The following is a 69758-nucleotide window of genomic DNA, read 5'->3' as shown; positions in this document are numbered from 1 at the left end:
GTCCTACAACGGGGCGAAAGCGCACGACGAAGCTGCGCTCTCTTTTCTCTCCCGCTGTTCAAAGACGACCGCCCAGAGGACATCCGCGATTCATTATTTTTTTTTACCGCTTCCAGGAACACGCTCCGAAGAAGGCGAGAAGGAAATCGCGCCAAAGTCCTCGAGGGCGTATGAAGGGGCCCTGTACCGTCCGCGCGCCTGTTCCATTGTCCCATTGCTGGCAGAGACAGCGTGCGCCGTTCGCGAGACCGTCGGCCAGTCGCCCCTTCCCCCTCCCAGATGGGCCGAGGGTTCGGATGCCCTTGAGGAGAGTAGGCATCGCGGTCGTAAACGGTCGGCGCCCCGGCCATCCCTGCTCGACGAGCGACGTGTGGCGGCCGACCGCGGCCGGCCCAGATGGGAAGCACGTGCCGCCCGGTCGGGTCCGCGCTCGCGCGAGCCTGTACGGAGCCGCACAGCGAATGCACGCGTGCGCCTCGGGGCCGAAACGGCGCACGACGAGAAGGGGCGGCCGTGATCCTCAAAGAGCCCGCTTTGTGCGTCTCGCTGTCCTCCGGCCCGACGTTTTAGCCCGAACCAAGTTTGACTGCTAGCGACTCGGGCCCCACGGTGCGGTCTCCTAGCTCTCTCTTTTACTGTCATTTTCTTTTGCTTCTACCGAGGTTATGGCAGCGTCCGGGCCGTTCGAAAGGATTGCTCAACCATTCGCAATGCTTAATTTGAGAAGACAAACTGTATACTTTAGATAAAGAGAACTCGGGCCTGCGATGGTCTTTTCGCTCTTTTTCCTTTCTTTTTCTTTCTTCTTTTTTTCTTTAAGCCGGTAACTTTACTCAGGCGGCACGGAAAGTGGGCGAAAAAAGAGGAGGATGGGAGACGACGAACCACAGAAAGAGGCGAATCACGTGACCAGATGTGTCCACTCACTCTAAGGCTGTCGTCCAAACACGAACTGTACTTTGTACTCGCGAAGATGTTATGGTCATCCGCAAGTGTATTGTGACCCGCTGCGGTTAGCTCAGCGCACGGCTATATCGCTGCGCTGCTGAGCACGAAGCTGTGGCTTTGGTCCCGGGCGCGGCGTCCGCATTCCGGTGGAAACGAAATTCAGAAGCGCCCGCGTGTACCGTGCATTTTTTTTCTTTTTTTTGCGCGTCAAAAATCGCCAAATGTTGAAAATTTATGCGAAGTCACGTGCTACGGCCGGCCTCATAATGATATCGTGGTTCTGACACGTATTATGAAACGTGTTAAATTCTTGGAGATGTGTATATAGTGCCGAAGTTCTGGACGTAGTCGCCGTTTATCCTTTCGCGGCTTTTTCTTTTTAAAACTGGAAAGTATGTAGAAGTACGGGCGATGGGAACGGGAGAGTTGGATACTGTGCTTGTATATTTCTGTACCTGCAGTGCTTTCGCTTATCAGCTCTCTGGCACTGAAGGGCCACGCAGTCGTCGTTTCTCGTGACGTTATCTTGCTGAAGGCCATGGTGCTCGGATAGCTCTCATGTTACTTTTTTGCGCTTTAATTCGCGTTGAACTAGTCCCCACTCTTGGACCTTATATTATTTGCATCAAGAAAGTGGAATTGATGAAGTTGAAAGTAGCGACGCCGTTCGTATCGTTTCTCACAATACAGTCTATAACGAATAAAGCACGCGTGGACTTCAAGAACGGTTCGCAATGTATACGACCAGTGTGCGTCCTCCATGTCAACACACACATTTTTTTGTTTCGGTTTTGCGAGCGTGACAAATGGAAGCCACAACGTCTTAGCTCGTTTGTCATCATCAGCTGAGAATATTACATGTTCTCTGCACGAGAAAGCGTCTCGCGCCCAGCGATCTCCAGTTACCCACGTCTTGCATCAGCTCATTCCATCCATGCATTCAAAATCTACAACTCCATACCACCGCCTTAATCCATGTTCTCGACTGCGCTTCTCTGCTTCACTTTCACCTCTATCGCGAATCATAATTAAGAGCAATGTATAACCTTTGCAATCAGTGACACAATGGGCACATGACCCCCCCCCCCCCCCGAAATTTTTGGCGTTAGTATTAGGCGTGCGAAGCTCCTCCTCCTCCGTTCTCACGCTCCCCCTCCCGAGTCAAGTGCGTGTCCCACTCCAACCGAAAAGATATTTCTGGTTACGCCGCTGTTTACAATGCTTAAACGCTAAACCTTTACTGAGGCTCGACAGACGTAACGTGGTAACTTCGGCCTTGTAACCTTGAAAAAAAATTTCCACATAAACGATGATCCTACTATCTTATTTTTACATCACCGCGTCACATTCCAAACGCATTACTTGTAACGACCAGCGCGTGTACGTGGACGCGATGTTATGAACGAGGAGGGGGGAGCGTTCTTCGCTCCCGGCATGCATCGTAACGGCGTCGTACCCACCCGCGTGTGGAAATAAACCGATTCCGAGGTCGTAAGTCCCGTCGGCGAAACACACACACACACACACACGGCTCGGAAATGCAGGGTCGCGCTGCCGGGGCTGAGTGAGGGCGAGGTGCGCGTAGCGCATGGCGGAAGTGGTTTTTTTCTCTTCTCCGTTCGGGAGCCGCGAGATTCGTTTAAACACTCGGCTGCGGACAGGGCATGGCGTGCGCGTCATTTGGCAGACATCCCGTGCACGAGGTAAACACTATGGCGCGCGCGCCGCGAACTGTGCCGGCGCCGGCGCCATTCCCACACTGTACCCGAGCTTATAGGCCGCGACTCAGAACTATAGCCTCCATTGCTCGGTCAGTACATACAGCCAGGTCTCCCCGCAATGTGTGGCACAGCGCGCAGTTTGAAAGAAACGAAAGCAAATGCGGATAATCGGTTGCGCGTATACGTTTGTGCCATGCGGCCGATGTTAATCGAAGTTACCGCGACCACGTGACAGGAGGGCAGTGTCGCAGTTAGTAGAGAGTCTTGTGGCAATATGTTCGACGGGGTCGTGTCAGAGCGCAGCTCGTTTAAGACAGCAACTAAGTGTTGCTGCTGGCATAAGCGGGAGACTAATTATTTAAGTTAAGCTGCGTGTGCACTTGTGTAACAGTAAAACGACCATGCGCCCTTACCGTAATGCCCAACAAATACAAGAGATGACCTGCAGTGATGGGCTAGCGGTGACGTTCTGGCGGGAAAGTCAGGAAAGAAAAATTTGGGCCAAGCAATAATCAACCTCTTCGAGCCAAACATGCGAAATGGAGTTCTAACCGACATATTTAAACGTATAAACTGATTCAATGTTGCTGTTTAATGTCCTTGCAACGGCAATAATGCGCATGATATCGTCCTTGAACTTAGACTCATATTTCTTTACTTATTTTAACTTTTTAGTTCGCACGCCCGTTATTTCTGTAGTTTGTCTCTCAAGTTCGATTCTCAAGAACAGTGCAGGGAACACAATGAAAAGATATAGAATCATTGAATCGATCATATGCGCAAACGTTTCAATGTGGAGAGTTCACTGACAAGTTTTAAGAGAGGCCTTGGTCGTGTGAGGCCCGTGACGGCGATGGCTATTATTACTCCGAAAAAAGATAATCACTGCAGCGGCTGAGTCTAATAGCTCACTTTGCCTGACAAGGGACTCTGATTCACGTAGTTCGCAACATCATACCATACTTTAGCCCAGCAGTAAACAAAGGTATTTTCAAATAAATAAATAAACAGGAGTAAACATGACGTAACACGGGGTCCTTACTCTCAAGATATTCACCGTAGCTAGCCAAAAAACAATGTAGAGCTCTCCAAGAAGAGCAGGCGCTCGCCTGCTTTTCTTTTTTCTCCCGAAAGACAAATGAACGCGCTACGCTTACCGCATTCCTTCCCTGAACTTCTACTTGCACCTTTGGGTCAAGTTTGATGCCCTCCTTGCTCTGCTCTTTCTTTTTTCCTTTTTGTTACGAGGAAGAAACCATTCATCACTTCCTCCTATCTTGTCGCCGCTTTAATTGCGGTTAGAGAGCGTTTATTGGAACTACCTCTTCGAAAACTTGGCTTGGACTTAAAGAAGCCGTAATTCTTTTGTTTGGCGCCACCACAGTGGGATTCATCCACATGCAGGGACGTTTACTCCCATGTCCCTGTTAGAATTGTATCTCTTGCTTTATTTCTTTTGTGTGCTTTGCAGTTAGTGATTATTCCTAGTATTGTTGCTTTCATATTAATATATAACTCCACCTCCTACAGCACTCAGTCCGTAGCAATTTTGAAATTTATTTTTTTTCATTATAACTTGGTATAATCTGCCCATTTTACGGCCAAGCCCCCATGGTAGGTAGGACCCGCATGTTCGATGGACAACAACCTTTCTTTCTTTCCTTCTTTCTTTCTTTCTTTCTTTCTTTCTTTAAAATATTCTCGAAGAGTTGGGACATCTTCGAATTATCGACATTTGTCATCACGTATGTCCCGTAAGAGCGCAAAGAACGGGGACGAAAAGGAGGGACGACACAAGCACTGCCATTTGAGTGGTGCGCGTTTTACTCTGCTTCAGTCAGTGTCCACCCGTTGGAGTTGGCAAAGCGCAACGGACGGTGACGTTTCGTCACACCAGGAACAGCAGGTAGCGTTACGGCCGCATACGAAAAGGGTTGCAATCGCGCGCTCAACAAGACAGACAAAGCGATAAAGAAAGCAGGGAAGGCAAGAAGGTCGAGCAAAGTCTCGCCCGATTCGCTACGCCTATCTCGGAAAAGGGGCGAGAAAGGGCGTGGCAGAAAGTGAAGGAACAAATAAAGTGAATGCGCTGACACGCGCAGAGAAACGTTAACTAATACAGTAAAACGCGATGTACAGACCAGTTTTCTTGAAGAAGCGGACGTTTCCGTGGCTCTCTGCGTGCATAATCCTCACGGCTACGACGGGCTCGGTCGAATTCCGCGCCTGGGAATTCCTTAACGTGGTCCATGGGCGAGAACGAGTGATTTACGTATTACTACGGGGTTCCCACTTCGTATATACGGATATTGAGGGGGGGGGGGGGGGGGGGGGGGGGGCATCGGACGTTCCCGCGGCGACCGACGAAGCGGCTCTGAGCAGCTGTCGACAGAGTGTTCAATGAAAGGAGTGCGTTGTGCCTCGCTTGACGCCAGACTGTTTGTTGTCCTGCCGCCTCGCGCCAACTTTGGCATACACAGTGTTTTATGTGCACGCTGAAACCATGTATTCGAAATAAAGGGGCCGCAACGATGAAAACTTCCCGATACAATATATATTATATATATATATATATATATATATATATATATATATATATATATATATATATATATATATATATATATATCTTTCTCCTTACCCCTTCCTCTCGTGCTGGGTAGCCAACTTGGACTCGCACATCCTTAGCCCAGGAAGCTACGTGCTTTGATGACTTCCTTGAAATCAGCGCACCTGAGAATACGTTTATAGACACATTGTGTTTACTAGCACACACACACCCTTTCTCTCTCTTCCTTTTTCAATTTCCTTATATCTTCCAATCCACCATCCTATTTTCCCCCTTGCAGGATATTCATTATGTCCGTGTGGTTAACCTCTCTGCCTTTCATCCCTTGTTTTCTTTATTTCGCTCTGCCTTCAAGCGTCCCACTTCAAACACCGTTCAGGAGCTTTCGTTTGTATATGAACCTACTAATAGCTCGGTACAGCGTATGGGCCGTCTACAACGAAGTCAAAGCCGGGTGCCGTGCGCGGCTGGGGACGCGCGCGCGCGCGCGACAGAGCGCGGAGCAAGGCAGGGCACCAGCGTGGGCGCCGAACGCTCGCCCTTCGGCGCGGCGCGAGACCCTCCAGGACCCTTCCTTCTGGCGGAGTCGGGTTTCCTCCAGACGCTTCGTATCTCTCGTCGACGCGCGCCCTCCACTACTGCGCGCGGTCGCAGATGCCGCGAGGGCCCATTCAGGACTTCGTCGAAGTGGGCCCACTCGCGCCGTTCGAGCGACGGCTGTGCCGAACAAACAAAGCTCCTTCGATGCGCGGTCAATTTGTCTTGTCTCGTGCGCATGCAGAAGGGGGCGCGCCGTTTTTTTTTTTTTTTTAATTGCAACCCCTTCTGCGAGCTTATAAAGTGAACCTCATTGCTAAGGGAAACGTTGGGGCTGTATTGGTATGGTCGTCTTGATCTGATATCTATACAGCACAAAACAGACCACGAACAGTGGAAGCGAGTATGCAGCGCCGGCTTCTTATATCCATTACATTCGCCCAAAGAACACGTACTACGCTATGAAAACACAAAAAAACTAGATGAGAGTAAGTCCCCACATGTAAGTGTTATTTTGGCAAGTTGTGAAATATAGTTAGGTGCCAGCGCTGTCCGCGTTGCTTCTCGTTTTCCCTTTCGCGCCTCAGACACAGTTAGGATGCGCGCTCGTGTATGGATGGTTGCTTATACCAGTGGCTTATTATTCTTTTTTTTTGGGGGGGGGGGGGGGGGGGCGTTACGTTGCTGATAACAGATGCAAAACAGCGTCGAGATTCATCGTATGCGTTCGTGATACTATGTGTACTTGAAATAAGAAATATAGGCACGACGACAGAAAAGGAACATGGCAAAGCAAACCTAACAGGCAAGCAAAACAGTGGATGCCAGATGGGAAACGTTGAAGATGATCGCTCGATCGTGACGGAAGGTTTCACTCGACGACATGCGCGTGGGTGTGACGAATAGTAAATTACTTCCGTGCCTTGGGAACAACGTCGTCAACAGCTGTACTTTCGTTGGGATTCCTGCCAAATATAAAGGCGTATGGGGCTCCTGCCGACGGTGTATACTGCGGTCCTACACGTTACAATTTACAGCTCTACATAGTACCGAGTGGGCCAAAGGCAACTTATATACCGTGTGTCCCAGCTAACATTAGCCAAGCTGTCGAACGAAAAAAAAATTAAAGACGGCGCAAAGTACAATTATAAAAGCTAATGCGTTCGGTCGTCAAAGGTGTGTCGACTGAACAACTTGCACCATGTGTTTTTTTTTTAAATCTTTTGTTTTTCGTTGAACAGCTCGGCTGACGTTAGCTGGGACACCCTATAGAAAGAAGCCTTACTTCTCTGTGTGAACAGCCCGTGGCGCGAAGTTCTAGCAGTGCTGCTTCTACAAACAGCGACTGCGCGGTATACATTTGGCAAGCCGCGCAGATCTTTCTCGGGCAAGTTTGCCAGTACTAGTGTAATGTACCCGCAACTTCTGCATCACGACATTTGCTCAGCGCGTTTGGTTAATGCGTGGCTCGCAGATCCTTCTAAAGTTTTAATTTTTGGGATAAACCAAACATCGCCAGCTGCATGCAGAGTGCACTGCGTGAGTTGGAGACCGCCGTCCGGCCGGTTCGTGCAGATTATACGCGCAGTTCCTGTCACGTGAACGCTCACGATTCAGGCACAAGAAGCCTTATACACGTACGCAACGATTGCGCGATGTAGTATCTTGTTTAATAGAAAAGAAAGGAGAAACGACGATCCTCTCGCATCCCTAATTTGTCTTGGCTCGCGCGAGAAGCGGCCCCGCTGCCGAATGCAGTGTCGTGACCGGCTTTTCGGGACCGCTTCCAAATTTTTCGAACGGTGCCGTCTAGTTCTCCTTGCCAAATGAGTGGCTGAGCGAGTGAGTGACAACCACAGGTCTCTCTCGACTCCGCAGCGGCGCGCTCGACGACTAAGATCGCAACGTCGGCCCTACGGAGCTAGGACACAGATCCATGAGTATACGCTACTGGAGTTCACTGAATCAACGAATGCATTCAGAAGAGCGCATCACAGACGTATATATCCTCGAAGGGGGAAGTCGGTCAAGGGACGTTTCTGTGTCAGAACGCCAATCGGAATTTTCTTGATCGTTATGGAAACACTCTCCGCAGAATAAAGCAGGTTACGAGAAAGGTGGAAGTACTTGTCGAAACGGGCTCCTCGCCGGGTTGTACTGGGGCGCACTGTTGCTGTTCCCGACTACATCTCAACCTATCGCTGACATCGTAATCCAGAAGTCGTAGCGTGTTGGGGTGACACCCCTTTGCCAGGTTCAGTTGTCGTTCCGTGCTGTTCTCTTTTTCAACTTGTCGAGACCATTTCGATCTTTAATAACGGTCGCAATAGCATTCACGCACGAAATAACCGAACCGCGCGATCATCTGAACGAGTAACATACCCGAACAACAACAACAACAAAAATGTGTGAATAACGGTCGCAGCGGCATTCGGACGATGATGACAAAAGTGTACTGCATGGCTCGCAGGGCAAGCAGCCCCCGCTCAATTGCGGGAAAAGCTCATTTGCACCTTCCCGAGCCAGCTTGATAAGCTCCATCACAACACGTTTCAACGGCCATCGGCAGTGCACGCGGTTTTTTAGCTTCGCCGAACGAAGGTTGATTGATTGATTGACTGATTTGCTTGGGTGAAATTGGAAAAACGTTGGCGACTATCGTATCGCCTGCTTGTTGACAAACAGCACATTGTTCCATTATCAAAGGATGATATATATAATGAAATGATAAAACACACACACACACGCACACACTTTCCGGTAATAAAGCGCTTTTCGCAAACGCGCTTAAACACGGTCAGTAATAGCAGACAGGCCGTGCGCGTTCCGGCGGTCCTCTACTCACAAGTTGAATCCGCGGTCCCTGTGCACTGTGACGGCAAATCCGAACATGGATCCTTTGGGACCCCGGTGCACGAGGGCCGAAGGTAGGTCCACGTTGAAGGCCCACGCGAGTGGGCCCGCGTCCAGCAGCACCAAAGCGCAGAGGAACCGAAACAACATGGCCCGCACAAGTCCGTGCGGACGGGTCCGCAACGGCATCTTCACCGAACGAACCGGGGGCCGACCGAAGCGCGGGAGGAGCGATGCCGGCTACAGGCCGCTGCTCCGAAGCCGGGTTTCGCTCTCCGCGGGGGCGAGAGCCTACTTCCGCGCACTGGGAGAGGGCGTGAGGGGAGGGAGGGAGGGAGAGAGGAGGTGTGGTGGAGAGGGTGAGCGCGCTGATTTGCGAGAGCTTTTCACGTCTCGGGGCTCACCTCGTTGTTCCTCACCGACCCCCACCGCATCTTTCCTTTTATCGTTTATTTTACTCTCGATGTGTCTTCTTGCTCCTCTTTCTGCGACCGCCTCCCTCCCGTGTTTCCAGCTTGGGACATTTCTACGACCCTTCGTAATTGCCGTTTTATTTATTTATTTATTTATTTATGGAACTTCCTATGACTGTTCTATCTTTCTTTCTTTCTTGAAGTAATTTCCATAAAAAATAGAACATTTCTTATTTGTTCGTGTTTCCGATTCCGCCCTCCGTTTTGACAGCTTTCTTTTTTTTTTCTCTCGCACTGACTTATCTTGGAGGCTCGGTATTCTTGGCACGTTTCCTCAGAGATCATCTCTAGTTTTATCTCTCTCTCTCTCTGGATGCTTTAAGTTTCCCTTTTTTGCGAGCTGCGTTTTCTTTTTCTTTTTTGTTAACAGAACCAAGAGTATTCCACCTTACGGCAGCTAATGTACGCAGGATGCTGCGACCTTAGCTCTTTTCTGTGACCGGAAAAAGCTTCGCGCTGCCGTCCAGGTGAATGCAAATTTTCCCTTTTCTTGAATGTTTCAAGTAGCGAGAAATTTTCTCAGAATCAGCAAACAAATGACGCACGTTGCTGATTCATTTGAAGAAGTAATTCAGAGACATAAAGAGCATGATCGGTGCTTCTCAGCAAAGAACTGCTGTTGACCTAGAAACTTGACCCAGCTAACCATCGCTGTCACAGATAACTTTCGCATACGACTCGATCTTCTTTGACTCTGCGGGGTCTAACTCCGTCGGCGCTCTGTCTGCTAAAAACTCCATCATTTTCTTGATAAGCGAACTTAGGTATCGTTCTGTACTCCTTGTTTGTCTGCTTAATGAAATAATAATGGCACCACTACTTTGCAGAGAGCCCGACAAAGCCGTCAGCAGTGCTTTGAGATCCACAATAAATTCCGGCTTGGCCCTATAGAAACGTGGCCTCACTATAGGAAATGTTTTCCGAAGGAACGTAAAGGCTAGGCTGTGCAAATTTTTGCGCAAGTGCCCCACAAAAGAAGATGGGCAGTGGCTATACGCGAAACCACGTCGTTTTGCTATTTCTTGGGAGTTGCGGCTGCTGTCACTTTCTTATATCCGCTACTAAGTTACAGATGCAGGCGTCTGATGTGTACTATCCTATCTTATCTCTTGAGTTGGACACTTTCCTTCTTTGTCCTTTCTTTATTAGGTCCTTTGTTACTTGGGAGAGCTTGCCTACTGGTTGCCTTGGTGTGTTGCCTAACACTTCAACTGCTGCCTCTGAAGCCAGCCTAGTTAAGTTTTCATTCATTACCTCTATGTCGTCATCATCTCTCCGTTCTAAGGCTGCATATTTGTTTGCAAGCACCAGCCTGAATTTGTCTGCTTTTACCCTTACTACCTCTAAGTTGACCTGTTTCTTCTTGACCAATTTTGCTCTTTCTCTCTTCAAATTGAGGTGAATCATAGCCCCCACTAACCTGCGATCACTGCACTTTACCTTACCTATCACTTCTACATCCTGCACTATGCTGGGGTCGGCAGAAAGTACGAAATCAACTTCATTTCTTGTTTCGCCATTAAGGCTTTTCCAGGTCCACTTTCTGTTGCTACGCATCCTGAAAAAGGTGTTCATTATTCGAAGCTCATTCCTTTCTGCGAATTATACCAGCATCTCTCCTCTAGCATTCATAGAATCGACGCCGTAGTTTCCAATTGCTTGTTCCCCAGCCTGCTTTTCCCCACTTTTGCATTGAGGTCGCTCATTACTACAGTATAGTGAGTTTGCACTTTTCTCATCGCTAATTCAACATCTTCATAAAACTGATCTACTCCACCATCATCGTGACTGGATGTTGGAGCGTAGGCTTGTACTACCTTTAATCTATACCTCTTATTAAGTTTGATTACGACTACTGCTACCCTCTCATTCTATACTGACCTGTACGATATCCAGAGGAGTCAGGATACCTCCATTAGAAACAGTAATGGACAGGATACAGAAGCTCCTCCTATAGCTAGCGATGAGGTGAGAAGGGCCTTACAAGAAATGAAACGAGGAAGAGCGGTAGGAGAAGATGGAATAACAGTCAATTTAATCAAAGAGAGAGGAGACATAATGCTTGGAAAACTGGCGGCTCTTTATACGAGGTGTCTATCGACTGCAAGGTCCCAGAAAACTGGAAGAATTAGTACTGTCACAGTCGTTAAAACAGGTCGATTGACCAGAGGGACTTCAGCAATGCCTTCATCGCCTTCTGGTGTGAAGATCGCAGCTGCCGGCACTCTAACTAGAAGTTAAAAGTCGCGTCCTATAAGGATACCATAATAAGGCCACAAAGGCCGCAGCCATAAACGTGGGGGCGAAATTACAAAGCTTTCCGCCCGTAAGTACTCTTTGTCATTGGCTGGCTGTTTTCGCTAATGATGTCCAGCGTCTGGAATTTGTTCTTACGAACAATTCTAGCGTAAAAGATTTTTGTGAATACAGGCCCAGGTGAGTATACATACATGCCTGTATAGCATGCTTAGTCAGCCTCGTTTAGCACACTCCCTTGAGTAGACCAACAATATCTGGGAAAAAGATGCGCGGTGCTAAAGCGGCAACAGGTCCTAATTACGTCCTAATCGCAATCGATTAGGACGTACCTTATCCCACCTATCGCAATTATCACTGTGCTCAGCAAGGACACATCCCATCATGATACGTCTGCAGTTCAGGTGGACCGCTATTTACTACGCTTTCACTTCGCCTTCAGTAACCTTCTTTTTTTGTAATATTTTTTGTTGCTTGAGCAAGACCCATTGTCCCGAATTCCTTTATTCACTGAAAAGACCATTCTGTGTTAATCCGAGAACCGTATTGATAGAAGGACGCAGCGGCAAGGTGGTATTCACAGCGTAACGTTGGGTGTGGCACAGATGCGTACAAATGCGTAGCCACCGTTGCCACAATAGATGATAACTGTATTTTTTAGTATTATTTTTTTTTTTTGCAAGGCGCGCGGCCTCTGCGGTCACGACCAAGGGTGCTTTAAACGAACTTCAGACTCAACCTTGCTTTCAGTAATCACTGCCTCTTCAGAACGCAGGCTGCCGAGCCCGCCAGTGAATGTCCCCAACGTGCAAAGTTCCCGAAAACATGGTTATACATCGCGCGGCCTGCCTTTGCATCCCCGTCGCGGAGGGTGCACCTGAAAGGTGCTACAATGTTACGCAACCACTACCCACGAACACCACATGCGGGCTGCTTGCGGGCTGTTTGCGACGAAGGGCCTTGTGATCATTCTAAAGGTTAGATCTGTGGTACTTTGTGAGGGAAATATCGCCTGATGCAACCTCACTCGAGAGAACTGCAGAACTGAACAAAACCACACCATGCTTTATAGCATCGAGTTCTTAATAAATGTTCATTTAGTTGAACAGTTTCTTCAAGTCTTTTCAGAGTACGTTCAAGCGAAGTTATTTAACGTGTTTTTTTTATGTGTGCACATGTTTTTGGCACGTTTGTTGCCTCGAAATTCGCCGTTCATCTTGGTATATAGCCTCTTGGGCTTGTGACAGCGATTCACATTTTCAGATATGGTGGACTGTAACAAGCCTGTTCGCCTATCTCTCCCTATCTCATGTACGTGTGGTGTAGACTGGGGCACGCTATTTCATATTATTTTCCATTACCCCACCATAAAACCTTCTCCTATATCCCAAAAGAAAAAATCGCTGCACAAAACAGAGGCCGTACACTCTCTCTATACAAGCGTCATATCGAATACAGCGTCAGCGTATAGGCGTACTTAAGGCTACGTGGTGGGTGCAGCAACTACAGGCTTACTTTAATATCTATCGGTGTTCCATGAGTTCTATACAGAATACCGTGCCTCCTAACATAAAGCCTACCTTGGCGCACATCGCAGGATGCAGACTAGTTCTTCTCTGCCATAGAAATTCGCACGTTCTTTTCTTTTTTGGACGCCAAGCAACTAACACGCAGACTTTTAGTCGTTATCGACTGCGCAACCCCGTGGAATTATGTGAAACTCGTTTGGACTACAAGCACACTTTATTTTACCCCTCCACTATAACCAAGGGAAATCTCCCTATGTTCAAACATAGTAGACCTGCGCGTCCCATAAGAAGACGTAGACTATATATAAGGACATTTCCAAAAACTCAAAATCTCCCCATTCTGATGTATTGGCTGCGAACGCGTGGTGTTGCAGGATGCATCCGCAAAGTCGCCTCGCAGACAGTTAGGTGTCGAACTTGAGATCATCGCTTTTACCGACCACCTGAAGACCTCGCCGTCCATCTAAAATAAAGCGCCTTGCTTATCAGGGGATACTTTATAACCCGCGGCTGCAAAGAAAGTCTTTCTATATAATGTCGAAAGTAGTGGCAAGATTGAGTCATCCCGCTGCGCGGCGGGGGAGAGGCCGGTATCAGCCGTCAGCGAGTGACGCACTACACATAGACCGAACATCGATGCCAACAACGGCCGTTCCTCATATCCGGCTAATGTCTATAGCGGAGATGAGTGGATCCACCGAGCTGTTTCCTATAGAGCCGTCATCGTGGCGTGGTGGGTGCGTTGAACAGGCGCATGTAGATAGTTTCACAGGGAAAATGGAGACGTAAGCGGAAACGTAAGGCTGACGAGTCTGGTGGCTTCGACGCACCTAAGTAGTTTGATCTTCCTATTGTACTGACGTGTACTGATCCACAAAACGCAAATATACGGTACGTCCTGAAGAAGTCTTCGCGATTTCTACGTCATGGCGTCCAGATAGCCCCGAGGACACGTGTGGTAAGATTTACGCAAAAAAAAAAGCGCCTACAGACGTGGGTTCAGCAGATTTGTCTTTTATGTGCGCATGCATGCGTGCGTTTGTTTGTGAGAGCTTGCTGCTGCGGTTGCTCAGCAGGAGGGAGCTCGCACACAATATGCAGTACACATATAACAAGTCTGCTTACTATTATAGCCACCTGTACTAGATCCCATACCGATGTGCCATTGATCGACTTTGTTCTCCGCGAAATTACGCTATGAGACAACAAACAGCAGCTAAGCGTCCTCACTGCAACAGGCGCACACCTTCAAGTGCATAATTCTGTCATTAAAGCAAATATTTCGATGCGTTCCTTTTCGGCGCTCGACGCGGCTGCTCGGTCTGTTTCTCGCCGAGTAAAGTGGGCGCCGATCCCGAAGGCAGTGCAACAATAGACTGGACCCACCTGGAGATCGCTGCTGCAGTGCAATAGTTAACTGGTATCATCACGGAGCTTGAGTAACCGAGACTCGGCCAATCTCGGAGGCACTGCAATGCACGGTCGCGTCACGTGGTGAGGGTCTCCGCGTCTTGCATTGTAGGCGCGTGATGGCTATATCTGCAGAACGCGGCCCACAGTTACATGCGCGTTAGCACGAAGCCAAACGACACGAAGCTTCTAGGGTGGGAGAAGTACGTGAACTTGAGCGTGAACTCGCGCGTACTCATCCATAAAATGAAATTGCAAGATCGTGCGTATTTTTGCAAAGCGTTTAATTGAAACGTATCAAGAAAGCTTCGCTTAACGTTGATTCCGACAAGTACATCGGATCTGCCGTAATTTTTAAAAATATAGCATATTTCCGTCATTCTGCATTATGCTAATTGACCGAATACACCTGCTCAAACCTCAGTGTCTACGAAATCTTATAGAAGCAAGCAAAATAGATGTAACAAGAATTGAACTGTGGCACAGCATACGATGTCCTCAAACGGACGTTTGCGGGACGTTCCATAAGCCTCTCGCACCCGAAAGTATCTGACAAGCGACTTTATGCAGATGTCTTGCCGTTGTCACGGGGCTGAAACTGCCTGGCAGGTCACCTCCGCCATCTTCCGCGCATCTCGATTCGGCCACGATGTATTAACGACGAACTCAGGATGTCCGCGCGAGGAAGTGTGATAATTAGGACATGTAGCGCTGGGTGGGAAGTGTCTGCACAGGCTCTCGTGCCACAGGTTGAGAGAGGGTGGGCGATGATCGCCGATGCTCCTCGTCGCTCTTTCGACGACACTGATGACTATGATGTTATGTAAGGCTTTGATATACTGCGATCCATACGTTCATTGCATATTTATGTTGCACGTCTTACGCTCGAATACCTTACAGATGCGTCCGATTCTCTCGTAGATATTTCGTTAAAATTCTCGTACCGATTACAAACGTTTCTTGTGTATTCGTCAGGAAATGCTGTGGGGATGCGCGACTCTCACGCGTCCCCTGATATCTTGTTTTCCCGCATAGCTCCCGTCTCCTGAAATGCGGCTTCGCCGCGTGGCCTGGGGCCCTTGGCGGGCGGTGTGGTCAAAGCGCAGCGCGAGAGATGGCGCGAGATGGCGCGAGTAACCCCGCCCATGGGCGGGGTTACTTAGCCGCGAAAAGGAGAAAGCTCTTCCTCTTAGGCTGCGGATCGGCGAACGCCGCGGACGTCCCGCGCATGCACCGATCCATGCTTCTGCGAGACCGTCACGCGTGGCCTCCATCGAACGCGCCACCGTTCGCGTGACCGTACGCGCGAACGACGAGGCGCTGGGATCCAGCTTGGGGCGAACATATTCGCTCGCTATCCGGTCGCGGTGAGTCGGACTTCCTAGATTTGTCGCGCGCCCATCGGCATGTTTTGTGGATAGCAACTCGGCTAATTAATCTATGAAAGGTGCAATAAATACCCTTGCGATTGCTTGCACTACTGTGTTGTTCCTTTGTCCCAAGAGTACGGGAGGAGAACCCCACAATGCACAACATATCCTGCAGTTCGTTCAGCTCTTGAGCAAAACGAGTGCATCTGCCATGTACAAGAGAGACACGATAACCCGATTCAACTTTTGTGGAGACTGGTCCTCCACCGTCACGATCGCACAACCGTCTGTCCTCTCCGACAACCACTTGGTGCTATCTGCACAGTTGCGGAAGCAAGGCGGAAAAGAAAAGAGGGGACTATAGGTGTGGCGGTGGGGGGGGGGGGGAGGTGACGTTTAGTGCGCTAGTATTTTTTTTTTGGGGGGGGGGGGGTATCACCGTCTCCCATGAGGATACTACAGGACACTGACTGGTGGGGCACTTGTACCTGTGTGCAATATACTTCGACAGCTACCTACAGTCGAGCCCTCTACGACGAAATGACCTATATAACGAAGGAATAATTCAGTCCCAGTGCTATTGTGAGCTGTGCAGTGCGGGACCTTTACAACGAAGTGACCTGTATAGCGAATGATCTTGGAGACCCCAATAATATTGTTATTGACCCTCTTCACGGCGATCCCGTGGGAACTGCCATGTTTGATCACGTGGTGACACTTCCATTGCTTGCCTCAGCTGCCTGCATCGCCTCTGTGTTTACAATGGATGTACATGACGCCGGTGCAGCATTGCAAACCTCTGTTTCGGCGGATATCGTAGACGGTGACTGGTTGTACGACACGCGAAGCTTTGGCTGCAGCTTCAAAGGGAATGTGAGCGCCTTCGGAGCTCATTACGCTTTGTCCAAACACCGCGAACAGCATATACAGTGCATGTAACAAAAGCAGGGGTGAAAATGTATTCCAAGCTATTCTAACTTTTCGCTTATGAATTGAATCAGTATCAGTGTGTTTAGCTCTTCGCTCTTTATTTATCAAATACTTTTAGGCAGCGGCTTGTGACGTTTCCCACCCAGTAAAGTTTCCTGGGCGTTCACTATCTGATTTATTTTCTGCCGTGGGTGTGCTCAGTAGCAATATATTTGTACTTTCTGGGCACAGTGCTTGTAACGCAATTTTCTGTACGTTGTAATAGCTTGTAGCAAATATGTATTATTGCTAGTCACTCGCTTACTGTGTGGACCGTTACGAAACGTTCGGCTTCGAACATTAGTGTGCTGTCGGTGTAGTCGCCGTCACCCACGCTTCGGCACATTGATTGAAGTATGCGCTCGTTCACTTGCTTGGTGCGTTGGCGATAGAATGGGCCTAAGTTTGCGTGTGAGTTCGGGTAGATGTGTGTGGATAACGTGCGAAAAACTTGCCCTATGCCAAGAAGCGGCGCTATACTCCCATTGTCACGGTATAACGAGCGGTACTCGCTCGTGCAGACTTGCCAGGGTCGAAGTCCTTTCCTTGGATGTTAGCGCTACAACGCTGGTGGATCAGTCGAGAACTTTATTGAAGTCCTGAGGAGTTTCAATCCGTTGGAGATCCCACGCGGGGAACTCCTCCGGCAGAAACCGTAGGCGACGCCCAAGTCGGGACGGGAACGTGGTGACGCTCCGCCAGTTCTTGGGCCCTCTGGAGGGCCTTGAGTTGGAGTTTGAGGTCCGGGCTTTTGAGGGCTTCTTCCCATTCGGGCTCACTGGAGAGAGGGCCCTTTGGTAACGCGGTACATTGCCATAGCATGTGCGAGAGCGAGCAATAAAGTTCTGGGCAGTCTGGGCAATTTGCCGGGATTTCTGAGTTATAGTGACTTAGTTGGCCTCGTGACGGATACGAGTCCGTTTGTAGCATTCGAAACGCGGCCGCCTGCGCGCGTTCGAGTTTGGCGTGTGGGAGCGGGAATTTGGTTCTACCTTTCCGATAGTGGGAGGTGATTTCTTGGTAAGTGAGCAGCGGGTCATTAAGCTGAATGTCCAGCCCCTCGGAGGCCGTGGGACCGTCGCGGCGGGCAAGTTCTCGCGCACGGTCGTGGGCCGTTTCATTGAGGTTAGCTTTTTGCGGGTGAATGTCCTTCCCCATGTGAGCGGGGAACCAGGAGAGGCACCGTTTGCTCTCTTTTGAGCTCGCTAGTAGTATACGCGCTGCTTCTTTAGATACGTTGCCGCATTCGTAGGCCCGAATTGCGGCACGCGAGTCCGTGAAGACATATGTAAATGTGGGGTCTGCCATGGCGACGGCTACGGCTATTTGTTCTGCTTTAGTGCTGGTGCTCGTTTTAACCGATGCGGATGATCGTAGCGTTCCGTTGCCGTCCACGACCGCTATTGCGAAAGTGGATGTGCTGTCGTACTGGGCCGCGTCCACAAATGCGGTGGCTTCACGATCCGCGTCGATGCGGTCGAGGATCGCGCTGGCGCGGGCCCGAGTTAATTTTTTTAACCTCGAGGGAAGCCATGCATCGCGAAGATCCGTCAGGCAGTCCTTATGTAGCAGCTGTTCGTGAACTTGGACGCACAGATAATTCCATTCCTAATTAATTGCCAGTCACAATTGTTGCAGCCAACTACTGCACACGTCTTCACTCCACTGCTACATATTTTGCAGCATGAATGGAGCACTGTGCGTGAGCGAAAAACCAGTTACATTTCCGACAGCTGATCGCACAGAAGCAGGGCAGAAGAGGTAATGGCTTCGTATTCGCGCGCTCTCACTGAGGCAACGTGTGGCGCGCCGCTTAGAGCGTCATCTCGTTTTTATAGAGCGAACTGCTTCGCGAAAAGGGTCAATAAAGGCGTTCGGCTGTACCCGTACAGTGCTGTGGCCTACAATGAATGGTATATCGACGAGAAATAAACAAGGATAGCACAAGAACATGCACATAGCATATATTCACAGTTGGTGCCCCTGCGTATGTTTGGCTGTTCCTTGCATTAGTTTTGGCGCTTGCTCAAATCAAATTAACATTCGCCGTCACACCGTCACTTTCCAACTCACGAAGCCCTGGGCGCCCGCCTTGACCATGCATTGCGAGGTAACACCTGCCCTGAAGACAGATGGGCGAGAAAAGACAGAACACAAAATTTCCAGAGGAAATCGTAAATCTATTTCAAACTGACTATTCCACAGTAGATGTGGTAGATGCAGGCATGGAGCGCTTCATGGATTGAGGCAGGAGTTGGGCGCGCCTTCATTAAATAAGGGGAACGGCTGGGCGGAAGCGTCATGTGAAATTTTGACGCCACGTCCTACACACACATATACATATATATAAGAGCATCGCACTTGTAATGCGATGACGTGGGTTCGTATCCCACCTGCGGCCAGTTGTTTCTTCATTCACCTTCATTTCCCTGAATTTATAATTTCTTTAAATTCAATTAGTAAGTACAAATGATGTCCCCTATGTGATATATATATATATATATGTATTGCCATGCGAAGGTTGTGGGTTCGGTTCCCACCTGCGGCAAGTTGTTTTTTCATCTACTTTAATTTCCAATATATTTATCATTTCTTTATTTCATTTATTAAGCACAAGTAATTTCCCCTATGTTGTCCTTGGTGTCAGTGTTTGTTGGCTTTTTATGATATGACTAATATATATATATATATATATATATATATATATATATATATATATATATATATATATATATATATATATAAATATATATATATATATATATATATATATATCTGTGTGTGTGTGTGTGTGTGTGTGTGTGTGTGTGTGTGTGTGTGTGTGTGTGTGTGTTCACGTGAAATGCAAGCGTGCTCTTCGTACTCTCCCGCCTTCGTGCGAAAGTTGTTTACCCTCCTGCCATCTTTCGGTCGCTGCTCAACAGCTGACTTCGGCGTGATGAGAGACATGCGGCAGATGGCGCTAACTGTGGTTGCCGATTATCACTGCTGCGCAGCGCTTGCAACGTTGCGCTTATGGCTCAAAATATTTACTTACGTTTACGAAAGAGCTGCGGCGAACTCACCGCAGGCCAGCCGATGAAACATCGACATGGCGACGCCAACACGGCTGTAATACTGTGCTCGAGTATACGACAAAAACTCACACGTCAACGCGACATGCATGCACTAAAGATGCACCAATAAGCCGAACAAAACTGTTCTCTTTTTTTTTTTTTTTTTTGGTACAGCCGGATACTTCCCCATTCTAAAAGGAATAGAAGATGGCGGCCCACCGATCGCTCAGCCCCTGGCTACTCGGAGCTGCTGGTGAGAGTGGATTTTTTTGCGTATCATAACATCTTTTTCTTGGCAGTATTACGTTTTCGGGCCGTTTTGGAACGTATTAAAAATCGCTCGGGCAACTCTTCTTCGCTGAAGGCCCGCTTTAACGGCATTTTTAAGTTTCCAGATGCACGCCACCGCGATTTTTGACCAGCCACCGCACTCTCCTCACTCGGTCATCTACTTTCTTTGTGCTAGCTCGGCATCAATGAAACTCTCTCCACTTCCGTGCTCTCCTTACCTTTTGTCAGCCAATTAGAGATGAAAAACCTGTCAAGGTAGGCAGTGCTATTCGCTATGAAATCAAACAAAAGTGACTTCAAACGCGACCCGAAGCTGTTCAAACAGCTTTGGGACAGCGCCCGATGCTTGCGTCGGCGTTTACGTAAAGTCGACGTCAGGATACGAGAATAAACTTGAAATGGCATAGTTATACATTATCAGCCCATGTCTACACTACCTAGATAGCGCAAGGCCTGTTCACTCCGATCCACACCCGCCCTGGTTGCTTAGTAGATATGGTGTTTGGCTGCTAAGCTCGAGGTCGCAGGATCGCATCCCGGCCACGGCGGCCGCATTTCCATGGGATTGAAATGTGAAAACACCCGTGTACATAATGTAGGGACACGTTGAAGGACGCCAGGGGGTCTAAACTTCCGGAGTTCGTCATTACTGCGTGCCTCATAATCAGATCGTTGTTTTGGCACGTAAAGCCCCATGATTTATTTTTAAGTTTCACTCAGATCCATGACGTCATGCTACCTGGCCCTAAAATTTTCATTGTCAAGGCTGGCGTGACGAAAGCGGTGACGTCAAAATCACTGTTGCTAACTCGGGAGCATCCCCGTTAGATTCTATGGCAGTCGGGGCAGGTAACATGACGTCATGGATCGGAGTGAACAGGCCTTGTGCTATCTAAGTAGCGTTGCCCATGTCCGGGCATTGTGTCCGCTGGCTTTTCGAGCTGAAATATCACCGGGATCGGCCCATATATTTCGGAAGCAAAACTGGCGCGTACTTGCGCGTCGCCTTGCTCTGACCTTGACTCCTACTAGGCGAGGAAACGCTTGGTGGTATAATTTTTACATGTGTGTTGCTGACAAGTAAGTGACAATATTTATCACTTGGACATGATGCCCATAATATATAAAAGATAATTTGCAATATAATCTCTAAAATATTTCACCGTGAAAGATCGTGGACATGTACAAATATTAACTGGTGTAATCAATTTTGCATGCGCTGTCGTTTCTGGACTGCTGAGTCTGCGTCGGGCTTCAACAACAAAAAAGAAAAAAAAGAAAAGAATGAAAGCACTCCTGTATATATACGAAGGGTCCAGTGAGGTCTTGGAGGGAGGACAACGAGCAAATAGCACGATGGTCTGTTGCAACATCAAACGTTCGACTCCAGAGGTAAGGGCGGAATTTAGCAAGAGCCCTCAACGAACCAAAATTGGGGACTTGGCACTCATTCCAATTTTTACGTATCTTGCGTTTTTCTGACGTTATCGCGCTAAAACCTAAATGATGCATTTTATAAATTCTTAACAACGTTTTATTGAAGTGTTAAGATTATCAATGTCATGCGTTTATGTGTGGGAGCGACGCTCAATATGATAGCGCGATATCTCAAATATTCTGGCTCCTTCTTATGGCTGGAATCCCGCTTGGAAAATATGTCTTCGCTCGGAATCAGCGATCAGTCAACCTCTCCGCTGCGATCGCAGTATTATATTGAGGCAGCTCTAAAGAGACCTTACTAACCACAGAGGTCGACTAACCGCCGACTCCGAGGTGGGATGGACCAGCGTCATAATTAAGAGTTCCTTAATTACTATTGAGTTATTCCAAACAAAGAACAAAAATTGGATGTTTTACGTACGTTCAGCGTATTCGCCGAAGGCATAGGCGGAGTTCATTATGGTATACCGACGTCAAACAGCGTTCCACCGAGTGAACGTGGACACTCGTTCCACCGAGTGAACGTGGACACTGAGATGCCAACAGATCCGGCATTCCTACCAGAAGGTGCGTCTTTCAGTGACGGCAAATTGGCAGACTTCGGCCTGCAGGAACGAGACGGCGGAGGGCCTCCCATAACTTCAGTGAAAGACTACAGCACCTGGAGACGAAGCTTTACCTACATGCGAGCTTTGGCCATTGGCTTCTTCCCGGTCGTCAGTGATACAGTGGGTCTGGTATGCTGACTTCCCATTTCCAGGTTCAGCTTGGAGGCGGCGCGTGTGCTTTGTGTTGACCTCCTCCTCCTCCTCGGAGGCGGTGTGCTGTACCGATGCGAACCACCGGACTGGCTGAGTGGGACGTTATCCGTTTCCCTAGCGAGTGATGTATAGAGAAGCGTAGTGTTTTTAAGAGACATACACAATGTGCGGAGTGTGCCCTCCCGGAAAGATGCAGTCTGATCTCACATGTGTACTGCATGATACGATGCACTGCGCTCTATGTATACTCGTGCGAGTATCTCATGCCTTTTCCTGTTAATAAGTTTGCCCTTTTCCCCCCTAAGATGAATAAACCCTCTCTTCTATTCCTCCGACATCCTGATCTCGTAGTCATCAAAAAGTGAGCAATTGTCATCGTTAAAATTCGGACGCCGGCGTGGGTCCGCTTAGCCTCCGCGCGACGCCTCGGTTTAGCGTAGGCCAGCTGCTCGTTTCGAGTAAAGCCCCTCCATACACGTTTCCGCCGACCAGGTGGCGGTAACGGCGGCGGTGGAAAGCGGCGGTGGCGCCTGGATGGAGGGGCTTCAGTTTCGAGAAGCGTCGGTGGCTTCTCGTCACTTCTCGACAGTGACGCGAGGATCGCGTGACCACGACTGCGGAATCCAACAGTGCCAACCAAACAAGAAGACAAACTGTTCACAGGAACACGGAGAGTTGGAGTGGTCGACGGTGTGCGAACAAGACGTGTCTCGGCTGAAGCCGACGTTTCGACAAGCGAACTGATCTCCGTCAGGCGAAGGCCTGATGTTGGGTTTGTTGGGTTTGGCCTGAGGCGCCCCTTGTTCGCACGCTGTCGACTGGATATAGAATTGACTCTAGCCATAGAATAGACTCTAGCCAGAACAACGCCGAAGGCCATTACCGCTAGTTGACTCATATCGCAGGCTGTCCCGTGTCCATCAGCTCGTCCCCAAATGAAACCCAGCCCCGCAATCTAGGCCCTGCTATTAGTCTTTACCTGTGCCGCCTGAAAGATACCAAGCTAAATGTATCCTTTACCACGGAGTACTCTCTTACCACGAAAAGGTGCAATGAGAAAACAATAAATCACCCTTGAACAGTAGCTTCTTAAACGTTTAAATTTTAAAGTTTATTTGTCAGTACAGCATATACATACATACATTCTGACCTGCCTAAGCATATTGTGCTTGTTGGCTGGTCAGGTAGCACGTGGAGAATCTTTTCAAAGAATTAACTTCATATACATGCATTTCTAGTCTAAATATACACGACATCGCCGGTAAATCTGACAGCACAAAATAACATATAGGAGGCAAGTAAAGTTAAACACAGGACAATAGATTCACGCACCAATCCCTTAAATCAGTCATCATCTTTCTCTTGTTACTTGCAAGACATAAATCAGGAATTTCATTAAATATAGCTGGGACATAGTAATTGCGCATTTTTTTTCCATAATTCGTATAGGCCCGTTGTTTAAGAGGAAGCTTTAGCTCAGGTGCCCCTATCTAAATACATGTAAACGGAGAATTCGTTTTTCTCGGCAACCACAGCACCAAATTTTACTAGGTTTGTTGCATTCAAAAGAAAAACTTAACATCTAGCGACTGCAGGTTTAAAATTCTTGAGTTAAGTCGTCAATTTTTTATGAAAAATTGGCAAAAATCAAAAATTTTCATAAAACGAAACTATGAAGTTTACAGCTCTGTAATTCAACAACGAAAAATGATAATACAATTCTGTGAATGGCATCTAATAGTACATCTAAAACGGACAAATTTGATACGTTACACATGTATATAAAAAATTGATAATAGCGAAATACAACTTTTGCAAAACCCTTCTAACCAACGTAACAAATTCACGTAATATGTAAACTGACATATTTAATTTGTCCGCCTTGAATGATCTAATGGATGCCGTTTACAGAACCGCGATATCAGTTTTTGATGTAGAGCTATGAATTTGTAAACTTCATGCTTCTATTTTTTTCAAACGGTCAAATATTTGAAAATCGTTTTAAGAAAATTCAGGCCCTAAATCGAAATTCCGATCCCAACAGTCACTAGAATTTAACTTTCTCTTTCAAATGCAATAAATTTCATTAAAATCGGTCAGGGTTTATCTCATAAATACGTTTTTGCGGTTTACATGTATTTGAATAGGCCGCGTCGGAGTTAGGCCCGAGCTAAACAAAACGTTCTGTTTTGCTAAATGTGACATCTTTTTTTACAAACGAGAAGAAAGGGGGTTAACCGAGGGGCTTGATTTAATTAGTCATATCATACGAGCCAACAAACACTGACACCAAGGACAACATAGGGGAAATTATTTGTGCTTATTAAGTGAAATAAAGAAACGATAAATAATGGAAATTAAAGTGGATGAAAAAACAACTTGCCGCAGGTGGGAACCGAACCCACAACCTTCGCATTTTGCTTGTTGTTTTTGCATTTGCGTTTCTTTTTAAACATGTCAGTTTTGTGAAGGCCTAAAAATAATAAAATGTTGCGAGAACCAGTCCACTGCTTTAGCTATATCTGTCTGAAGCATTTCAACGCCTGTACAATATTCAGTGGCTGTATCGTCAGCGTAGTGAAAGATCTTTTACTTCATCTGCAATAAACCAAAATCAGACATATACAAATTAAAAAGCAATGTCGAGTGTACTGCCTTGAGGTACAGCGTGGAACAGTCGTTACGGACGTGCCAATAACACGCAATACAAGCGAACACTCTTGTATGCATAATTATGCCTGCCCTCTCGAGCATATCTCGGCAAGCGTTACACGTATAGCAGCGTTGTTGCAAGAGTAAATTTATACAGCGAAATTATGATGAGCACGGGCGTTCGCGAACAGAGCTCAGTGCTGCGTATTAGATGATGACTGGCAAATGTTCGAAGCCCTCAGCAAAAATTGCTCGGGCAACCTCTCATCCCTGCAACGGCGTCACTTGGACGCCTTGACGGGGCCCCTGGGTAGTCGAGCGAACGAGGCTTGAAGCGAGCGCCTCAACTCGTCGCCTGCGACCTGACTGCTTCCTCTGGAGCGAGTCGACATTGATGCGGGTGCCAAGACGACGCTGGGGACTCTCGACGGCAGGTACTCCGTTGCCATGGAGGCCAGCGCCATTACGATAGCAACGACGGCGATCATGGCATCTCGGCGGTGTTTGGGAGCCAGCCGGAACACGACTTCGCCCAAAGAACCGGTCAGTCTGCCGAGTGCAAAACCCACACAAATGCCCGTACAGCGCACTTTGACCGGGTAGTGTCGCACGGTCACAACGAAGGCAAGCACTACGAACAGATTGGCCAGCATGCGGAGAAGCACGACGAGCACGCTGCTGAGCAGTGACTGTTCGCCGCCGTACACAGCAGTGAGGGCGACGGCGAGAAGGCTGAAGAGAAGCATCGCCACCATGCAAGAGCGCTTTGCACCGTATCGCAACATGAAAAAGTATGCCACGGCGTACATTGGCAGCATTCCCAGTATACCGGCCGCGGCGGTCGCCTTCTTGACGGGGAAGATGTCGTTCAGATTCACTTGGTTGAAGGCGAACGACAGCGCAGACCACATGTAGCACAACAGCAGGAAGCGCCTTTTCAGCTGCTTAAGGATCGTAGAGAGGACATTGCGCTCGGAGGGCTGCTCGTTGTTCCGACGTTCAGCCCTGAGCGCCTCGGAGGCAAACCAGGTGCGGCAGAAATCGGTGTCGGCGTTGTTCATGCGGGTGGCTTTCAGGGCGACACGCTCGGCTTCCCGGGTGTCCATCGTGGTTAGGAGCCAGGCAGGTGACTCGTCGCGCACCGTGGAAAGCACGGCTGCCAGCATGGTCGTGGGCACCATGAGGACGAGGTGGGTCGCGTCCCAGGCCAGTCGTATCCGCGAGATGCCGAGCACACAGAGGGGCATGGCGACAGAGGCTGCCGCCATGGAGAGGAAGCAATAGTAATCTCTGTTCGCTGGCGTCGAGACCTCGTAGAGGACCGAGTACTGGACGAGCCAAAGGGAGTTGCTCGTCACAGACACGACGATGCGCAGCGCCACGAAAAGCAGGTACGAGTTGGCGAGACTGGTGGTGAATCCGGCCACGAGCAGCGCAGCGAGCGAGACGTTAATGACGGCCTTTCGGCCAATGCGGTCGGCGGTGACTCCTGCCATGGGGAGGGCGATGACGCAGGCCACCATGTAGGTCAGCACGGCCAGCTCGATGAGCCACCGCCGGTCGCACACCAGGCGCCACTCGCTTACGATGTTGTTGCCGTAAGGCGCGAAGTCGAAGTCCCAGGCTTCACAGCTCACTATGTACGCCTTACTGCCTCCATCGGGGGGCTCGCGACGCGCGCAGTGACTCCGGCTACCGTCCTTTTCGATGGGCGTGGCCAGGTTGCGCCACTCCTCGACGCTCAAATTGGCGAACACTTCCGGCGGCCTACACCAGTGGTCCATGATGCGCGTCGTGAGTCGAAAGCTCACCAGGTGCAACAGGAAGGTTGTTCCGGCGAGCATCGAGGCCATCAGCACTTGCTTCTGGAAACGGCCGTCGCCCAACGGCACTTCTTCGTCCCGATCCGCGCCTCGCAGAAGGTGGACGGGATTCGGGCCTGAAACGTTCTCCCCGAATGAGTACGACGCCGGAGGCGCAGCACCTCTCTTCTGCGATGTCATGGCGGTTTGGTTTGGTTCCCCCTCTATTGATGGCGTGCATACCCACTACGCAGTATTGGCCGAGCGTCGGATCTCATTGGAAAAGAAGGATGTTTAGTTCCGGCGTAGGTTAGGACCTTTCTCGCTCTGCTGCATTCTTTTTTTTTTTCAATTCCAATCAGTCTTTTTCATTTCAATTTGCATTCATTGACATAAACATCTTCCGCGACCTAACAATATTATCTAATGGTTCCTAACCAGTATAACTAAAAATTATATAAAATATATGAGTAGGATTGACAGCAACTAGCAAGGCGAGCAATTTTATTGCAGTTAAGATTTAATGAGTAAAATTCTGTAGATTTTAATGTTTTAGCATACGTAGGGTACATTAAGCCCATTCCGGGGGCTATGGGTTTGTACCTATGTATGTTTGTAGCTAACCGTTTTTACGCCTACCTGGGTCACTGCGTAATATATGGTCCAATGGGCAGTGCCCATTGGACCACAGTCTACGCTGCCACGCGCACGCTTCGCCGCGGCGGCCCTAGATGGCGCCGAGTGCTCGTAAGGGAGCGCGAAAGCGGAATCCCGCTGCAGTACACGCATGATACATAACTCGTTCTGAAGGTGGTAAGCGTGGTGTCGCTGCTGTGCTGGGGGAGCAAGGTTTGAATCCAACCATCGGGAATGTGGCGTGTACATACGTGCCGATCTTCAACGAACGTCTGTCACGCCGACGTGGGTCACTGTAGAAGCGGGACTGGGTAGGTGCCGCTGTTTGAAGCTCTTTGACGCCGACTTAAAGCACTGGGTATGTGCCACTAGGTCTGGGCTGGTCTTCAAGAAACTCTGTTAAATAATTATGGGGTTTTGCGTGCCAAGACCACGATCTGATTATGAGGCACGCCGTAGTGAGGGACTCCGGAAATCTGAAACATCTGGGGCTCCTTAACGTGCACCTAAATCTAAGTACACGGATGTTTTCTCATTTCACCCTCATCGAAATGCGGCCGCCGTTGCCGGGATTCGATCCCGCAACCTCGTGCTTGCCAGCCCAACACCGTAGCCACTAAGCAACCGTGGCGGGTAAGAAACTCTTTGACACCGACTTGGAGCTATGGGTATGTGCCACTGGAAACGTGACGCTGTGCAAAGAAAAAAAAATGTTCCCTTATATTGAGACCCCCCAGCGACATTCCGGTACTAGCCCGATGACGAAGGCATTGCTCATCATAATTTATGTCACTAGTACTCAACTACTCGTATTAAAAGGATAATTTCATTAGGTTATAAGACGGAACAAAATGCTACTTGTCTACTTCTGTTCGATTCTAAGAAAAAATAGCATTTTGTCGTTACCCCTCAGTAGTATGGGTGGTCGAAAGGTTTCGTTTTCGCTCGACTCTCCGCTCTCGACTCTGCGCCGCGCGCGCTTTGGAGTTTCAGTTGTTTTGTTATCGCGTCGTGCTGCGCTGGTTCTGCTGGCTCGCGAAACTTTCATTTGGGACAAGCAGCGAAAATGTCACGTCCATGTGATGTCGTGGGAAGCGCGAACGGTCCGCGGAACTTGGCCAAGGGCAGTTGCAGCGGCGAATACAACGTTACTTACCACTGTGTGCCAACGAGTGAACCTCTCCGTTCGAAGTGGTTAAGTGCCGTACCTTTGCCACAGCGCGTTGGCAAAGAGCCGAAAAATCGCATAGTGTACTCGCTGCACTTTCATCCAGAGGATTACGCGTTCAACGACGACTTACTGATGTCGTGTGGAGTGCCTTTCAAAGCCATGCTTTCCCGTAGCGCTGTTCCGTCAGTCTTGCCTGCATAACAACTGCAGGTCGAAGGCGAGTGCGGCATTTGGTTTTCACGAAGGAAAAGCTACAAATGTGCGAATATGTACGGCCATGACATACAGTTGCCGTCGTAGTAGTACGCAACGACGCCGGCAGCGCGAGCCCTCAGCAGCAGCTCGTGTTCATCAGTGCTTAAATCGCTGAAGTTGAGCCCAGCATCGCGAGCCAATGTGTCGTTGTCAAGATCGTCTATTGCAACGACCGCCAAAGTTGGCGTCATAAAATAAAGAACCAGCTTATCGTCGCGCGCTTTCCCTTCCGCTAGCCACCATAGTTCGGCTTTCGCCCTGCTGTCGGCTCTGTCTTGGCTCTGTTTCTGGCCGCGCTTTTGCGTTTTGCGCAGAACAGCCGTAGCGCCGTCTGCGGGCGCCGTTTTACTCACCGACGGCGCAACGTCACTATGAGGCCATCGGAGGGCGGGCGATTCGAAGGGCGGACGATTTGAACTGCGCTAGAGGTACGCCGACGCTTCAGAACGCATTTTCTCTTCAAATAAGTCTCTTCTTCGCATGAAACAAGCGTTTTCAGGTTTCTGGGATAGTATTTTAACAGTCCACGTTGACTTAATATTAACCTTTAGTGTCCCTTTAAATGGTAGCTTGGAAGTTGCAAAATTAATAGGTATTATTGGTTTTACTGTGTGTGTTTTGGTAGAAAAGTGTCGTACCTTCGGTCTCCGCGGCATTGATTGCTTTTGAAACAGTGGTGAGAGTTGCTTTGCGGCATTTTGAGGATTTGGATCCCGTGCGTATCGGTTTTTGCGAAAACGCACGAGCTCTGTATTGATATAGTATTATAGTATTTGCATCAGTACTAGCATTATTATAGTATTATGGTATTTGCAAAAAGCCGTGCAACAGATGGCGAGAAAGACGGGAAAGCAGGCAGTACGCGGGGGGTCCCTCAAGGCAGATGAGAAGACGGATGAGAATGGAGAGGGCCTCGAAACAACAGGCACAGAATGTGATGTCGACACTAGGCAGCAGAAAATGAAGGCTTTCCAGGAAGAGCTTGGCAAACAGGTGCAAGAGCGCAAAAATGAGCTAAACATGGAGCGTGATGCACGAAAGGTAGTTGAAAAGAGACTTGAAGCAGCCGAGAAAAAGCTGAGCAGGGACGCCATTGTGAACGAGAATGTACGTGACAATGGAACGCAGACCCCCGACGCGACAGGAGAGGGGGTGTCAGCAAAGTACGCGGAATGCGTGCAGAGTGATGAAGAGTTTGCTGGAAAGAGCGGCACCTACCTTCAGGCCGCCATGCGGAAAAGGCAGGAGCCTAGGGGACAATGCCCCTTGTCGAGTCCGAATCACGCGGAAAAGGACAAAGGGAAGCAATGCCCCTTGTCCAGTCCGAATCACGCGGAAAAGGACAAAGGGAGCTCAGAAACAACTGGGGAGAGGTTAAAAGGCGATAAAAGAATGCGGTATAGGGACATTTCCAGGGCGGAAACTGGGTTCTGTCATGGAGCGAGCAAAAGAAAAGCTCGCGGAAAATGGCCACGTGCGCAACCTCGTCATAGTAGCAGGTGGGCTAAATGACGTCCTAAACAGGAAAGGGACAGGACTAGGCCAGCGCTTGGTGAAGGGGGTGGATGACTTGCGCGAGCTATCCCCTCAGGTGCAGATCGTGGCGTGCACGCACGGTATCGGAGGTGCCTGTGCGTGACAGTCACGTACAAAGAGCCGTAGTGGCTGCTAATGAGGCGATATTGAAAATGATCCGAGAGAAAGGCTTCGAGGTTGTCGAAGTAAACAGGGAAGTGAGAGGTTGTGGTGGTTTTAAACGAGACGGGATCCACTTCAATTACAGGCTGGCACGAGAAGTGGGCTGGCGAATTGGTGGTCGCGCTGTAGCTTTTTTAGGGGACCTACGGGCGCTCAAGTGGCCAGAGTAGGTAGTAATGAAGAAGGTCCCCTAGGGGAACCTCAGAAGAGCACCACCGTCCATAACAGAAAAAGGAGGAAAGCAAGAAAGAGAGCTCGCCATGCAATAGGCTACATAAGCATGCAGGGCGGCAGAGGAAAGGAAAAGTGGGCAGAGATTGAGGAGCAGTTAAATAGCGAACAAATAGGGGTGTATGCGGTTACAGAAACGCACCTTAGATACTCAGAAAAGCCGCCAGTAATTGAGAATTATGTTTGGGAAGGGTGCAACACAACTAAGTCGGAAAGAAAGGGAGGGGGAGTCGGAATGCTCATCCATCAGGAAGCCAAATGGAATAGAGTAAATTCACAAAGTCAAGAGCATCTTTGGTTATCAGGTACAATGAGTGGGAAAAAAACTTGGCTGGGCGTTACGTATTTGTGGACGGGAAATAATTGCACAGAGAAGAATAAAGAGTTAGTGTAATGCGTAAACGCTGATATTAAGGGTTTCGGGAATGGTGCTGAAATTGTCCCATTAGGTGAAATGAATGCCCACATACAGGATTTAAATGGCTATACCGACAACAACGGAAAGTCTATGCTAGACCTTTGTGAGCAACATAACCTCGTTATCGTGAATACAGGGCCTAAGTGTGAAGGGCGGATCGCGTGGGAAGTGGGAAATCGGCAATCGACCATTGATTACTGTCTGATGACAGAAGGATTTCATGATAAGTTGAGAGAAATGGTCATCGATGAGGAAGATTTTAGCAGCATAGGGAGTGACCACAAACGCATCATGTTGAAACTGGTATATGTAGTTCGGAGACAGAGCAAGCGGCGCAAAATGGCCAGTCCAAATTTGAACGCTGAACAAATAGCAAATATAGTCACTAGAGTCGAGGAAGAACTTGGCAAATGGCCAATAGTGGGAATATGGTGAGCTTCTAAGTGTAATAACGACAGAAATACGGAAAGAGAAACAACATATTCGGTGGAAAGGAAAAAAAGAAACTGAAAAGCTGGTGGAACCGGGAGATACGAGAAGCGATCGCCGAACGACAGGAAGCATCTCGAGAGCACAGGCAGGCAAAGAAGGCGCAGTTGCCGCAGGATGAAGTAACCAGTAAATGGGAAATATACCGGGAGAAAAAGTCTATGGTTCAAATACTGGTGCAAGCAAAATTAAAAGGTGAAAGTGAGCGTTGGTTGTCAGAAATACGTGAGAAAAAGAAGGCCGCACTTAGAATATTTTGGAACCACATAAAATTGTTAGGCAGGAAGTCAACAACAATACAACAACATATCCTAGACGAAGATGAAAACAGACTGGAAGGAGAAGCTTCAATAAATTACATCCGAAAAGTAACAGCCGAATCCTTCCAAGGCAATGACGAGGTTGTATTTGAAGAAAAAAAGAGCATGAAAGAGACCCAAGTGGAAAAGGAGCTGGTGCTGACAAATTTAAACTGGAAGAAAGCGGAAGAGAAAATTCCTAAGCGCACAGCCACAGGGCTAGACGAGGTTCCCGTTACGGTAAATAATCAACTATAGGACCAAAAAGTAAGGAAGATCTGGTGAAAGAAGTGGAAAAGACTTTAAAAGATAGACGAATACCAGACAGTTGGCGACTAAGTAGAATGAATTTAATTTATAAAGGTAAGGGCGAGAAACATAGAATTCACTCGTATAGACCGTTGACAATTACATGGGTAATATACAGGCTAGCAATGGAGGAAATCAAATTAAAGCTTCAAGCATGGAGAGAGAATAATGGCATTTTGGGAGAGCTTCACAATGGCTTCAGAATAGGTAGGCATTTGGATAACTTGTTTGTTCTTACTCAGTGTATTGAAATATAAAAAGTAGAAAACAGACCGTTGTATGTGGCTTTTTTAGACATTACAGGAGCCTATGACAACGTAGACCGCAACATTTTGTGAGATATTCTGGAAGGGTAAGGCTTAGGTGACGATTGTCTACAGCTTTTCAGAGAGATTTACCTAGAAAATGGGAAGGGACGAGGAGCGAGGAGAAAGTCCATATCAACAAGGGACTGAGGAAGGGGTGCCCTTTATCCCCGCTGCTGTTTATGGTGTACATGGTGAGGATGGAGAGGGCGTTAGAAGGAAGTAATATCGGGTTTAATCTCTCATACAAACAGGCAGGAACAGTAGTAGAGCAGCAGCTCCCAGGTTTATTTTATGCGGACGACATTGTGTTGCTAGCTAACAAGCAAAGTGATTTGCAACGTCTGGCTAATATTGCCGCAGAGAGCTCTCCACATGCCAGGTACAAGCACTCTCGTGAGGCACCTTTCGAAGCGTCTCATCGCTAAAATCGCTATTAGAAGAGCGCCAGCAAACGCCTCGCGCATGGCGATACAGCGCGTGTCTCCCGTGCACGCGCTCACGGCAGCGCCCGAGTCTGCCGTCCAATGAGAAGCCACGGCGTGGCTCTTGGCCTTCGGGGCGCGTGAAAAGTGCGTTCGGCGGAGAGACGCGGTTGACTGTGAAATAGGCTGCTGTTAACTCTTTTTTCAAAGTGTATGAATACTTAATAATTGCGTTTCCGGGCACAAGTTCGCCCACAATAAACCAGTGTGTTTAGTGTGCTTCATTTAAGAGTGCTACATTTCTGGTGGAGGTGCGGGGTATGATTGGAAGCCCCCAGTTCGTAAGAGAACGGAGCCCCGACCCTCAGCGATTGGAACCCAGGGAACTGACTCCAGTACACCAGCGCACAAGCCGCCGCATCCGAGGAGACCCACCCGAGTTCGGACCGCTTCCTGTTGCTGCAGCAGTGCGGGCAACAGCTATCAGCGACGGTGCAACCATGACCAGCCCAGTGGCATCATCCCAGCTCATCGTGTACCCACCACGCACGCCCGAGTCCTTCCACGGCGATACGTTCGAAGATGTGGAAGACTGGTTAGAGCAGTTCGAGCGAGTGGCAGATTTCAACGGCTGGGACGAGACACGGAAGCTTCGCAACGTGTACTTCGCGTTAGAAGACTCAGCGAGGACGTGGTACGTCAATCATGAAGCGACACTATCTTCGTGGGAAGAATTTCGGCGACAGCTGCTTGCCACGTATGCCAGCACCGATCGGCGAGAGAAGGCAGAGCACGCCCTACAAGCCAGAAACCAGCGCACTAACGAAAGTGTCGGCATGTATATCGAGGACATGTCCCGTCTCTTCACGCGCGCTGATCCAAACATGACCGAAGAGAAGAAATTACGCCATCTGATGCGTGGCGTTAAGCAGGAGCTGTTTGCAGGACTCGTCCGCAACCCACCACACAGTGTTGCTGAGTTTCGCGCCGAAGCGACGACCATAGAGAAGGCGCTGCAGCAGCGTGCTCATCACTACAATCGTGATGTCACCAGCGCACCGGCCGATATCCTGTCAGCAGGCCCAGGCAGTAACACCGAAGCACTAAGAGAACTGGTGAGATCAATCGTAAAGGAGGAGCTTCGAAAGCTGCAGCTACCGGAGGCCACGCCGACAGTCTCAACTCTCGCCGCCGTCATTCGAGATGAAGTTCGCCACGCCATTCTGCAGCCAGGACGTGAGGAACCGCCTGCTCATCATGACCAACCACCACCCGTACGTCGCGTGCCAACGTACGCTGATGTGTTATGCCAACCGACCAGGCATGCATTCGCGACTCCCAGCAGCCGCCAGCCGACTCTGCGCAGTGGACCCCTTCTAGCAGAGCTGAGGCCACGAAAAAGTGACGTGTGGCGTGCACCCGACCGGACACCACTCTGTTTCCACTGCGGGGAAGCTGGACACCTTTACAGAATGTGCCCATATCGCAGAGCAGGTCTTCGCGGCTTTACGATAAATGCACCTTGCCCCCGTAATGGCGAAAGACCCACCGAAATTCAGGACTACTTGACCCGACAACAGGATCCGGCTGCTAGATACCAACACCAGCCCCGATCATCAGCGTCTGCACGCTACCGATCACCAAGTCCACGGCCATCCTCGATTTCACCAAGGCGTCGTTCACTGAGCCCACGTCCGGAAAACTGAAGCGAGCGACCTGTGGAGGCGAGGCCGCTGACGTTCGAAAAAGCCAAGATCCTCCGTCAAGTTTACCGAGCAGCCGCGACGAACAGAAGCGGATGAATAAGATAAGTGAACAGAGAATTTCTTCAGACTTGCGCATTACAATAGACGGTCATGAATTGAGTGCATTAGTTGACACAGGTGCCGATTATTCCGTCGTAAGATATGCACTCACGAAGGAATTGAAAAAAGTTTTGATGCCATGGAGTGGACCCCAGATACGTACGGCTGGTGGGCACCTCATTACGCCCCTGGGTAGATGTACAGCGAGAATCGGAATTCGGGGTTTTTCTTACATCGCTGATTTTGTCGTGCTACCAGAATGTTCGAAGGATGTAATACTCGGAATGGACTTTCTCCTAACAAATGGTGCCACAATCAACCTGCAGAATTCTAGCGTGTCATTTTCTACGAAGCAGGCTATAGACATGCAAGAGTCGGAGGAGGTAGAACACGTTGCCTTGCGGGTTACCGACGATGACATAACCGTACCACCACGATGCAGCATGCTGGTTCGCGTAAGAAACGAAGCATTCGACGACTCGGAAGGTATAGCGGAGGCCAACGTCGAGCTACTGTTGAAAAAAGGCATTTGCGTAGCACGAGGAATTGTTCAACTACGCGATGGGTGTGCTGATGTATTGCTGACGAACTTCGGAAGTGAATTTCAGCACGTCGCAAAGAGCACAGCCATCGCCTTCCTGCACAGCGCTACTGCGGTCACAGATGTATGTAGCTTAGCATTAAGGCCACCTGCTGTCCAAACTATGCATGACGCCGTAACATCAGTTGCGATCAACCAAAGTCTGACGCCAGCCCAGAAAGAAATGATGGAGGACCTTATAAATGAATTCGCAGAATGTTTCTCCACCTCGTCAAAGGTACGGCGCACACCAATTGTTAAACACCGTATAATAACAGACGAAGCGACCAGGCCAGTATACCAACATCCGTACCGAGTGTCACCGGTTGAACGAGAGATCATAAAGAGTCAGGTGCAAGAGATGCTTGAGGACGATGTCATTCAGCCATCAAACAGCCCATGGGCGTCGCCGGTAGTCCTTGTGAGAAAGAAGGACAATACATTGAGATTCTGTGTTGATTACCGGAAATTGAACAGTGTGACCAGGCGGGATGTATACCCCCTTCCCCGCATTGATGACACGTTGAATCGCCTACGACATGCAAAATTTTTCTCTTCATTAGATCTCAAGAGCGGATATTGGCAAATTGAAGTAGACGAAAGAGACCGTGAAAAAACTGCTTTCGTAACCCCAGACGGCCTGTATGAGTTCAAAGCGCTTCCATTCGGTCTCTGCTGTGCGCCGGCGACATTCCAGCGCATGATGGACAGTGTCCTCTCGGGTCTTAAATGGCAGTCATGCTTAGTTTACCTGGACGACGTAGTGGTATTTTCCGCAACATTCGACCAGCATCTCCAGAGGCTGCGTTTAGTGCTTCAAGCCATCCGCTCGGCAGGCCTAACCATTAAACCGGAAAAGTGCCAGTTTGGATTCCAAGAACTTCGTTTCCTGGGTCACGTAATTAGCGCGCAAGGTACTGCTCCGGATCCCGACAAGACTGCTGCTGTTGCACGATTTCCAAAGCCTACAAACAAGAAGACGGTACGGCAATTTTTGGGACTATGCGCTTATTACAGGCGATTTGTCGAAAACTTCTCGAAAATTGCCGAACCTCTGACGAAACTTTCTAAAGAAGACGTACCCTTCATGTGGCATGCTGAACAAGAGGTTGCGTTCAATGAACTAAAGGGACGATTGCAAGCCCCACCGATCCTCGCCCACTTCGACGAGACAGCGGACACAGAAGTCCACACAGATGCAAGCAATCTCGGTCTCGGCGCGGTTTTAGTTCAGTGGCAAAATGGGGAAGAGAAAGTCATAGCGTATGCTAGCCGCACTCTCTCGAAAGCTGAAACAAATTACTCTGCGACGGAAAAGCAGTGTTTGGCTGTCATATGGGCCATCAGCAAGTTCCGACCATACCTTTACGGCAGGCCGTTCCGTGCAGTCAGCGATCACCATTCTCTTTGCTGGCTGGCAAACCTAAAAGACCCATCTGGACGACTTGCGAGGTGGAGCCTGAGGCTCCAAGAATACGACATTACTGTCGTGTACAGGTCTGGAAGAAAACATAATAATGCTGACTGCTTGTCCCGCTCACCAGTGGAGTCGACTCCTTCAGAAGAAGAAGATTTCCCGTCTCTTACAGCGATGACAGCTTCGGAAATCGCTGAGCGTCAACGGGCCGACACAGAATTGCTCCCACTCATCAAACACCTCGAAGGATACGACGTCCACGTCCCACGCATGTTTATGAGAGGTTTATCGTCATTTTGCCTCCGAGATAATGCGCTCTACAAGAGAAACTTTGAACGCAACAAGAAAAAAATTCTTACTCGTCGTACCGTCAGCCATGCGACCAGAAATTTTGGAAGCTTGCCATGATGAACCATCGTCGGGTCACTTAGGTGTCAGCCGGACGTTCGCCAGAATTCGTCTCAGATACTTCTGGCCTAAATTGTTAGCGTCGGTGCAGCATTACGTGAAGACATGTCGCGAATGTCAAAGGCGCAAAACACCACCCATGAAACCGGCCGGACTTCTTCAGCCCATAGACCCACCAAAGACTCCATTTCAACAAGTTGGAATGGATCTTCTTGGCCCGTTCCCAACATCATCGTCAGGGAAGAGATGGATCGTAATAGCGACGGACTATTTAACACGATATGCTGAAACTGGCTGCCTTGAGCGAGGAACGGCAGTTGAAGTTGCAAATTTCTTCGTTTGTAACATAGTACTGCGACATGGTGCACCAATGGACGTGATTACCGATCGAGGAGCGGCCTTCACAGCTGATTTGATGCAATGTTTGATGAAGATGACTCACACCAGTCACAGAAAAAGCACTGCATACCATCCCCAAACAAACGGCCTGACGGAACGTCTAAACCGAAGCCTGGCCGATATGTTGTCCATGTATGTCGACCTCGAACATAAGACATGGGACGCAATCTTGCCTTACGCCACTTTCGCCTATAATACGGCAGTACAGGAGACAACCCAGGTCACTCCATTTCAACTGGTCTATGGCCGCACAGTAACAACCACACTGGATGCTATGTTGCCGGTAGATGATGACAGCAACAACCCGTACGACATCGACGACTTCCTACAACGAGCTGAAGAAGCCCGGCAGTTGGCACGGTTCCGTATCCGCCAGCAACAACGTAGGGACGCAAGCTACTACAACCTGCGCCGCAGAGAAGTTCAGTACCACCCGGGCGACAAAGTGTGGGTATGGACACCAGTGCGTCGTCGCGGACTAAGTGAAAAACTCCTTCGCCGATACTTTGGACCTTACGAAGTTATTCGCCGAGTAGGTGACCTGAATTACGAAGTCATCCCTCATGAGCAAGAGCGATCAAAGCGGCACATCCATGCGGAGGTCGTACACGTAGTCCGCATGAAGCCTTACTACGACAGGCAATGAAAACACATCTATAGATGAATTTGTTCCATACGCATCGGGACGATGCGTTTTCGGAGGGGGACTAATGCCGCAGAGAGCTCTCCACATGCCAGGTACAAGCACTCTCGTGAGGCACCTTTCGAAGCGTCTCATCGCTAAAATCGCCATTAGAAGAGCGCCAGCAACGCCTCGCGCATGGCGATACAGCGCGTGTCTCCCGTGCACGCGCTCACGGCAGCGCCCGAGTCTGCCGTCCAATGAGAAGCCACGGCGTGGCTCTTGGCCTTCGGGGCGCGTGAAAAGTGCGTTCGGCGGAGAGACGCGGTTGACTGTGAAATAGGCTGCTGTTAACTCTTTTTTCAAAGTGTATGAATACTTAATAATTGAGTTTCCGGGCACAAGTTCACCCACAATAAACCAGTGTGTTTAGTGTGCTTCATTTAAGAGTGCTACAATATCAGTGGACAGGAAGGCAACAATTTAGGTTTGAAATTTAGTGTTAGAAAATTAGGTGTTATGATATTCAATGAAAACAGTGAACAGACAGTGGATATACAGGGCCAGGAAATACCTCGGGTAACAGAATATAAATACCTTGGTATATGGATAAACGAAGGCAATATATATATATGGAAACACAGGAGAAAACAATAACACTGATGGGGAAGAGAAATTCAGCCATAATGAAGCACATAGCGCTATGGGGATACAATAGGTGCGATGTCCTCCGAGGTATGTGGAAAAGTGTAATGGTTCCAGGACTTTCTTTTGGAAATGCGGTTGTTTGCTTTAAATCAGGGGTACAATCAGGACTCGACGGGTACCAAAGGTCAGTGGGTCGCCTCGCATTGGGCGCTCAAGGGAAGACTACAAATGAAGCTGTGCAGGGTGATATGGGCTGGACTAGTTTTGAAGTGAGGGAAGCTCGCAGTAAAATTGAGTATGAAGAACGGCTGAGGAATATGGAAGAAAGTAAACGGGCTGGGAGAGTGTTCAGGTATCTGTACAGGAAAAACATTGATTCCCAGTGGAGGAAAAGAACTAGGAAGCTTACCAGCAAGTATGCGGCTTGTAGGTTTGGCAACACAGCAACAAAGAAGGTCAAGTGGAAAGTCAGAGAGGCTGAAATAATCTCATGGGTGGCGGCAATGGAAAAAAAAACCTGCCATGAGTAACTACATAAGAGGAAAAAAGAAATCAGGAAAGAAACAATTTATGATAACTCAAAGGGAAGCTCATTACTTTTCGAAGCGAAATCGGGGTGCCTTAGATCACGCACCTATAAAGCGAGATATAAGAAGGAAGAAGAAGCATGTGCTTCCTGCGGTAAAACGACGGAGCATGTTTTATTAGAATGTCAAGACGTCTACCCAGCGGTCGATTTAGGCACCACTGGCCTCCTTGAAGCCCTTGGGTTCAACGGGAGCAGTGGTAAAGTGAACATGTCCGCAATAGGCATTAGTAAGAGGTGATTGGAGGATTGGTGGAAGACAAGTAGGGAAACGACAAAAGACGGAGACGTACAAAAGCACACTTCGCACTAGGGGATCAGAAAATTTGGGCGTGGTTGTTCACAGTGTTTTTTTTTATTGTTTAACCTAGGTAGAACATTAGCCAGCAAGAGCTTGGTGGCGCAACCCACCGCCCCGTTCCAAAGGGGACGTTCATGACATCCATCCATCCATCCATCCATCCATCCATCCATCCATCCATCCATCCATCCATCCATCCATCCAGAAGCGCGAGAGAGAAGCCCAGTTTGACGCATGACGAGTTTCTCGCCATTCGCCCGCAACGGCACGCTATGCGTTTCGAAGCCCACGTGCAGGCTTCGCGGCGGCGGTCCTAGATGGCGCCGAGTGTTCATAATGGATAAAGCCCCTCAATTTTCCAAAAGTAGCGCCATTCTTAGAGCTTTCCGCCACTCCGCCCACCCTGGCGTTTCGTCCTCCACGCATCCTGTCGCCCCAGCCTCCTCCGCTCCCTCATTGACTAATCTGTGTCACGTGGAAGCAGGCGCCGCGCTTTTGTATATTTTTTTTCTTTCCAGCGCGCTCCGACCTCCATTATTGGCCCTGCGCGGCGAAAGTACGGCAGACGGACTGATCGAGTGCCTTAGCGGAATAGAATGTGTTAGGGACGAGAACTTAATTGTGATGTCGTGCTGCTGCGCCTTCGGTTGCCGCACTCGACACAGCGACGGCAAAAGGCTTCTTTCTTTACCATCCGGCGAGCGCAGCGCACAAAGAAGAAAAGTGTGGATACACATAAAATGGCGGGCTGACTTCGAGAAAGTGGCAAGAAAAGCGCGGCTTTGTCATGTGCCACGGTTCCTCACATCTTTTGAGCCTAGTTCACGCCTGCCGCATCGAAAAAGTGTATGTGTTCAGGCTGTGCGTGCTTTTAGCGCGTTCAAGTTGACTTACTTTCGATTGTGCTCTCTGTTTCACGTAGTTTCGTCTTTCGGCGAAAGTGTACGCATCTGCAGCTGGCCTGTGACATAAAAGCGACTTTACTCACGCTATGTTTTGAGCTCCACCAGAAGTTACCACATTCTCGACGCTTTTGCAAGGCTCACTATAAATTACGGATGCAGTCGCTTAGCTTCGACACATACCGCGCCCGTGCGAGGAGAATTACGGAACACCAACGAGGAATCTCTTCACGGGCATCATGCATTTCGCCTTCATCCCGGCTGCTGCCAGACGCGTCCTCAATATTGGAGGCGTGAGCAGCGGCTACTCGTACATTTTGAATGCAGGATTATAATGGCCGAGAAAGACCGCAAAGCACCTTAGACCCGCTGATAAAGATTAATATTTTTACTGCTTAACGTCAACATTTTTATGCGTGCGATTAAGTAAATGGGTATCGCATGCGTCATATGCACTGTATGTAAACCTACGAAACCACGTACACATACTTTCACGCTGTCAAAACCTGAAACTCTGGTAATTACGCGCGTTTGACCACACCGCGCGCTTGCGTCGTGTTTCGGTAACATGAACTTTCAACGTGCGCGTGCTTTACGCCTTAAATACGCCTTAAATAACATGAAATTCCAACACGACATTCTTAAGGCCAGTTACCGACTGACGGAGCAAGATCTCTATGGGCGTCTTGCGCTGGAGTTTGAGGTATAGTAGCGGCGCCTGGTGGCGGCGCGCGAAACGTTATCTGGGTAGTACCGGCTTGGGTAGTATTGAGCCCTGGCTGTGGCGAAGCACGTTTCTAGCCCGAGTTTTGCGTCGATTCGTGCTTTTTCTGCCCTGTTGCGAGTGCGAAAAGGCTCGTCACTTCTCGCAGACCACGCCGACCACGCTGCGAGCTAGCCGCAGCCTATAGTTTAACGAAAAGGGACTCTCCGTGGGACGTAATGCTGGAAGCAGAAAGGAATCGGCGACGCCGATCTGGAGAGACCTAGCTCAGCCTAGAAAAAGTGTAACCGTCGTTACTTCTGCTCCGTGGGCTGCCATGAACAAGAAGGCCTGAATCCCAACATCAGATTCTACCGTTTTCCTTCAAGGTCTCGCGAAGCGTAGCGTCGGGCACGCTGGATAGCTGCAGTTCGTCGCGCGGCGTAAGCGATACTTCGCGCCATGCTGACTGCTTCGCCTGTCTTGAAGCTTGCTTGATTATCTGCGTTCTAAAATTCGGTCTTTTGCACCTACAGTCCCGACGGCAGACCGACATAGCACCAGGCATGGTTGGTGATTCATGATTCGAGACCTGGCCACAGCGAAAATTAACAAATCGACAGGTGCGAATTGGTGAAGTGACCAGGTTTGTGCAAATGACCAAAAATGGTCGGGCTGATTCGGTGACAATTCACTACCCCACTACGAGCAGCACAGGTTAAAGAGTTAAATGGGCTCATCCTTGACCTCAAGCAAGCACGTTGAGGCAGCGCAGCAAGGTAGTATTGATTGCAGCACATCGACGTTCGAGCGCTGTCATTAAAAGCTACATCAAGCGAGCAGCGCACGAGCTCGCGCTTCAGCGCGATTCGCACGTACGTTACTGCGAGCTCATATGCATTGCATCAGTTATTTATCAGTTGCTAAAGGGACAGAAGACCGCTACTACAGTGCAGGCATAACTACTTGTCTAGCGGCATGCAGTCAACAAAGATTGCAGGAGGCCCGCCGTTTCGCTGCATGTCGAAAAACCACTGCGGTCGCGGCGCGTACGATCGTGCGCTCGAGCAGTTCCGCACACATGATGTCTGCTTATCGCTGCTGTGAATTCATTTATAGCAAGGAATTCCTCGCGTTTGTGCGCCTGAATCTAACAGCATGCAAACCTTACCCGAAGTTCAACTTCGTACGCGACTTGCTTCACTTCCGATTGACACCGCGGTAATACTTCGCCGCTTATTTCTTGAACGGCGTACACGTATTCGGCGTTTCATAATTTATTGCCTTTACGCAGCGTGCCACACCTGAAAAAAATCTTCGGCGCCCGATATTCGCTGCAAGCCGTGGTACAACAAAACCGAAAGTGGCGGGTCCATATTGTAAACGTGCTTTCCGAAGCAGACGACCGAGCCTGGTACTACCCAGTTGAGAACAGAGGGCGCTTTTTAGCACAATTTTCGCAGCGCCCCCTGTGCAATGCAAGAGCCCCATTGGAAGAACTGCTACGCAGGGCTCGAAGGAACTTTTGCGCGAGTTTCCTCCCGTAGCGTGTTAGCCGTCGTCTGCTACGGCAGGGCCAGCACCGGCGGCGCCACCATCGAGGCCGCGCCGAGCGGAGGGGGAAGGAAGTGGAGGGAGGGAAGTAAGGGATAGTGTCCCTGCTCCCGCAGGGAGCATGTACAGCGCCGCAGTGCAGCCACTCCTCGAGCGCGCAGGAGGCAAATGCCGCGCGGTGTTCCAATCGCTTTTTTGTCTGCTCGTCGCGAGCAACACGCCGCACTTATTCGCAAGCGCTGAGCAAGATACCATTTTTTAATGCAGGCTACGCTCGAACGATTGGCGAAGCCGGAGGTTGCCAACCCCCCGAATTTTTTAGTTTGTATACGTAAAAGCTTCTCCTCCCTGCGTGGAGGCAGCCTAACCGACTCTGCAGGCATTTTCACTAAAGTTGTTCTCTCTCTCTCTCTCTATACGTACATATATACGCGCACATATACAAACACAAACACACCCAAGAACGTACATATAAGGAGTAGGACGACGCCTCGATCCCTTGAAATGAAAGCGTGACTACACCCGTGGCTCGAGCAGCTCAAAAGTTCGCGTGCAAACGCACATTATCTTGCAACAAAAAGCCGTGCAATGTTTTTCAGCGTGCGTATGACGTTTTCTCGCGGAGGCCGGAAAGCAAGAAATGTTTTAAAGGGTGTTTAAAGAAGACTTCGTACACGTGGTAGCCAATTATGTGAGCACATTCTGGCTGCCGAAAGCAGAGCAATAATGGTCGTGGCAAGAGAACTATCGTGCCTGCAGTTATGTCAGTGACCGTTAACCGTGACCGTTATCCATCACTAACGGTCATTCACCGCTGCTTCACGTTTCCGATATATGCGGTACAGACACTTAGATTTAAACACATTTCAAATGTTCACATGCGCGCATTCTATGGAAAGCTTATTCTTACTATTCATATCGCAAACGTAACAGCTGCTTCGTAGCAGCAAATCTGCGAGTGGAAAAAGATTCAAGATGCACGAGCTTCTACATCAAATTTATTTCGTACAAGGGAATGGATGAGCAATGGCTGATGGCAGGGAGGAGTGCTGTTTCTTGGAGCCTTTGGGGCAGAATTCAAAGCCACTGCAAAGGCAACAAGCTATTAAGAGTAACAACAGGTTATTTTTATTGCACGAATCACTTAAGATGGGAAACTTGCAAAGTAATTATTCACACATTGCAGACTGTAATATGACAACAATTTTTTCTTTATCTCGTCATACTACTCAGGTTAATTTACTATAACAAAGCGATTATTAGACGTACAAAAATAATTTCACATTCCTCACGTCGACTAAGGCTGTTCGAACAAGCAGCATATTGCGGGCGGTAAATGCTGAAGCTATCACAGCTGTCTCGGCAGGAGCAGTGCACGATGTTTTCGCTTACTACCAAACAATGAACACCATTACATCAATCGACCTCGTATGAAAAAGCAGAACGCCGACAAAAAAACTTAAAAAAAGACAGAGTAGACAAAAGCCAGGGTGCAACGGGCAAGTTGTATCCGCTAGTATTTACTTTATTTTGAACACACTGTTCTAGATCCGCATAGTCAGTGCAATCGTACAAGCAACACAGCGAATTGGGGAGTTGGCAAGTTAACATTCTTGGCCTATATGTGCAGCGCGACACAGACGTGTCGTCCGTTCTTTGTCCCGCGTCTGGCATGAGAAGTTGCTCCCTTGTGCAATTTTCGGAGCATATGTGCAGCGCGACACAGAGTGTACAGGAGTGTTACTCTATATAAGTGCCGCTTTTGTGTAAACAGGGCGAACGCACCTCGCATATCCTGGTCCGTTTCCGAGCTATCCGGTCTCATCCGTCCGCCCGGCACCGTGTAAAAAGCTTTGCCAACTTCCGTGCGATCCGTGCAGTTTCATGCGTTGCACCCCGTCATACTGGAATACAAGTTTCAAGATGATGTCTTTCGTACCAATTTACTAAAGTTATTAACTTAATATCATCGAACACCGTACCTGCAACACGGAGCCGATCAGTGCAACGCACGCTCGACGGTCCGCTGATAGCAATTTCGATGGCACTGACAGAAACAAGTCGGCGCCGCGCCCGTAAAGTTGGCTTCGCAGCGGCGCAGTTGAACATTTGACGCCATTTTTGTACCACGTGATAGCGCTCGGCGAATAGCGGTGCGAGCGGCGCCGGAAAAGTTATGCGTTACTCTGCTCCCTGAGGGAGCGTATACAGGAACACTAGTAAGGGAGCACGAAAGCGTCATACATAACTCGTTCCGAAGGTGGTAATGCGTGGTACGTGTCGCTATACTGATGCAATACTGAACGCAATACTGTCGTCAGCTATCGCGGAATGGGTTCTGCCGATATTCCTTTTTAAACAAGTGCAAGGAATGAAGGGATCTCATAATTGAATTAAGGTTATTGCAGTTCGAAGTTCCGGAAAACTCCAAGGTAAGTCAACCGTTATTAGCGCGTACTTTTTTTTTTTGGTAATACGAAGTGGTGTCTAGTGCACTCATTATTTAATGTAGACTGACGCAGGGTAACAGTATTTAATTGAATTTTCCAGCGTATAAAATCAAACATCTAGGAGGCTAGCAGCGTTATTGTGATTAGATCAGAGAGGTTTAATAAACCGAGTGATTTAATTAGGTTTCCTGAGTTTGTTGGGGCCGCAGGATGTGTTAATATACGACAAGCCCTTTTCTGCAAATTCAAGATGGGTAGTAAGCGTGTTTTATAGGGGAAACCCCCAAAAGGAATGCAATGATTGATGTTTGAATGAACAAAAACAAATACAGGTTAACTAGAATGCCTTGAGCAAAGGAAATGACTGCATCGAGTGAGAGCGTGTGGTCCATAGGAAGCCTTTTCTATTACAGAGCGCCCGTGATATGTGAATTTCAAATTACACTCAACTAGGCCACCAAACACAACGTCTGGTCACAGGCACGTACCGAGAATTTTTTTTCGGAGGGCGGGGGGGGGGGGGGAGGGGGCAATCCAAGCTACCTTTTTTATGCAAATGAGAGGGGGGCTACCTTTACTAGAACAAATGTGAATAATGCCCACCATTCGCCATAACGACGCGTAAACCTGCAAAAGAGAATTGAAATAAGGTGTACCTCACAAGTACGCCTGTGAGATACACCTCTCCTACTTGGCAAACAAGGACCCACATCAAATGGACTCGCGCATGACAGAAGCGCAGAAAGAACTCTGCCCAAAACAAGTAAACAAGCGCAAGTGTAAAATGAAGATTTCTAGTAGCGTTTTTTTGAATTAGCTCTGGAAGAATTATACAGAAATATATATATATATATATATAATCATCAGCCTGGTTAAGCCCACTGCAGGGCAAAGGCCTCCCCCATACTTCTCCAACTACCCCGGTCATGTACTAATTGTGGCCTTGTTGTCCCTGCAAACTTCTTAATCTCATCCGCCCACCTAACTTTCTGCCGCCCTCTGCTACGCTTCCCTTCCCTTGGAATCCATTCCGTAACTCTCAATGACCATCGGTTATCTTCCCTCCGCATTACGTGTCCTGCCCATGCCCCATTTCTTGTTCTTGATTTCAACTAAGATATCATTAACTCGCGTTTGTTCCCTTACCCAATCACCTACCTCATATACATATATATATAAATATATATATTTGCGGTACAATCACAGTTCTTTTGGATCCTGCTGCTCTGGTAATTTAGGTGCCAAAACCGACTCGTGTTGTTATTTGGGAAGTTGCGTAACGATGCCTGGTCACCAGGCCCGTACAACCGCGTAGAGCGCAGGACGCTGCGGCTCTAGACGTACTGCGCCCACCGCCGGAAGGTTAGAAAAACATCCACATCAGCTCAGCAGAGAAGTGGCTACGCCAGGCGGCTCGTCTGATAACTGCAGAAGCGTCATTCAAGAAACAGGGAAACATTCTCCACTTTCGACCGCTTTTTCTCTACTTACTCTTTAAATAAAAAGATGTTGATCCATAAATATTTTCATGAACGGTTAAATTTATTAAGTTTCGCTTTTCCTTCTTGTTTGGCTATTGCCTTGGCTCTTTCCCTTAGTAGATCGCTTAATTTGTCAACTCCTTGCGACTCTTGTTCCCAGTTGCCAATTTTGCACGAAAACTGCTGTACAATTAGCGAAAAGCCACACGAGGTAACGGGTGACAGTCATATTGCTTATGGTTTTAACGGTTATTGCCGGGTCTCATGATAGACGCTGTTTCGCATTATCTGGTTTTCCACCTTATCTAACCCATATCGCGGGTATATGGTTACGAGGATCTGCCAGCGTCGCGGCGAGCCATCACTCGAGGTAATAATGACGCAAAATGAAAAGTTCAACGCAATGGCGTTTTCTCTGGCCGAAACTCGTTCCACGAGCATACAGACCAGCTGACTACGAACCAAATCCCTTTCCTGATCCCTGGATCAGTCTAAACAAAGAAGGCTCAACAAACGAAGCAACAGCGATGCGCGTGATCGTTCAATAGATGGTGACTACTGAACTCATCTCGGGTTAATCGCGCCGTCACCGAATCGATGAGAAAACTAGCCTTCACACCCCAGGAGATGCCGATAACTAACGCCATCCAAACAAGAGTGAAAAAATTGACAACCGTTCCACTTTGTGAAGATGGAATGACAGCGGGAGCTGACGACAGTCAAAGCTCTCAAACGAAAAGCAAAATGCTTCACCTCAGGAGTGGGTCTGCATGAAGGTAGTGCAATGCCGGGCCGACCCGCGGCGGAGGTGAAGCAGGCACTCCCCATACGCGGACCCATCCCGAAGTTTTCGAAAGGCGCGTTACATGTTCCCGAACCCACAGGGGTATGTGCCATTGAGCTTGGAACCTTTGTGCCCTATCACGAGGATCGGCCCACATGATGATTTTTATGTTGACGGACGCCGAAAAAACTACGGAAGGTTAGTCATACACAGCGTTCGCTGTAAAAGGCAGCAAAATGTCGACCGCCGAATAGATGATTTGTCGGCGCTTTAGGAATGTGTGTGAGGACTAGTGGCGTGGGGGCGGGAAGGGGGGGATATGCCGCTTAATTTCGTGGTCGCCCCCCCCCACCCCCCCTGTGTGCTTGCCTGTCTGGTCAGCAGGACAGATAGGGTAGCTATCATGCAGCACTACCGATAAATCTACGACTTTCTTATTTGCGACTTGAACACCATAAAACTGTTTTACTTGGGTTCATTCTTACATAGCGTTTGCTTTGCACCAGTGATGCAGAACCTCTTCGTCTTTGTTAACTTATTACGTTATTACGAATACGTTAGCTTTGTTAACGTATTCTGTACAGTGTTATGTCATGTTTTTAGTTTACTTGTTTTCTTGCATTAATACATGTTAACAATTCTACCTCTTTGCTGTATTTGCATTAACCTGAATTGTTTTGTTACTTTTATTTGTTCAAAACGCAATTCTGTGTACTATCATATAATGTTTCAGTTCCTTTGCTGCGTTTGCTCTAACCTAACTTGTGTTGATCTTTCTAATTAGAACAGGAGGTCCCCCTACAGCCTTGAGCTTTGGGACCTCCTTCTGTATATCTTGTTACTGTGATCTTATTTTGTGAATGAATAAATAAAATTCTTCTTCTTCTTCTTCTTTAGTAACCAGAGTTATTTCTTCACGGCTTGTAATGAGCATGGTTAGTGTCATCTGCATGAAGGACATGACGAGCACGGTGTAACTGCGAGGGCAGGTCATTAATATATACTAAGTTCAGTTCACTTTATATACCTTAAAAGCCCCCGTAGGGGCATTGCATAAAGGTTATAAAAATAGCCAAAAAATCGTGATAAATAATTATTTACCGAAATGGTCGGTTACAATTTCTGTGAACGAAGATGGACAAGTGGTAGTAGCGATGTTGGTGGGAAGGCCGTTCCAGTCTGTGGCGGTACGGAAGAAAGAGGCTGTGAAGGCCGTCCGTGCACGTATGCGCGCTACTTGAAGTGGATGGCTGGTGCGATGAGATATGCGTGCGGCTACTGTGATGTAAGGCTCTTGATTAAGGGAAGAAAAGAAGAACTTGTGATACAGGGAAAGACTGGAAATGCGACGTTGAAGAGACGAAATGCGACGATGAAAGCATTGACAAGCCGGATTCTGATTTCAGAGATGAAACGCTGACGTCGCATGGGTATGAGGTATGAATGAATCTAACAGCACGATTTTGAGCCGATTCTAATGCTTCGGTGAGATATGCTTGATGCGGGTTCCAGATGGCGTCAGCAAACACTGACACCAAGGACAACATAGGGGAAATTATTTGTGCTTAATAAATGAAATAAAACGATAAATTAATGGAAATTAAAGTGGATGAAAAAACAACTTGCCGCAGGTCGGAACTGAACCCACAACCTTCGCATTTTGCCTGTTTTTGCATTTGCGTTTCTTTTTAAACATGTCAGTTTTGTGAAGGCCTAAAGAAAATAAAATGTTGCGAGAACCAGTCCACTAGTTTAGCTATATTTGTCTGAAACATTTCAACGGCTTTACAATATTCAGTGGCTGTATCGTCAGTGTAGTGAAAGATCTTTTACTTCATCTGCAATAAACCAAAATCAGACACATCCAAATAAAAAAGCAGTGGGCCGAGTGTACTTCCTTGAGGTACAGCTTGGAACAGTCGTTACGGACGTGAAAATAACACGCAATACAAGCGTACACTCTTGTATGCATAATTATGCCTGCCCTCTCGAGCATATCTCGGCAAGCGTTACACATATAGCAGCGTTGTTGCAAGAGTAAATTTATACGGCGAAATTATGATGAGCACGGGCGTTCGCGAACAGAGTTCAGTGCTGCGTATTAGATGATGACTGAGAGATGTTCGAAGCCCTCAGCAAAAATTGCTCGGGCAACCTCTCATCCCTGGGACGGCGTCCCTTGGAAGAACGCGCCTTTACGGGGCGCCTGGGCAGTCGAGCGAACAAGGCTTGAAGCGGGTGCCTCAACTCGTCGCCTGCGACCTGACTGCTTCCTCTGGAGCGAGTCGATATTGATGCGGGCGCCAAGACGACGCTGGGGACTCTCGACGGCAGGTACTCGGTTGCCATGGAGGCCAGCGCCATTACGATAGCAACGACGGCGATCATGATATCTCGGCGATGTTTGGGAGCCAGCCGGAACACGACTTCGCCCAGAGAACCGGTCAGTCTGCCGAGTGCGAAACCCACACAAATGCCCGTACAGCGCACTTTGACCGGGTAGTGTCGCACGGTCACAACGAAGGCGAGCACTACAAACAGATTGGCCAGCATGCGGAGAAGCACGACGAGCACGCTGCTGAGCAGTGACTGTTCGCCGCCGTACACAGCAGTGAGGGCGACGGCGAGAAGGCTGAAGAGAAGCATGGCCACCATGCAAGAGCGCTTTGCACCGTACCGCAAGATGAAAAAGTATGCCACGGCGTACATTGCCAGCATTCCCAGTATACCGGCCGCGGCGGTCGCCTTCTTGACGGAGAAGATGTCGTTCAGATTCACTTGGTTGAAGGCGAACGATAGCGCAGACCACATGTAGCACAACAGCAGGAAGCGCCTTTTCAGCTGCTTAAGGATCGTAGAGAGGACATTGCGCTCGGAGGGCTGCTCGCTGTTCCGACGCTCAGCCCTGAGCGCCTCGGAGGCAAACCAGGTGCGGCAGAAATCGGTGTCGGCGTTGTTCATGCGGGTGGCTTTCAGGGCGACACGCTCGGCTTCCCGGGTGTCCATCGTGGTTAGGAGCCAGGCAGGTGACTCGTCGCGCACCGTGGAAAGCACGGCTGCCAGCATGGTCGTGGGCACCATGAGGACGAGGTGGGTCGCGTCCCAGGCCAGTCGTATCCGCGAGATGCCGAGCACACAGAGGGGCATGGCGACAGAGGCTGCCGCCATGGAGAGGAAGCAATAGTAATCTCTGTTCGCTGGCGTCGAGACCTCGTAGAGGACCGAATACTGGACGAGCCAAAGGGAGTTGCTCGTCACAGACACGACGATGCGCAGCGCCACGAAAAGCAGGTACGAGTTGGCGAGACTGGTGGTGAATCCGGCCACGAGCAGCGCAGCGAGCGACACGTTAATGACGGCCTTTCGGCCAATGCGGTCGGCGGTGACTCCTGCTGTTGGGAGGGCGATGACGCCAGCGACCATGTAGGTCAGCACGGCCAGCTCGATGAGCCACCGCCGGTCGCACACCAGGCGCCACTCGCTTACGATGTTGTTGCCGTAAGGCGCGAAGTCGAAGTTCCAGGCTTCACAGCTCACTATATACGCCTTACTGCCGCCGTCGGGGGGCTCGCGACGCGCGCAGTGACTACGGCAACCGTCCTTTTCGATGGGCGTGGCCAGGTTGCGCCACTCCTGGATGCTCAAATTGGTGAACGCTTCCGGGTGCCGACACCAGTGGTCCAGGATGCGCGTCGTGAGTCGAAAGCTCACCAGGTGCAACAGGAACGTAGTTCCGGCGAGCATCGAGGCCAGCAGCACTTGCTTCTGGAAACGGCCGTCGCCCAACGGCACTTCTTCGTCCCGATCCGCGCCTCGCAGAAGGTGGATGGGATTCGGGCCCCAAACGTTCTCCCCGAATGAGTACGACGCCGGAGGCGCAGCGCCTCTCTTCTGCGATGTCATGGCGGTTCGGTTTGGTTCCCCCTCTATTGATGGCGCGCATACCCACTACGCAGTATTGGCCGAGCGTCGGATGGCATTGGAAAAAAAGGATGTTTAGTTCCGGCGTAGGTTAAAACTTTTCTCGCTCTGTCGCATTCTCTTTTTGTTTCAATTTCAACCAATCTATTTCATTTCAATTTACATTCATTGACATAAACATCTTCCGCGACCCAACAATATTGTTTAATGGTTCCTAACCAATATAATTAAAGATTATACAAAAATATGTGAGTAGGATTGACAGCAACCAGGAAGGCGAGCAATTTTATTGTAGTTTAGGTTTAATTAGTGACTTCTTTAGATTGTAATGTTTTAGCATCCTTAGGGTACATTACGCACTTTCCGGGGGCTATAGGTTTGTTGCCGTGTGTGTTTGTATCTAACCGTTTCCCCGTCTACCTGAGTCACTGGGTAGTCTATGGTCCAATGGGCAGCGCTTCGGGCTGCAGTGCTGAGGGAGCAGGGTTTGAATTCAACCATCGGGTATGGGGCGTGTACGTACGTGCCGATCTTTGTGGCTCTTAGAGGTCCTTGTGGCCGTCTTAGAGCACTAGATATGCGCCACTAGGTCTATGCTGGTCTTCAAGAAACTCCTTCAAAAAAAATATGGTGTTTTGCGTGCCAAGTCCCCGACCTGATTATGAGGCACGCCGTAGTTGGGAACTCCAAAATTCTGGACCTCCTCGGACTCTTCAACGAGCGTCTAAATCTAAGTACACGGATGCTTTCGCATTTGACCCCCACCGAAATGCGGCTGCCGTGGCCGGGATTCGATCCCGCGACCTCGTGCTTGCCAGCCCAACACCATAGCCACTAAGCAACCGTGGCGGGTAAGAAAATCTTTGACGCCGACTTGGAGCTCTGGGTATGCGCCATTGGGAATGTGACACTGCAATGAAGAAAAAGTTCTCTTAAATTTTCCCGATGTTGAGCGGAGTCCAAACCGCGTCACAATAGTTCCGCAAGGACAGCAACTCGGCGCATTAGGAGGCTGCGCCACAAATGCACTGGGTATTGCCGCTTTTCTATAAAACGATTTAGCGAACGGCGCCATGAATGCACTAGGTATGTGCAGCTGTTCAATGAACCTCTCGCTAACTTAATTGGCCCACCGAATATACGCCACTGAGCGTGCGGCAAGAGAGGGAACAATTCTCTGCGTTCGCAGGCAACGGCGCGTCACGCTTCTCGTCTCGGAGGCCGCACGGAAACTTCTCAGCGGCGCCACTAGATGGCGCAGCGGGTTCAGAAAGAATAGGGAGCCTCCATGTACCGCGTTTTTACGCGGTACATGGAGGCTCCCTAAGAAAGAAGCGCGAGAGAGAAGCCCAGGTTTGCCGCATGACGCGCTTCTCGCCATTCGCCCGCCACGGCACGCCATGCATTTCGAAAGGCCACGCGCAGGCTTCGCGGCGGCGGCCCTAGACGGCGCCGAGTGTCCGTGAGGGAGCGCGAAAGCGGAATCCCGCCGCAGTACACGCATTATACATAACTCGTTCCGAAGGTGGTAATGCGCGGTGTCGCTATGTTGATGCAATGCTAAACGCAATACTGTTGATCGTCGTCGCGAGATGGGTTCTGCCAATATTCTTCTTTAAACAAGTGCTAGGAATAAAGGCATCTCATAATAGAATTAGGTTATTACAGTTCAATGTTCTGGAAAACTCCAAGGATGATCAACCGCTATTCAGGCGTACTTTTTTTGCCAATACGAAATGATGTCTAGTGCGTTCATTATTTAATGTAGACTGACGCAGTATTTGATTCAATTGAAACAGTGTTCAAGCAGTATTCAGACACAATTCAAACAGTATCTAATTCAATTTTCCAGCGTATAAGTTCAAGCATCTAGGAGGCTAGCAGCGTTATATGTGATTAGATCATAGATGTTTAATACACCGAGTCTGCTGGGATTGTAGTGGCGCGGAGTGTGTTAACACATGAAAAGCCTGTTCAGTAAATTCAACATGGGTAATAAGCGTGTTTTATAGGTGAAGCCCCAACAGGCATGCAATAATTGATGTGTGAATGAACAAAAACAAATACAGGTTAACTAAAATGTCTTGAGCAAATGAAATGACTGCATCGAGTGCGAGAGCGTGTAGACTATAAGAAACCTTTTCTATTACGCAGCGTCCATGACATGAGAATTTCAAATTACACTCAACTAACACACCCAAAAACATCGTCTGGTCAGCAGGACAGGTAGGGTAGGGTAGCTATCATGCAGCACTACCTATAAATCTGCGATTTTCTTATTTGTTGAGCGGAACACAGTAAAACAGTTTTACTTGGATTCAGTCTTACATAGCGTTTGCTTTGCACCAGTGATGAAGAACCTCTTCGTCGTTGTTAACTTTAGTAACCAGAGTTATTTCTTCACGGCTTGTAATGAGCTGGTTAGTGTCACCTGCATAAAAGACATGACGAGCATGATGTGACTATGAGGGCAGGTCGTTAATATATAGTAAGAAGATCATACGTCCTATAATTGAGCCTTGCCAACACTTAGGTTAATAGCTTTAATATCAGATTGGCGCTTCACCAATGTAGACACCTTGTCAACAGTCTTTTAGGTAACTCTCAAAAAGTGCTAAGGGTGTTCCCTTGATGCTATATTATGATAATTTAGCTTTTAGTATATCGTGATGTAATGAGTCGAACGCTTTTGCAAAATCTATGAGAATACCTGCTACCAATATTCCAGCCTCGATAGATTTCCGAAGAGAGTCCATGACCGCTGATATTGCAGTGGTAGTAGAAAGGGCTTTCCTAAAGCCAAATTTGTGAGGTGAGGGAATGTTGTGTTTTTCTAAGAATGAGTTTAACCGAATAGCTAGCAACCGCACTAAGGAAGGGGTGTGTGGAAATTGTACTATAATTTTCTACATTTTCCTTATCTCTACACTTACATATTGGTAATACCCTTGCTATATTCATTAGAGTTGGAAATATACCCGTCACAAAAATCGCGTAATAAACATGAGAAAGTACCGGTAAAATGATATCTTTAACTAACTTTAGCATGTAAGCCGATGTATTGTCGATACCACAAGCAGTCATACCTACGCCAAGTATTACTGGTGACACTTCAGGTTCGTCTGTCGGGTTAAGGTAGAATGAAAACTGTGAATGGGGTATGTGAGTCACATCACACACAACTCGCGAATAACTTTCAGAGGAAGAGAACAAAACACTAAAACCACTGCTTACATTGCGAGGGGTGGCACAACAAACATCACTGTACATTATTCCATCCGGTGGATATTGCTTTACTTGTATTCACAGGTACTTATTTTAAATATCCCAGTTCTTTCTAGAGTCGTCCCTATTGTGACTTGTGAATACAATAGTTAGAGAAAGCTTCTGTTTTTTTTTTTTCCATAAAGAACACACTTTTCAACATGGATTAACACTGGGAGTACATCTTTCGCAATATAAGATTGAAAGGTTGCCGTTTAAGTTTCTTATATACGTTATATTTATTGTTAATGCAACTCAATATTGAGCATGTTAGCCATGGTTCTTTTGAAATGTTTTAGCCACCCAGTAGCAGTAACTCTAGTTGCCGCGGACGCAGACACCCCGGAAATAAGTTTCACAAGCAAGTCATAACATTCGCTTGGAGAAACCATTGCATAAAGAGGAGATCAATCGATATTCCGCACATTAGTGTTATATAAGGATGAGTCAAACAAATCACGTTCTATGCCATTTTGCCTACGTTTTAGACAATTTGACATAGGGAGCAGTAGAGGATAATGATTGGACTCATCAGCATCTAATACCAGCGCTTTTTTTTTAACTTACACACGGAGCTATTTGACGAAACATGATCTATGGTAGGGTTACTATGATCTATGTTTGCTATATTCTGACGCCACACCGGAGGAGCGTAGAAGAAAAAGAAGTGGTGCGAGGTTTTGGTGATCGGCTCTTTCGAACCGTCCCACGTCTTCTCTACCGTTTTCACTGTAAATAAATCCGTTCTGCGAGAATTATTCTAACAATGGCGCTCCACTGGTGGTCGTCGGCGTTCAACGACTGCGCCTTGGAGTACTTTGGGCCATGCACGACGACTTTACATCCGGACGCCTTGCATTCGCTCGAACGCTCCACCACCTCCAACCACGTTTCCATTGCCCTCAATCGTGGAAGACTGCCAAGGAGCACGTCGCCAGCTGTGATGTCTGCCCACGCCGCAAACTACCGACTACGGCTCCTGCAAGAACTCTGCAACCAGTTAGATCCGCCGTCTTTATCTTTTGAGAAAGTGGGTATAGATTGCAGCAGAAAGGAGGGAAAGAGATAAGTAGAAGGCAGGGAGGTTAACCAGAATAACGTCCGGTTGGCTACCCTGCACCGGGAGAATGGGAAAGGGAAACAAAGATAACAGGGAGAGAGAGAGGAGGGAAGGAAAGAAGGAAATTGCGGTGAATTCGCTGACGTGTGTGGTCCAACAGAAATTGCATTAAAGGTCACAGATGGTCGCACAAGCCCGTCGTCCTTAAGAAGCACAAAAGCGCCTTCAACGCTTTATGGGCCGACCGGCGACGGGGGCGGTGTTCCAGCAGCACCTGCACAGAAAGCGGTCGATTGTCCAGTTTTTGGAAAGCTTTGGCAAATTCTTGTCTCTCTGGAGTGTATTGTGGACAGTGGCACAGCAGGTGGTCGATGTTTTCTTCGGTGCCACAGACCTCGCATGCTGCACTGTCAGTCATTCCAATTAATGTAGAGTATGCCTTTGTGAAGGCAACTTCTAACCAAAGGCGACAGAGAAGCGTAGCTTCACGTCGAGGAAGTCCGATTGGAGGTCGGAGTTGCAGGGAAGGGTTTAGTCGATGCAGTCGTGTAAGTCGTAAGTTTGGCGAGTTCCACTCGGTCAGTGTGAGACTGCGTGCCAGGTGTCGAAGCTGCCTTGCGGCGTCTGTCCTCGAAAGCGGAATTGGAACGCTGTGCTCTTCTTGATGTGCTGTGCGAGCAGCGTTATCGGCGGAATCATTGCCACTGATTCCACAATGGCCAGGTACCCATTGAAAAACGACCTCGTGACCTTTTTGTTGAACGTGATGGTAAAGTTTCGCGACTTCGTATGTCAATTGGTCATGGCATCCGTGTCGTAGAACGGACTGCGTGCACTGTAATGCCGGTTTTGAATCACAGAACACAGCCCATTTTGTAGGTCTTTCAGAATCAATGAATTCCAGTGCTCGACGCAGGGCTGTTAGTTCTGCCGCCGTTGAGGTCGTGACATGCGATGTCTTGAACCGCAGTGTCATTCCTCGCGTTGGTATAACCAAGGCACCAGCAGAACTGCACGACGTAGTCGATCCATCGGTATAGATGTGCACGTGGTTGCTGTACTTCTCATGCAAAACAAGTAAGCTCAGCTGTTTTAGAGCAGGGGTCAGTATATCTGTCTTCTTCTTTAGACCTGGAATCATTATATGTACTTGTGGACGGCTCAAACACCATGGAGGAGGAAACGCTGGCTTGGCCGCAGGTGCGTACCCTGAAGTAAACGACGCACGATGTGCACCGACAATACCGCTAAATGTCGAGCAGGGCCTTGCAGCAGTGAGGCTCGCCAAGTGGTGGGAAGAAGTCCAAGCATAATGCCTGAGATGCATACGCATTGTCTCAACGGTAATGTGCGCCGTGATTGGGTAATCCTGCGCAAGGGCAATGGTTTCAGCCGTTGATGCACTGCGTGGTAAGCCAAAACATATATTAAGGGCTTGGGCTTGAATACTCTGAATCGTACGCAGGTTAGTCTTGCAGGTGTTGGATATTACAGGCAGGCTGTATCGCAGGAAACCAACGAACAACGCCATGTACAGCTGTAACATAGCCTGTATAGATGCTCTATAACTTTTCCTGCAAGGAACCTGAACAGGTGACAGATAGCAGTCAGCCGCTTTTTCACGTAATTCACGTGCGGAGTCCCAGATAGGTCTCTGTCAATTACGACTCCCAATGACCTGTGAGTTCTGCTGTATGGTATAAGTTGCCCGCTAATAGATACGCCGTAAGCAGACATTCGCTTCCTCGTGCATGCCACCATTGCGAACTTTCCGCATGAAATTTCAAGTCCTTGTTCACGAAGGTAGCAAGATGGCATTGTGACTGCCTTCTGAAGCCGAGCGCAACGCTGAAGTCGTGTCACACCTGATGCCTTAATGCAGATGTCGTCCGCATAGATGGAAAGTCGTATGGTGCTTGGCAGGTTGTCAACTAATCCACAGAGGGTGAGATTGAAAAGAGTTGGGCTAAGCACTCCGCCTTGAGGGACTCCTCGGCTACTGTAATGCTCGGATGTCGGGCCATTTTCTGTTGTCAGGATTGGGGGCTCAATCCCATCGCTCGTGATCCGTTGTCAAGGTTGGAGTCGGGCATGAATTAGGAGGTAGCTGGCCCATGCCGTCGTCCAACTTATCCACGCTGAGGACGTTGATGAAGGGAAGGACTGCATCTCATCGAGAACGAGGAATATGGCTTTATTTACAGTATTTATATCAGTCTAACATGACTGTTTGAGAAAGTACATCAGTCTAACATGACTGCTTGAGAGAGGGTGTCCTGAGCAGCCGCACAACAGCGGTTTTTAAACACTCGGTCCTCTCCCGATACAAGGTGATGCGAATGTTCGTTTAGTCATCGCAAACTAGCCGCCTCTCCGCGGCACGGTTTACACACACACACACACACACACACGCACACACGCACACACGCATACACACAGGGGTGATGGTCCGGAGCCGACGTCAGAGGGGCTTCGTAGAACTTCGTTCCGGGTAGCGCGTTGCCTTGCGTCTTGGTCGGTGCGTGGGAAGGAGTGCAAAACGGCGTTCCCGCGGCAACTCGCGCACCCGTAGCAGATCAGGTCCGCGTTGGGGAGTTTGGTAACAATAGTTGGACCGCCGAACTCATTCCGTCACAACGGCGAGGAGGCTAGAGGTTGGCGGTGGTTTCAGCACAAAGCCTGCTTCATCGAACGCATCCTAGCTGAAGCGACGGAGAGTGGGGGATGCGCGTATTGTTCCCCGAGACAAAGTCTATTTAGTCACGCCGTGGCTAGAAGTTGGCGGCGATGCTCCTGGGATGTTGCCTCCACAGTCGCAACGGGTTGGTAAAACATTGCACTGCAGCTGGCTGTTCTTAACACTGTGTGCACGTAGAGTGGTCTCCTCTGTAAGCAGCTGCACACCCACATATATATCTTACCACCAAGTCCGACGGCTTCTAACGTGCTAAGGATGGCTTCATGGGTGACATTATCATAAGCCCCTTTGACGTCTAGAAACAGAGCATCAGGTAGTCGCTTACAGGCCTATTGGTGTTGCACAAATGTTATCAAGTCAACAACGTTGTCTGTTGACGAACGGCCACGTCTGAATCCGGCCATAACATCTGGGTAGATTTCATAGTACTCTAAGTACTATTCCAGACGTGTTAAAATCATTCTTTCCATTGTTTTTCCGACACAGCTGGCAAGAGCGATCGGACGGTATGAGGAAATGTCCAAAGGCGACTTGCCAGCTTTGAGAAGTGGAATAAGGCGAGTTGACTTCCATTCTTGCGGAACCGTACCCGTCTGCCAGGAGTCGTTGTGCAGGAGCAAGAGTGCCTTCCGAGCTTGGTCTCCTAGGTTACACAGGGCACGGTATGTAATGCCGTCAGGTCCTGGCGCTGAAGAACGCCTGCACAAAGCCAGCGCAGCTTCTAGTTCTTCCATAGAAAAAGGGCATTCCATGCGGGGATCGCGTGAGAACAGTGGGTGGTTGAACGTTCCCGTACCCATTCCATCGGAATCTGCTTCGCCAGCAATCTTTCTGCAGAAAGATTCAGCGACATCAATATCTCTACATTGTAGATGGAGTGCCAGAGATTTAAACGGGTGGCGCTGACCAGAGGTTGTGCGAAGGCCACGAACAGTCCTCCATATAAACGACAACGGTTTTCGCGGATCCAGGGACTCGCAAAAGGACACCCATTGTCGCGAAGCCAGCTTGTTCATGTGACGCTGTATTTTCTTTTGTGTTTGTCTAGCCAATCTCAAATCATAACTGGACTTCGTGCGTGTATATCTTCGCTCTCCACGACGGCGAATTGCTCGAAGTTTCGCTAGTTCGATGTCGAAATCGGTGCTGGAAAAACAATACGAAAGCAAATGCGTGGTTGTTTGTATGGCATCCTTTATCGCGACCTGTAGGTTATGGGAGGTGCCGTCACGACAACAGTCTTCCATTATTATTTTGTGTTTAGGCCAATCGGTGCACTGGACGGTTCTGGAGGACTTGGAGCTAGTCAAACCTTCGATCTTCAAATAGGTTGGGATGTGGTCGCTACCCCGTGTTTCTAAATCCGAAAACCAGTGCACTCTTCTCGAAAGCGGACGTGAAACGAAGGTAAGGTCCAAGCAGCTACTATACGCTGATCCACGCAGATAAGTAGGGCTTCCATCATTTCACAGGCAAAATTCAAGTTCATAGGCAAAGGACACCAACGTTCTGCCTCTAGAGTTCACTTTGGAGCTTCCTCATAGGTAATGGTGGGCGTTAAAGTCACCTGAGAGCACCCACGGCTGTGGAGTCGATGTCAAAATTCCCCGTAAGCGCTAACAGTCTAGACGGCTTTTTCTTCTTCACTGTTAAGCAAACGTATTGATTTGCTTCGTCAGGAGGCACTGGGTGATGTACATAAGCCATGTTACGGCGTATAAACACAACAACCTTGCTGCACTCTCCGTGGGTAGGGGACATAAAGCACTCATACCCGGACAGTCTGATAGGAGCTGACAGGTTGGGCTCGCAAATCACGATAATGGGAAATTGATGCGTAAAAACAAACTGTCTAAAGTTGGACATGCGTGACCTAAGGCCTCTGGCGTTCCATGGAAAGACAGATGCATTCTTGACCTCCTCTTGAAACGACGGCAATTCTCGGGCCATAGTTTTACCATAGAGCCGCAAGCACCGGACTCAAAGTGTCCAGCACCTGCAGTGCGCTCTGTGCCGACGGGGTTTTCGTGCTGTTCAGTAGAATGCGCATGGCGTCCATAAGTGACTTCAGCATCACTATGACTTGGCGATCCTCAGTCGTCGTCGCATCCGCGGTTCGTGAGGTCATTGAGGGCGGCGCAATTTGATGCGACTCTGATGCAGGTTGTGCTCGTGGAAGTGTAGGCCACTCTTCAGGAGGTGCGCGACTTGACCCTTTCTTCGTTTTCGCAGTGTCTGTCTTTGTGGAAGTCGGCGTTGATTCTGTAGCCGCTTTGCCGGAAAATGGTATATATCTTTCCATAGATGTAACTCGTCGTGATGCTCTTCGGTAGTGATGTCGTCGTCGCCTGGGAGTAGCGGCAGCCTCTCTGTGTGTTGAATGGCCCCGTACCATACGTTTGAGTACTGCTCGCTCGTTCCTCACCCGCGGGCAATCATTGGATGAGGCCTCATGAGTACCATGGCAGTTAGGGCACTTTAACACAGTTGCGCGGCAGGCATCTGCTGAATGAGATTCAGCGCACCGTGGGCACACGAGGTTATCCCTACAGGCACCTTTTACGTGTCCCATCTTGCAGCATTTGCAGCATTGCAGGGGCTTCGGTACGTATGGGCGGACTTAATGGCGGACGTGGCCAACTTTGACGTGTGAGGGAAGGCTGTCTCCCTCAAACCACAGCTTCAGGCAACGTGTGTTGCCAATTTAAGTCTTGTGATGTGCGTGATAAGAGTGCCTTCTGTAGTTGGCTTTATTAATATCGCTAAGTCATCGGTTGGTATAGATATATCGACATCATAAATGACGCCGACAGTGCCATTGCCGCCTGTAGGTATCATGGATCGCACTTGTACTTTGTCGATTTCCGTTACGTGCCGCAGGCTTTGCAGTACACTACGGTGTAGAACATCTACTGCAAGGACATTCTTCCGTGCGTTTATTCTCACGTCCTTTATCTCGTTTGGCGCGATTCCCTCAAGAAACGCAGAAAGGACTTGCCTGTTTAGAGTCGCAGATTGGACACTGGGTACACAGGCATGAAGAGCATAGTGTACGGCCAGCGCTGTAGTTTTGTCTTCATGGTGGAGACACTTGGCGACGAAGACCTCCGTAGTAGTCTTATTTTTGTGGTTTTGTGGTTCGGCTCATGACAAGTGTGAAATCGTCGTCCGACGAGTCGACGCTGTCCGAGTACAACTCGGTTGCCTCGCTGTCCGTGTCACTTGACGCATTTCCACGTTTCCTGGACGCGACCCCACGTGATGGCTTGGCTCCAGGAAGGTCTTCGAGGGCTTCTTCATCCATTGCCGAAACAAGGGAGCGGCAGCTCTCAGAGTTTGGAAAGAAACAAAGCGAGACAAAGGTACAAGCGTTCTATGATAGAAACACTTCGTCGTCGTCACCGATTGCAGCAGAACTGATAGTTGGGTGAGTTGGTACGAATTCATAGTAAAATATTTAGCGCACACAATTGCGCTCGTGTGTCCCCTTTCACTGTGTCCTTGTCAATTGTGCGCGCTAAATATTTTACTATGGGTATAGAGTTAGTTAGTCCCTCCCCCAAGTCTTCCACCGGCTGTCGCTGGATAATCGTATGCGAGAATTATTTAACACGTTGTACTGAAACAATGGTACTTGTCTCAGCCACAGCATCGATGTTTCGTGGTTTCTTCTGCATTCGATTATTTCCTCTCACGGAGCTCCTCCTGTGGTGATAAGTGATCGTGGCCGGCAGTTCACCTTTGACGTTGCCAAGGCGATAGCCGCTGTCAAAAATAAGTTCAAACCTATGCCAGTGAAAGCCGCAAAGATGAAGGGAAAGTCTGTTTCCAGGTTCAGGGAGTTGTAACTACATACACTGGCTACCTCAGTCAACAAAAGCAAAGGTGATGGATTGATCGTGGTTTTTACTGCCGAGAGAGAGAGGGAATTTATTTGAAAGAAGGCAGAGAGGTCGGCCTGAGCTAACGCGTTCTAGTATGCTACTCTTTACGGGGAGAAGGGGAACGGGGACATAAAGGTGTGATGAGGGATGATGATGATGACACAGAAAGAGGGATGCACAACGATGAAACTAAGTTCAACATTCTGATGACAAACATTCAGAAATCTCATCCATGCAGCCACATTCCGGATTCCGTATCCTGTCATATCTTGTGCGCCTTTACTGCCAAAGCGCACAAAGAGGATATTCGCGTCCGGTCTATCCTGAGTGAAAAAGGAACTTGGCAAAATGACGTAACCAGGTTTTTGCAGAAGTGTTTGTCGCACCCAGAAGTGAACGACTCGTTTGAAACGAAAAACTCGGACGCTGTTACTAAGTTCATACAGTCGAACGAGGACATTGGTCATGCTTTTTCCATTGACATAGAAGATTTGTTTATTCTATATTTCACGTTTCATTATTTCAGGCTGTTCGAAAATGTACTGAAGTTAATGGCAAAGCGTCTTTTCAGAATTCTGCCAAGTTGACTTTTGATAGCTTTTTAGCGTTGCTTGAGTTTTACCTCAACTTTACCTTCGTCTAATTTGAAGAAGAGTTTTACGTACAGAAACAGAGCATATGCATAGGTTCTTGTGTTGCTCCTATCTTGTGAAATATATTCTTATCGGAATTTGGCAGAGCGGTGAACAAAGGTATCGACCGTGACCAGGTTGTTACTGTTTTTCGTTATGTTGACTCTTTTCTAGTAATTTTATAGAAGCTAACCAGTTCCACGTATAACGACGCCATCGCAGATGTACTACACATCTTTCAGCGCCTTGGGGAAGGGTTGACCTTTACTCCTGAACTAACAAAGGATAATAATATCCAGTTTTAGACAACCTCCTGTGACAACCATGTGTGCTGGGAATATAACCCAACTTCCCAAAAGAAATCGTTGCCCTACGAGTCGGCTCGTGCGAAAACGGTGAAGCGGGCAATAGCCACCCAGTGTATCAAATCATCCATAAAGAAGTCATGTACACATAAAATGCAGGAATGCTTTGACAAGCAGATTGTAAGGCTAGAAGAAGCTGGCTTCCCGCAATCAGTCATTACGGCAGTAGCGGAGGCAGTGCTTAAGAAGATTAAAACGAAAAACAATATTAGTGAAGCTGCAACGCCAGGACAAAGATAAAAAACGTAATGTTGTGCCTTGTGCTCACCAGACTTCCCACAATTTAAGAAATGTTGTGAAACGATGTGGAGTTGAGGTGGCGTTTCCGGCTCCCGGTAAGCTTGCCGACATATACTCGCACGTAAAAAGAAGCAGGAACAGGTCCAAGGATTCGGAATAAAGTACACCGATTCCTACGTGGATTGCAGTGTTGGGGTATACCCTATCAGGTTCCTCTCCCTTGTGGCAAAGTCTACGTAGGCCAAACAGGAAGGTGCGTGAATGTACGCTTGCGTGTGCATGAACTGTCAATTAGGAACAAAGTGAGTGGGCACCTTCCTACCCACTGCTTGGCCTGCCCGTGTAAGCTGATCTCGAAAGAAGTGAAGATCTAGTGTCGGTGACGAGATAGCCGAGCATGCGAGCTTAGCCGAGCTATGCCAGGTGTATCGTGCAAGAAAGAACGGACATGATTGTATCAGCGACACCTCGGTTTATCTGCACAACAGTGAGATGACGTTTATTGATGAGCGTAGTTAGGTTTCGTATTGCATGAAGAGAAAGTTATTTTGGGGATTATATTTTTGCCGCGCACGCGCAGGGCTGTATTTCTGGGATGTACCTATATGTGGTCTTTGTGGAATAAACATTGGTTGCAAGTCTGCGTCTGTCCTTGTGTGCTCTCCCTGTGCTTGTGTGATCTCTCTGTGCTAGCGCAGCGGACGCACTTCGCGACGGCTCTGCCTTAATGAATGTTTTCCGCTGAATTATCGAGTCAAATACCTGAAAACCGACCACCATCGGATAGAGCAAATCGACCCGAACCCAGGGACACCGAGACCCGGAATGAGCGACCATTTTCGAAGATTTTTCGAAGTGAGAAGCCCAGCTAAGCTTAACGCCGACAAGGGCTATAGCGGAAGCCTACCGGCCCCCGGTATGGCGGAAAACGGTGTCGCAATGTAAGCCAGAGGTTCGGAAGCACTTCCGAAATGGAGGTAGACGAGGCAGAAGTGGGGGAAACCCTGAATACCAAGTCGAGAGAAGAAAGAAATGATCCCGCGAGCCGAGCCGAGGACGGCGACGCGGATGGATGGATCGAAGTTACGCACAAAAGAAAGGGCCGCGCGAACGCTACCCAAGAGGCAGACAAGCAAGGCACCCGCTGTAGAAGCCCGACGCGCAAAGGCGGGAAGTGCATAGTGAACAAGATTCTACGAGCAAGTAAGATGCCCAGGCTACCTAGAGACGACATCAAGATAATCGTAAGACCGAGAGACGGGCTGAACATCAGAAACACGTGCAGCGCCAGCCTAGACGAGGCGATACGCAATGAAGCAGGAGTGAGCAGCGACGAAATCATCACGATCTGCCCCAACCACACGCAAAACATCTTGGTAGTAAGCGCACCTGACGAGACGACGGCGACTAAAGTCGCCAAAATCAAGGAATTAACAATCAACGGGAGGAAACACACGACCAACGCGTACGTCTCGGCACCAGAAGAGATGGCCAAGGGGATAATCCGCAACATTCCCCTCAATTACACACAAGACCAGCTCGTGCACGCACTGGTGAACGTGAGGAACCCTTCCCTGGCGTACGCCAAGAGACTGGGCAGCACGACCACCGTGATACTACTGTACGAGGGCAACAGGGTCCCCGCGTGGGCGCACTTCAACAGCATCATGATGAGAGTATCCCTCTATCGGAAACAAATAGACTTTTGCAAAGAGTGCGGCAGGCTCGGGCACAGACCCGATGTGTGGCCCAGACCGGACGACAAGCTGTGCCCGGCGTGCGGTAGCAAAAACCCACCCAAAGACCACGAATGCGCACCTAAATGCAAGCTCTGTGGAGAAGCTCACCCCACGGCGGACCGGACTTGCAGGGCTAAATACAAGACGCCGTACATGGTAAAACTAAGATGATAGACAGCGAGAAGAAACGAGGAAGAACTCTTGCGAGTAGCCGGCTCACAAGACCCTGACGGCGGGGATAGCAACCACACACAACCTTCTCCCGCACCCAGATTCAAGCCCAGCTCCAGGTCCAGATCCAGATCCATGTCCAGGCCGTGTCAGGATTGGGGGCTCAATCCCGTCGCTCGTGATCCGTTGTCAAGCTTGGAGTCCGGCATGAATTCGAAGGTAGCTGGCCCATGCCGTCGTCCAACTTATCCACGCTGAGGACGTTGATGAAGGGAAGAACTGCTTCTCATCGAGAACGAGGAAAATGGGTTTATTTACAGTATTTATATCAGTCTAACATGACTGCTTGAGAAAAAGGGTGTCAGTCCAACATGACTGCTCAAGAGAAAGTGTGTCGAGCATCCGCACAACAGCCGTCTTTAAACACTCGGTCCGCCGGCGATACAAGGCGGCGAATGTCCGTTTCGTCATCGCAAAACTAGCCGCCTCCCGCGATACAAGGTGACGCGAACGTTCGTTTACTCATTGTAAATTCGCCGCCGCCCCGCAGAACACTTTACGCGCACAAAGGCACACACATTCCGATGTCCGGAGCCGACGTCAGAGGGGCGCCGTTCCGCAGAACAGTTTACGCACACATAGGCACACACATTCCGATGTCCGGCGCCGACGTCAGAGGGGTGCCGTTCCGGGAAGCTCAGAGCCATTCTGGGTAACTCGTTGTCCTGCGTCCTCTTCGGCGCGTGGGAAGCAAGAAAAAACGGCCTTGCTGGGGAGTTTGGGCACAATAGTTCGTCCGTCGAACTCATTCCGTCACAACGGCGATGGGGCTGGGGGATGGCGGCGGTTTTCAGCACAAAGCCCGCTTCATCGAACGCATCCTAGCTAAAGCGACGGAGAGTGGGGGATGCGCGTCTTGTCCCCCAGTCGTAATTGGGTGGCAATCCTACATTGCAGCTCGCCATTCTTAACAGCCGGGAGCGCGGGGACGACCGATCTCGAGGTCCAGGGACAGATCCAGATCCAGGTCTAGGCCGGGAGCGCGGGGACGACCGACCTCGAGGTCCAGGTCCAGGAACAGGGACAGGACCGGGAGTGGGTCCATATCCACCTCGAGGGGGACAAAGCCCGAAACGAAGGGGAAGAAGCAAGAACAGACGCCACCAGCAAAGGTGAGCTGGTCAGACGTAGTGGCCAATCGCGAATCGAGAAGGTCCGGCAATACGAGTAACGATAGGGGCAGGTACGATCGCATAGAGGAACGCGTGAAGGAATATCGAACGGAAAACCAGCTACTCAGACAGGAGCTAGAAAAGGCAAAAAAACAAAACAGCGAATCAGCCAAAAAAATGACGAAACAGAAAACACTTAATGAAATACTTACCAAAATACAGACGCAATCGTCGCCCCCGTCAGCAGCCTTCGCCTCCGTCTCCACCCCATCCACCGAAGCCATGGAGGAGGAAGTGGATATGTTAGCAGATGTAGCACACCCACTGGGCGCCAAGCGTAAAATCCCGGAGACCAAGACCAACGAACAGGTCTCTTCGGTATAGGAGGTCAAGAGATCCCGACCTAGCACAAAAAAAACTGACGTCCTTGAGGACATGCTCAACAAACTCTCTGACAAAATGGAGAAAATGTTCGAGATGCTGGCGGCGCGCATTAGTGACAGCGAGGCAGAGAGGAAGGCGCAGGCCCTAAAGTACGACAGGCGGCTCGCAGAGCTGGAGAAGAAGCTCTCGTATAGATGGCGGGCACCAAAAAGGGAAGACTCGTCATCTGGCAGTGGAACTGCCGCAGCTTCTCAAACAAAAAAGCTACAATGACACAACACATTAAATTGACCGCAAGAAGACAAAAGCCCGACGTAATCATTCTCCAGGAAACATTTGACCACGCCAAAATTGCCGGGTACGCCACCCAAAAACAACGCACAAAAGGGACGGGGCGGGACATAGTCGTGACCACATTAGTCAAAAAAGGTCTGGTCGCGATCCCGAGAATTATGAGAAAAATTACGGACATTAGCCACATCCTCATAGATGTCGTGCCAGGCAGCAAGAAGGGGAGCAGCACTTTCGTCCTGAACGTCTGCAGCAGCCCGTCCAAAAAGGGCCTAACACACAATTTCGAAGATTTAATAAACGAAACGTTGACCATCGCCGGCGACAACACGCTCGTCATCGGAGGGGACTTCAACGCTCCACACACGCAGTGAGGATATGGACACTCGTCCAAGAAGGGAAAAAATCTGGCCGACCTCATAGAAAAGGCCGGCCTAACCCTTCTCAACGAGCCGGCCTCACACACCAGGGTGGGTGCAAGCCCCCATAGGGACACCACACATGACCTAACGCTATGCAGGAGAGCCGGGCGAATCACCTGGGAGAACACCTTCGAGAACCTGGGGAGCGATCACAGGATACTCAGCATAGCCCTAGGAGAGGCTCGCGTCACGAACGGAATAAAACATAAGTACCGGCTAGTAGACTGGGACAAATTCCGCAAAATCAGAGACGAGAAAGAACAGGGACCCATAAGAAACATAGAGGAATGGAACGGAGAGCTGCTACGAGACGTAGAAAAGGCCACGACCGAGATGGAGTGGGACGACTGGGAGGCTCGACGTGAACATGAAGACGACGACAACGGTGGTGGTCACTCTCCGCGGATGGACAGCAGGCTCGCGCACCTCGTACAAGCCAAAAAATTCATCCAGAAACGGCTGCAAGGGCAAAAACACAATAGAAATCTAAGGCGCAAAATCACGGAACTAAACAAGACCAACGAAGCACACTGCGCCCAGTTATGCAATCAGGATTGGGACGAGGTATGCGACGCCATGGACGGCAACATCAACACGGGCAAGACGTGAAAGATCCTCAAGCACCTGCTCGACCCGTCGGGAACGAAGACAGCGGCGAAAGCGGAAATGACCAAGCTCAGACACAAGTACAAAGGAAACATCCGTGAAATGGGTGATGAAATCGTCAAGCTCTACCTTGAGAGACCTCCAGCCGTTGAACACCGGAACTACTCGGGCTCTCCCAACGAAGACCTCGACAGAGATTTCTCCCAGCAAGAAATCAAGGCGGTCCTGCAGACCATCAAGACCAAGTCGGCTCCGGGCCCCGACAAAGTGACCAACAAGATGCTCCGGAACCTGGACGACCAGGCAACGAGCCGCTTGACAGACTACATCAACGAGTGCTGGCGGAACGGCGGGATACCCGACGAATGGAAGAGGTCCGACGTGATCCTCATCCCGAAGCCGGGTAAACCCTTAGAAATACAGAACATGCGGCCGATCTCTCTCACTTACTGCGTTGGTAAAGTGATGGAGCCCGCTTGCCTGAGTAGAGTTAACGGCTACCTGGAGTCAAACGACCTGTACCACAGCAACACGATTGGCTTCAGAAGAGGGCTCTCTACACAAGAGCCCATGATACAACTAAAGGAGCAAGTCATAGATACCACGGGGCGGGGCTTGAGGGCAATACTTGGACTTGATCTAAAGAAGGCCTTCGACAGAATCAAGCACACGGCCATACTCGACAGAATCGTGCAACTCGTCGGCCTGGGCGAACGAACGTATAATTTTATCCGAAATTTCCTTACGGGAAGAACATCCAGAATCAGACTGGACGAGGAGGAGAGTATCCAGGTGGACATGGGCAGCGCTGGCACGCCGCAAGGGTCCGTCGTGTCACCGATGCTCTTCAACCTCGTCATGATCGGACTATCGGAAAAACTGGACCGAATAGAAGGCATTAATCACACCGTTTATGCAGACGACATTACGATTTGGACCACGAAAGACGCAAGCGAGGGCGATATGGAGAACAGACTTCAAGGGGCGGTGGAGGCGATCGAAAATCATCTAGAGGGCACAGGACTTGAATGCTCGCCGGAAAAATCGGAACTGCTGCTCTACCGCCCCAGGAGGTTCGGCAAACCGTCCAGAGACGTAGCGGAACTACACAAAAGGGGAATCAGATTAACCACGAGGAAAGGCACGGAGATACCCATGGTCCAACAGGTTAGAGTCCTGGGTCTCTGGATCGAAGACAGGGGAACAAACACGGAAACTATAACACGCCTGGAAAAGAAAGTCACTGCGGCCATTCGGCTAATACAGATAGTCTCCAACAACAGGAGGGGCGTTAAAGAAAGAAACGTCGTACGGCTCATTCAGGCCTTCGCGATCAGCCACGTCGCGTACGTGGCGGCATTCGTCCACTGGAACAAGGCCGAGAAAGACAGGATCA

The 69758-nt window shown here is 49.1% G+C and overlaps 3 protein-coding genes across 3 annotated transcripts in view; all 3 read right to left on the bottom strand.

Moving 5' to 3' along the window:
• The window catches only part of LOC126540052 (integrin alpha-PS2-like), an 86623-nt gene extending 76804 nt beyond the window's left edge, over positions 1-9819 (bottom strand). Inside the window, exon 1 of the mRNA XM_072286553.1 lies at positions 8621-9819. Within this exon, the coding sequence (XP_072142654.1) occupies positions 8621-8817 (197 nt within the window). The 5' untranslated portion in view covers positions 8818-9819. The remainder of the gene's footprint in view (positions 1-8620) is intronic.
• Positions 9820-25116: 15297 nt separating this feature from the next.
• LOC126540987 (solute carrier family 22 member 7-like) lies at positions 25117-26838 on the bottom strand. The gene has a single exon (XM_050187799.1). It carries the CDS (start codon positions 26836-26838, stop codon positions 25117-25119), a length of 1722 nt encoding a protein of 573 aa, XP_050043756.1.
• Positions 26839-49601: 22763 nt separating this feature from the next.
• Positions 49602-51416, bottom strand: LOC126540988 (solute carrier family 22 member 7-like). Its single transcript, XM_050187800.1, has one exon. The coding sequence runs from the start codon at positions 51414-51416 to the stop codon at positions 49602-49604; it is 1815 nt and encodes a 604-aa protein (XP_050043757.1).
• Between the last annotated feature and the right edge of the window lie 18342 nt (positions 51417-69758).

The sequence above is a fragment of the Dermacentor andersoni genome, chromosome 2, assembly GCF_023375885.2.
Source record: "Dermacentor andersoni chromosome 2, qqDerAnde1_hic_scaffold, whole genome shotgun sequence".
Taxonomy (NCBI): Eukaryota; Metazoa; Arthropoda; class Arachnida; order Ixodida; family Ixodidae; genus Dermacentor; species Dermacentor andersoni.
Note: the sequence above shows the minus strand (reverse complement) of the source record. Positions and strands in the feature narration are given on the sequence as shown.

Coding starts and splice junctions, on each gene's coding strand:
- LOC126540987 (XM_050187799.1), bottom strand. CDS start 26,838: ATGACATCGCAGAAGAGAGGTGCTGCGCCTCCGGCGTCGTACTCATTC.
- LOC126540988 (XM_050187800.1), bottom strand. CDS start 51,416: ATGACATCGCAGAAGAGAGGCGCTGCGCCTCCGGCGTCGTACTCATTC.